We start from the raw sequence: 72089 nt of genomic DNA on the forward strand, positions 1-72089 counted from the left end.
TGGAGCCACCGCATTAATCTCCGCCGTTATGTCCTCCCAGATCTTCCATCTCCTTGTGTGTGTCAACCTGTCCTGTGGACACTCGATCCAATCCCGTGCGCGGGGTACCAGGATGGCAAGCTCCTGCGCTTTAAATGCCATGTTTCTGCTGCTTGTTTCCTCTGTTGCCCTATTTCGGCCACGCCCACGGCCACTGCCACCGCCACGGCCACAGCCACCTGTCGCTGTACTCGAAGTGCTGGCCAGGCTACTCTGTTGGGAAGCCACCTGTTGTGTTCCCAATGATTCTGCTGATGCTGAAGATGGGCCAGCTGCCGATTGGCCTGATATAGATGGCCGATCTGGCTGCTGTTCTCCCAATGGCTGCTCTGGGTTGAGGGGGACATAGCTGGTGCTGGAGTCCATGTGGCCAAACAGGTCCTGCAACACCTGGTCTTCCTCAGATTCTGAGCCAGCCATGTTTGCAACCACATTGCAGTTTTGTAACATACCTTTATATCCTTTTTCTGTAATTGGCGTACATCAGCGACACCCTGCGTTCCGTACGGCAGCGTTCCGTACGGCAGCGTACACCGTGCGGCGCATAGGCCACGCCCCTACCTGCGAAAATAAAAAATTAAAAAACCTGGCAAACATAGTAAGTCCGATTTAGTAGCTTATTGCAGATTTGTACTCCAATGACCAAATAAAACTGATGTCAGACATGAAATGTATATGTGAATGTACATGTGTACTGTGCACTTGTTTGGTATGTAGTACAAATGACACTAACCATTCCATATGTAAATCCAGACCACCACTTAGGCAATCGTAATCAGTGCTAGCATCCAAATCACATGTGAAAGGTCTCCAAATTCAGGCTTGATGCTAGCTACATTTCATTCAACATCTCTAGTGTGGCCCAGTAGAAGGTAAGTGTACACATGGCACCATGACCTAATATTGGGAAAAGGTCTGGCACTATTTGCTATGTTTCTGCTGTATAGCTTTCACTATAATAAAGCTGTTTAGTACCTTGTAGAGTTAGGTGTAACTGGCTAGTGATGCAGACTATTTCACCTGTTACTTTTACCCATGTTTGGTGAATGTAATAGATAATATATAATGGGTTCCCAACTTATTTTACACTGTCTGTTTAGGAGATAGTAAGTAATGGGATGGTCTGCTCAACTATGCAAAGGTACAACAAGTGTGGGTTTGCGATGCAATGGGTTAGCCGTCTGTTGTGGCGCATACACGCTGTTACTGTCAAAATGAACAATAAAGTTAATACCAAATATCACTCTGATCAACCAATGACAGGACATGATTGCTTGAATTGTGCCATTGCTAAGATGGCGGCCTATGGGAGAGCAGCACCCTTCTCATCCGTGGAGCTTAGGACACTGGTCTCCGTTATGGAGACCAGGCTGGGGCGTGCGGGGCCCTTCATCACTAATAGGCAAAAGCGCCAGGCGTATGCCGCAGCCCGTAGGCGCATATTCGCGCGCACCCAGGTGCGCAGGAACATCGCACAGCTGGAGCGGCGATGGTCGGATCTGAGGCGCCGCCAGCCAGAAAAGCTCCAGCTAATACGGGCCAGCATTGCACGATGTAAGTGTTTACCCATTAAATGCCCAATTGTACAATATTGCTTACATGACCTTTTTAAACCAATAAGGTAACCTGCCTGATCCATGAGTTAAACATGGCATACACTATATGTGTGGTACTTCCTGTTTGACACCCTGTAATGGTAATAAAATATGTAATTGTGTCGGATTATTGTTTGTGATGCTTAGAATGGCCCAAATGTCACATCATAACTGCCATATTACAGGCTGTGTTTTATAAAAGCCAGTAAGGAGCTGATTGGCTGTACATTTATCTCTACTTATAACCTTTGGATTTATAGCTTGTTAAGGCTTAATACATCTGTCCAAATGACCCCTAATTGGCACTTTTTTTTCTCAAACACAGCACGGGATCGAGCAAGACAGGCCCGGGAGGAGGCAGAGGCGGCCCAGGAGGAGGTCGCAGAAGCGATGGACGAGGAGGTGGTGTTGGAGGAAGGGGTGGTGGAGGAAGTGGAGGCGGAGGAGGTGGCAGAGGAAAGGGAGGAAGTGGAGGAGGAGGAGGTGGCAGAGGAAAGGGAGGAAGTGGAGGAGGAGGTGTGGGCAGTGGAGGCGGAGGTGGTGCCAGTGGAGGAGGAGGTGCCAGCTGAGGAGGCCCCGGAAGAAGAGGAGGATGAGGAGGCCTGTGAGGTGGTGCAGGCGCCCGAAATTGGTATGTATACATAAAGAATCATTATTCCTTTTCTCATCTACTATTTGCTATGTAGCACTAGTGATTCAATTGTGTTTTTAAATACTATAAATTCATATAACAAACAGGGTAGCAACAGACACACTTAGATAGGGTGCCCAAACCATCCCTTTCATCCTGGACACATATTAATGACACAGGTTGTGAGGATGGCTTTCAGGTCGATTTTAAGTGCCACTGAACCTGTGTAGTTAATCTGTATGCTGGAAGAAAGGGATGACTTGCTCATGTAAGGGTTAAATGTCCCTGCTGCAAACGTACAATCTGTAGCCTCATATAGGTGAGTAGAGTTTACAGGTGATTGATCTTTCTAAACTAGATTAAAGGGCCCTACATACGCAGAGATGTGTGCCAGAGATACATAACGGGAGATTCAGCACAAGAGATTTCACTCTTGTGACTCATTTCAGACAATGAGCCACATACAGAGAGATTTGTGTCAGAGATTCATAATGGGAGATTCAGCACGGGAGATTTCAAATCTGTCACAGAAAGTGAAGTAAAAACACTGCACTTCATCACAAAAATGTTATTATTACTGAACACATCTAGCACATAACTAATGTCTTCTTTAATAAGTATTCTTTCACCTCCCCTAATATGCTACCCCCCCCCCAAAAAAAAATTAAATCATGGTGGCTAGTGGTTAAACTATTAAACATTGGTGGTACAGTGGGAGCTGACAAAAAAATACTTACCAAGTCCGGGGTCCAGCGTCTCATCCTCTGTCATACAGATAATAATTTTGTAAAAAAAAATGGCATGACCAGCCCCGGGCTTTTTGAGTGGTCCTGGTTCCCAAAATCCAGAGGACAAAGTGCGTGGGGTCCCCTGGATTTTGGGGACCAGCACCAGGCTCTTGAGCTGGCCCTGGTTTCCAAAAAACGGGGGACAAAATGAATAGGGGTCCCCCATATTTTGGAGACCAGCACCAGGCTCAACTAGCAGGGGGTGTAATGCCATAGCCAGGGGACACGCTTGATGGTGTCCCGTGGCCAAAGCATTACCCACCCTAACTAGTCAGCCCAGGCCGGGAGTTTTTGGGGAGGTGGGGACCCCCCAAATAAGGGGGTCCCCCCTCTCCAGGGCACCCCAGGCCTGGGCTGCAGCCCGGGGCTATCCCCTGCACCCCTGGGCGGTGGGCGCAGGGTTGATAGCTTATTTAACAGTAATATTGTCTTTTACAGTAGGACTACAGGTCCCAGCAAGCCTGCCCCACATGCTGGCACTTGGGAGAACCACAGGTACCAGCATGTGGGGCATTAAAGGCCCGCCGGTACCTATAGCCCCAATGTAAAGGAAATATTAAAATAAAACAACAAACACTGCTTTTAAATGTTTTATTTAATAAAAACACAAACACAGAGTTTTTAGTATTTTATTAAACTGCATCTAGTCTTCACCTGGGGGCAGCGGCCCCCTAAGCTCTTTTGCATGGCCGCCGCCTCCCAGGGCTTCTGCCTCTTCATCTGTGTTCTTCACCTGGGGGCGGCGGCCTTTTAAGCTCTTTTGCATTTGCCGCGCCTCCCAGGACTTCAGGAGCTCTTCACTCCTCCTCCGCCGTCGGACTGACTGCCCCGACCCTGTCTCGAGCTGGCTAATATAGCCAGCTCTAGGGGGCGGGGCAATGACGCAGCGAGCCGTGATTGGCTGGCCGCGGCCATTTTGAAATTTAATTTTTTTTTTAATTTTTTTTTACATGTCCGCCGCGCTGCCGCCCCGCTGCCGCCGAGAGGAGAGGTGAGGTGGGGGTGGCGATGGGTGCTACAGCTGGTGGGGGAGGGGGGTCAGAGGTGGCGGCGGCGGGTTCTGCGGCGCGGGGTGCGGCGGGTCTGCGGCGTCCGCAGTCGCTCGGCCCTGCTCATCTGCCCGCAGCCACACATGCGGGAGATGAGCAGGAGCTTTCTGAGCGACTGCTCTGTATTGTACAGCCCGTCCGTTCTGAATCTTGGACAGATTCAGAACGGCGGGTGCGCGCATGTAAATCGCTGTGTGGGCTATATACACAGCGATTTACATGCATCTTCAGGCATTTTCTGAGCGATTTGTTAGAATCGCTCAGAAAATGCCTGAATATCGTGCTGTATGTGGGGGCCATAAGTATGGCATAAATGGAGTATGGACAGGCGTGGCTTAGAATGGAGTAACAAGTGGTCAGTGCCCCTGGGCCCTCCTCTAGCTAAACCCCCCCTGCGGTCTGCATGTATTGTTGGCACCATAATTGTGTGTTGATTTGGTCTTAGTAATGATTTTGTGCATGGGAGTGGGTTAGTGCTGCAGCTTCACCTAACTGGCATTATGACAATGATTTATGGAGCAGACCATCAGCAGGCAAGCCATGCTTGATTGCACAAATGTACTGTGCATTCCTGAGAGTTGACTCCATCATATAACAGACACTGAGCGCTTTTTGATGAGTTGGTATTGGTGCAGCTCATGACATGCTTAGTCATGAGTGGGTTTGGATTCAGAAGGAGCACTATGACTGTGAGGTGTTCTACAGAGTAAAGGGTAGAGGGAAAAAAACAGGCTTTCCATCTAGGATGTATGCATGTATGTATAGCTGTATGTGTCATATATATAGTTATATATGTCTCTATATACATATATATATATATATATATATATATATATATACACACACACACACCTGTCACCTTGCATTTATTTAATTTATGTATGACTATGTTAAATGTATGCATGAATATCATTAGTAATTTGACCCTTTTTAATATGTCCACAGATGAGCCAGCCCAAGCAGAAGAGGGTCTACGTGGGGCCCTCTTGAGAATGAGGGACCACATGCGGCTGGTCTTGGCCGATTTGGAACACCTGATCGACCTTAGTTCATAATTTTTTATTATTTGTTTTCATTCAAAATATGGGTTGTTATTTTAATAAATTGTTTATTACAGTTCGAAGTTGTCTGTGTGTTTTGTTTACATTAAACAGTATATGTGTAAATTGTTTATACTCTTTTAAATTAGCAAAATGTACATACTGTATATAGATGTATGTTATGTTCACATCATGTAAGGGTTAATGTGTGTAATGAATGTAGTAGTAATGTGTTTCAGTATGTATTAGGATTTAATTGATTCCAATAGAAAACAAACACTTTTTAATGAGGTTGCCTAATTGCATAAGTGGGTCATGTGATCGATTTCTGTGTTTGGATAATAGTGTTGAATTTTGCGTAAATACACCGCATCAGTGCGTACGGGCAGGTTCCCGTACGTTCTGACGCGGTAAGACCGTGCTTACGCTGTAAGACCGTGCCGAATCTGTGCGTGTCCACCGCACACACAAGGTTTGTATGTCGTCCGTACACACGCCCTGTTCTTAAAGAGTGAGTCCGTCCGAATGCGGAGGCTTGGTGGGCGTTTCTAGGGACGATGTCCGCACAGCGTGGCGTGCGGACCGCTCCGTAAGAATTCGGGAAAGTACGCACCGATCAGAATAAGGGCCTTAGTACGATCTACTGTCCTTGTTGAAAAAGATATGTGTCAGGGCTGGTTCATATATTGTGTTTTACACGTGGTTCCATATAAGTGGCCACGAGAAAAGTTATATAAAATGCATGTAGTCATATGGATCATTGTGCTTTAGAACCAATGCAGGGAAATCCCATTTGAATGTATAGATCTCTGATTACTTTTTTTTTCCCAAAAAAATTAAACAGCTGCATAATATGGGCTAGGGGAAATCAGGGAGTTTCCTAGACTTCAGGAAAACAGGGAAAGTCCTACTATTTCATGGAGCCTCCTGCAGAATGCAGGATGTTATGCAACTATGATGCTATGCATGCCAAAGCTTTGTGAACTCTGCCTGAAAGCAGCCGCTATAGTTTTTTATGGGGACTGGTTTTGCATAAGACACCCAGGGATTTCCAAAATATCTGCTGCAGTCCCCAGAACATACATTCAGGGGGTACTTATGTACAGGTCCACATTTTCAGTGGATATCCTGCAAATAATAATTGATAAATAGACCCCTCCAAATGTAATAGGCCCTTATTCTAGTTGAATCGGACGGATGCGTATTTCAGACGGGCACCGAGTTTTCTTAGCCCCGCCTACCGTATGGATCACTCACACTGTCGGAATGTGGTAAGACGCCAAGCAAATGGACCGCAAGTGGATGTTCCTGCTTCCCGGAAGTGACGCGAATGCATTCCAGTGTTCAACAAACAATACTGTTTTGCGTTCCAACTTCCCGGATATACATCATATGTCTGAAGCTCGCTTTATATACAGAATAGGCAGACTTTATTTCATAAATTCCAACGCATATTCTAATTTCTTTTAGCGGCTGATATTTTAAAGTGTGTTATAGGACAGGAACAGGTATATTTGAAAACACTGTTCATCAGACCGGACAGAATTAGTCAAGGCCCTAAAGCCTGTTGAATGACCAATCATATCCAGCGAGCCACAGTTTGTTTTTCGCTGGCCAGCCCCTTTTGTGGAAACCGTAGAGCACAAATAATGCCTCTGAATGGAAGCAGCACGTTCAACGTATGTAGTTAGAGCCCTAAACTTGTTAAAAACAGGGACAACAATTTCCTGGTTCATATGAAACCTGGAAACTACTTTAGCAAGGTGTGTAGCTCTGGTTCTCAGGACCGCCCTGTCCGAGTGGAAGATAAGAAAAGGAGGACTGCATGAGAGGGCAGTTAAGTCCGATACACACCTAGCAGACACAATTGCCAACAGAAAAACTGCCTTAGCTGTGAGCTTGTGCAGCGGTTTGAAAGGAGAGATCCCACGGAAAACTAAGGAGAGATCCCACAGTGCCGTTGGTGGCACATATGGAGGTTGAATACGTATCTTTCCTTGAAGGAAAGTACGTATGTCTGGGATAAATGCAATCTTCCATTGGAACCAGATGGAAAGGGCTGAGATACAGTAGGAACTTTCAACTAAGCTAATCTCAGACCTAAGTCTAAGCCTCTTTGCAGAAATGCAAGTAGTCTTGCTGTTTTGAACACTTTCGTGGGTACTTGTGTAGTTTCACGGTGCCAGCTTACACCGTGAGCGTACCGTACTAACGGTCAGAATCAGCGTAGTGTTCTCGCGCCCTGCGTAGTTAGCGTAGTCAGTCAGAAGTAGCGTAGCGTCCCTGGCTGCCTTACTTGTGTAGTTTCATGGTGGCAGCGTAAGCTGCGTTATCAGCGTAGGCTGGCGCCGTGAAACTACACAAGTAACTACCGGGCTGTGGCGGGAACAGCATCTCTGTCCCCGGCGTCAGGGGCAAACGCAGGATTTTCAGAAGGGGGTTTCCAGAGAGGCAGAGCAAAGCACGGAGATGGACACTTACTGTAGGTGACCCAGTATATGCCGGGTCAGTTAAAGTATTATAGATAGACCAAATGTATATAAATAATAATAATATATTTATATAAATATATATATACATAACAGCAGTGTAGACCCCAGGGCATAGCAATGTATTGGGGCCCCTACCTATCCTCCAGCGGTAGGGGTGGGGGGTGCTATGAGCGGAAGCTTTGATGTCCCGCGGGTGGTAGGGGGTATTATATCAACCGCTCAGCATGTAGGGCTCAGTAATTTCCACTAATTACCCCTTTACTGGGAGTGGTAGATGAGGTGGGAGAAGGGGGCATTGGGCTGAATGAAGGGGTCCCAATACATAACTTCCAGGGTAGTAGAGGATGTTTAATACGCAGAGGATGGGGTATATAGTGAAGTGGGCTTATTATTCATAATTTTCTGGTGGGAGGACAACTTGCTTGACTGCAGATATCTCCAGTTCCTGGAACTAGATTTCTTAGCTTTTAATGGAATTAAAAACTAGAGAATCCCACCTACCAAATGGTATTGGGGACTAGGGGATCAGATTTCAGGAGGCAGAGCAATCCGCCAACGAGTATATAAAACTACATACCAGGTGTGTAACCAGCTGCTTGAAGGCTGTTATCTCTGATTCTGGGCACAGTAAAGACCAGCTTCTAGTGTCCCTCAAAGGGGGAGAGTCCCAGCTTTTGGAATATACCCTCAGAAAAACTCTATGTCAGACAGAAACTGAAATATCTGACTGGGGAGAGCAATTAACAGGCTTGGATGGGGACCACTGTTTTGAAGTCAGATATCTCTGGTTCCCCAGGGCCAATTTTTACAATTCTTGTACCCATGGAAAGAGGAGACCCTCAGCTTTCAGACTCAGGCCCTCAGATTCCTGGGGGGTTTCAGGATACTCAGAAACCCCCCCTGCGTGCGCTACTGGGCATACCTGTTAAGCCTAGTCAGCGCCTCTCTCACACCGGCAGCGCCAGCATGGCCCCTCTCTTTGGCGGATTTCATGTAATCCGTGTCCTGCGTCTGAGTATCTATTGCTGAGATGTATGATGTGGCAGGTTGAATGTGTTCCTGAAACACCCCCACTATCCACGGCAGGCCTAAGTGTGGCGAGGGGACGTGTTACACGTCCTCCCAACCTTTTCATATCCCCCACTATCCACGTCGGCGTGGAGTTCATTTTACATAGTGTGGCGAGCGCAGTGAGCCACCGAGCCCGAAGCCCCGCGTGGGGACACGGATTACATATAAGGTCATCCACATCTCCTCACTGGGCTCGCTGTGCTCGTCACGCTTCGGGCTCGTGGCTCACTGCGCTCGCTTCACTATATAAAGTCAACTACATGCCGACATGGATAGTGGGGGTATGAAAAGGTCAGAAGGATGCGTAACGCGCCCCCTCGCTGGACAATATATACACAGGTGACCAGCGCTGGGAGATAATCAGTGAGAAATATCCAAAGGATAATGATTTTCCTCAAATCTTCTGAATATGTCAGATATATCCTTGTGTGTGGGTGCCAGAAGGAAATCAACTTACTTTAAAGTTCTATTCTGGTATGCACATCAAGGTATCTTTGGCATATGTATGCTTCAAGGTAAAACAGGATCGTGAACTTACATTTTAGTTCTGCCCCGCGTTCCTATAATGGTATCTTTGTCCAATTCGACAGCAAACAGGCAGTGAAGTCAAACAAGTTTAATTCCAGGACAAGACAATTTCCAAATGACAAACAAAGCGATGTAGTTAAAACAGTTAAAAGATGCAGAGAGATTCAGAGGCAGCTGCGGCGGCGGTGTCCGGGTCACAGTACAAGCGCTGCAGACGCTGTGCCTGTGTAGCTAGATGGAGTGTCCGTATGAGCAGTAATCTCCGTAGCATGTGGAGGTGCTGCTGCTGGTCTCCTCTGCGTTCACGGCTTGATCTCTGGGCTCACTGCGCTTGCCACGCTTTGGGCTGCCGTGGATAGTGGGAGCGTTTCAGGAACACATTCACACCTGCCATATCATAGATCTCAGCAATAGATACTCAGATTCAGGAGCGTATCATTGATGGAGCATCTGAGATGCTCCTGCGTGTCAAACAGATGGAGCGCCTCTCCACCGGCGCCAGCATGATCCCCTCTCCGACAAAGAGAGGGGATCATGCTGGCACTGCTGGTGTGAGAGAGGCACTGACTAGGCTTCCAAGGGACGCTGGGGACAGAGATGCTGTTCCCGGCAACAGCACGGTAGTTACTTGTGTAGTTTCACGGCGCCAGCCTATGCTGATAACGCAGCTTACGCTACCACCATAAAATTACACAAGTAAGGCAGCGTTGGGCTATGCTGATAACGTAGCTTAGCCTGCTGAAGGCAGCCGTCGGGCTACGCTATTAGAGTAGCTTCAAACGTAGTGTAAGCTGGCGCCGTGCATAGTGTAAGCTGGCGCGGTGAAACGACACAAGTACCCTTTCGTGTCATAGCTCTAAGTCGCGCACCAGGAGAAATATGTATGCCATACCTTTATAGTACATTCTGGCAGAGGCAGGTTACAAGCTCTGAGCATTGCCTGGATTACTTTTTTGGAGAATCCTTTAGTTTTTTGAACATTAGACTGAAGCGCCATGCCATCAAAGACAGGTGCTGTAGATCTGGGTGTAGGCTGGACCCGTGACTGAGTAAGTCCGATCGGAGAGGAACCAAAATGGTTGCTGTACTGACAGACGTTGTAGGTCTACAAACCAGTGATGTCGAGACCAGGCTGGGGCTATCAGTATGAGATCCCCACCTGTTTGAATTTCATGAGAACCCTGGGTATCATGGACACAGGAGGAAAGGCATATGGAAAATGAAACTTCCACGGAATCGACAGTGTGTCCGTGACACTGGCATGAGGATTCCTAGATCGCAACCCGTACACTGAGATTTTGTAGTTGTGATGGGACACCATGAGATCCATGTCTGGAGGACCCCAGTGTTCCACCAGAAGGGAAAAAACCTCTGGATGGTCTGCTGACCATAAATGCGTAAGTGATGAATGCTCTTTCTCCTGGTACTTTTTGCAGATTGCAATCTAGAGGTCACAATGGATATGGTGTTACCTAGCTGGACCTCACATTCCGTAGCTTGGTAAAGTCATCAAGAAAACAGCCCTAAGTGGGCTTTACGGGCAGAAACTTTGAATAGTTCAAATATAAATTAAATATTAATATTAAATATTAATTGATAAATAGGCCATTGAGTGCTACAATACACAAAGAATGCTATGAAATCTGTTTAAGAAAATAAAATACAGCACCAATCAACACACAAAGGCTACAGGTTTAAATATCTTCTGAGAGCTTATAGTGTTCTGATATACTGAGTGTATATTGTCACAGTGGTAATTTTACATATCAAAGAAAATTATTTTGAATGGTCTTCAAAACAATATGGTAAGGAATCAGATCTGCAGTTCACATACCTCAGTAGCCACGAGAGACCTTAATGATATTGTCTGCCTCTTTACGTATGTTAAGAGACCTTGTTAAGCTGTAGGCTACATGCGAACAAAGTCTTTTTACACCTCTTGAAGAGAGATTTGCATACAGTGCTTCCCCAGTATAACACCTAATAAGGATTACCACAATGACATGAATTTCCACTAAAATCATGTTTAATACAGTATTGCCTCTGGTAGATATAGGTTATAAAGCTTAGGACAGTCATGGGTGTGTTCTCAGATGTTTATGTGCACTGTGTGTCATGATATGACATGGGAGGCGGGGGCGAGATATAAATGATGCCAAGCATTCTGGGAAGATGCCAACTGACAGGGCACTAGCAAGTGAATCAGTGACTTCTCATAAGAGATGAGTGCATTATTCAGGCCCACGTAGAACAATATTCGTGTGAGACACCCTCGGATCAATCTCCTAAATGCAACCTCTGCTTACAAAAATGAAGCACAAAACAGTGGTATTGTGTGCTGTATTTTGAGTCTGCTGACAGCTTACATTCTTCTCCTCCTAGAGCCATTTAAATCCAAACAAAGAACACATTCACAGTATACTGAAAATATTGCCCTTCCTGGAATAGTTTTAACCCACTATGTAACAGAATAAATTTGTTTACAATAAGGAACTATGATAATGTTAAAAAATAACATAATTGTTTGTTTTTGTAATTTGAGTCAAGCAAGTCAATTCATAGATCTCTGTGAGAAGGCTTCTATCGGCATGGCATTATTGTACTATATAAAGTATATAAACCATTCTCTAGCAGGTGAGTGGCACATGGCCAGTACAGTGTTGCCAGAAATGGTTGGCCATGGCAGTCACACTTTTTAAAGGTCTCTACCTAAACGTCTTTAAAAAAACAACAACAACTAATTAGGGACAAAGGAGGTTATTCTGGTTGATTCACAGCCTGCGAGTCCCCCAGATGCCGCCCGCCCCCCCTTACACGCTGCGTTCGTATGCACTGGCTGTGAATGGATGTTTAACCGACCATGGTCGCCGACCATCAAATGATGTGGTGAGTGCACGCATATCTAAAGTGATTCTCAGGTCACCTTAGCTATGCATGCACATTTGCCAGGAAGTGGGCGGGCTGCTGACATCCGGTGACATCCTCCACCCACGCCACGGGCCTATTACCATGGGAACGCCCAGCATTTTCATAGGAACACCCATGAAACTTTGGGTGTTCCCATGGGGCGCGACTTTCCGCCCCCGCTCCCCGCCCACTGTATTGGTTGCGAGCACCCGGCGAACAGTCTGTTCACCATGGCCACACGCACCCTGTGTATGCACATACACAGATATACGCCTGCGCATGTGAATATGCCCAACATTGGTCCAAACGCGAACGCACGGGGGATGCCAATGAATCTGAATAACCCCAAAGTGTAATCAGTGTTATCTAGAATAGATGTAGATGATTACATTTCTGTCTTTATGGGGCATACGCACGTAGAAATTTAGGGGTATTGTGTATCACAGTACTGGATCTGCTCATATTCCATGTTTCTGTGCATGAACAGATCTACACATTGGACATTACGTAAAAAATAGTTTATGTACATTATTCGGGGCCTAATTCAGACCTGATAGCAGGACAAATTTGTTTTAAATATGGACAAAACCATGTGCAGTGCAGGTGAGGCAAATGTAATATGTGCAGAGAATCGTCACTTATTAGCGCATCCAATGGTACTACTTTATCTTTCTGCAAGGCTTAGTACATCTGCACCACTACATTACATACATTTCAAAATTAATCCTGGGACACAAATAGATTTGGTCTGTATAAATCACCAACAGAGAGAACTACATGAACTTAAAATGTATTTCTGCCTTAGGGGAAGCACACCTACAGTCACCTTTGGCTGCTTGTGTCATCCCAGGAGTTCCACCATGACATCACCTCAGACACAGTTGCTCATGAAGTGTCAGAAGGTCGAGCTGTTTCAACAAAAATAAAACTACGTTCTCCAATTGAAGGATGTTTTCATGCCTATGCAGTAAGGACCACCTAACCCAAACTATAAAGATTTATAATCAGGGAAAGCAATGGTGCTCTTTTAGTAACACAACAGAAAACAAATGTGTCTTCCTGTAAAACATAAAAAAACAATAGGTAACTGGTGATTTTGTACTAGCAATTATGATGTTACTGTATGCTAGGATACAAGGGTGTAACTACCATAGTTGCAAGGGGTGCCACTGCTATGGGGCCCATCTTTACTGTCTAAGTAATATGTTTTACATACATTTATCACCATCAGTTGGTAAATGGGGGCCCTTACAAACATTTTCTATGGGGCCTTCTGATATCTAGTTACGCCCCTGCTAGGATATATTAAATATAACATCACAGTGAGTAACATTAATGCACTTTGTTACATTATTTCTTTGGTTTTATTTTCACATGAGAACAGATGACTTTTTGTTGGGTCAGTGAGCACCATTGCTCTTACTAATCATGCATCTTTAATTGATATGCCATTTTAGTATAGATAACACCTCAGAAGTCACACAGGTGTTCCCCACAGTATTGTCCTCATACACTCAAGTCACCTATGTTTGCATATAGTAAATAAACACAACACAGAAGCGCCGTGTGATCTCCCTGTACAGACACTAGCACACCTGAGTCACACACTACTGCTGCTGCTGGCAGCCGCCGCGAGCTGAGGTGTGTCCTGCTGCTGCTACTGCCCCCGGGACACGTGACGTCAGCAGTACCTGGGCCAAGCAGGCAGGAAGCGGCGGCTGCGGGGGCAGGAGCGGGCAATTAGCACAGGAATCACCGGGAGTAGGAGGAGGAGGAGCAGCAGCAGGGGAGACAGAGAGAGAAGGGTTCAGGTCCGGAGGAGCCTCATCATTATCTCAGAGCGGGGACAGGCTGCCGGGGAAAGCTCAGGTGTAGCAGGAGGGAGGCTCAAACCGCGGTGTTTCCTGCCGGGACTGGTGTCACTAGGAGGAGGCTGCAGCTGCCATATTGCAGTCTCGGAGTAAGGTGCGTTGTGCTCAGTGTTATTGTCGTGTCTATCACTTGTTTGTACAGGGCTGCTACACGGGGTGGGGTATATGTTCTACACAGCCATGTTCCGGTTACCTGTATCTACTGCTTCCCATGGGGAGGACACCGCAGCTGCCATACTGGGCTTATAACAACTTTGCCCAAAGTCCATGTGACGATCTGCCGTGTACTGTGTGTGCCCTGCCCATCCGGATTAGTACATAGATATGTCCTATCCCATATATCTGGGTTATAGCGATGTCTGAGTGTGTTGTTGTGATGGATTCTCATGTTGCTATTTCGCTTTGGTCTGTATAAGTTGGACAAGGAAACCCCTGTCTGTTACTAGGTGTCTAGTTATTGCTACATATTGGACATAATAAAAGCCTTTAAGGAGAACATACTTTATAAGACCTGTTTTGTTCACTCCTCAGGATTCTTATTGTCACTTTGTCCTTGTAAAAGGAGATCACCTCACTCACTCTCACACACCCTGTGTGCTCCCTGTACAGTTAAGTTTAAAGTATTTTCTCCCTGTCAGTGGTGTACTGAGCTGCCCACATAACACAGCTCCAGAATGCTTTTCAGCTGTGCTGGCTCCTAATTATTGCTTGTGATTTCATTGGCTAGAAAAAATGGCATTCTTGTTTGTTTGTTTATTAATTTATTTACAGTTTCTTATATAGTGCAGCAGATTCCGTTGCGCTTTACAATAGTAGACAGTGATAAAACAAACTGGGTAACAACAGACAGACTTGGAGGTAGGAGAGCCCTGCTGCAAGCTTACATTCATGTTGTAACTTGTAGTACTTATTCCCATTTGTGAAGAAGATTGGCTAATTGTAACTATACTTTTTGGGCACATTGCAATACTAGAAGTCTTGAAAGGTTGAGTGATTACATTTTTGTAGTCTTTTCCACTAAGATCCATTGTGCCACTTAATTTGCACAGACTGTTTTGTTACATAACAGAATTGCATAGTGAGAGAAACCTGTTTTGTATAGGTCACCTCCTACCCCCAGACCACCGAGGTATTGTAAGGTAAAGGCAGTAGTTCCCAAACTTTTTTGAATCACAGCACGCTAGATAACGTTTTTTTGTTTTTTTTGTCACCCCTAGAAAACCTGACAAATGTGTAAAATAAATAAATAAATAAAAATGTGTGTATATATGTATGTATGAGGCCGAGTTTGGGAACCATTGGGTTATATTTGCCAACAAGGAATTGGGTCAGCCTTTCTTTTATAGATTACTTACGTCAGACAAGTCCATTTAAAAATAATGGGAAAATGACATAACTTGGATATCTAAACTGAAATAGTCTTAAATGTACTTTTAAATGCTTTAGCTGTTGCCCAACATGTCAAGGAAATAAAGTTATTTTAAATACATATTTGGCAAACTTTTTAGTTGGCTGTTTGTACCTAGCCTATTAAAAAATGTTGTGTAATTTCTCAAAGTTCAAGAGAATGTTCCTGCCCTTTTGGTTTACTTCATGTAAATACTGTACATTCTTGGCTATCTATCTCCACTAGGGATAGGTTGTGTTCTGTATAAAAGTGTTATGAAGGCAAATATATAGCTCATCTTACAAAGTATATCAGGTACTACTATATATAAGGGAGGGATCAGTATGAAATCCCGGTGGTCGAAATACCACCGCCGCAATGCCGACAAGCCGGGGCCCTAGCCCCCCCCCCTTGCGGGCTCGCTGTGCTCACCACGCAGCGGGCCAGGTGCCTCACTACGCTCGGCACACTATTTTATTCTCCCTCCATGGGTGTCGTGGACACCCATAGAGGGACAAAGTGTCGGCATTGCAGTGGTTGGGATTCCGGCGTCGGTATTTCGACCATCGGGATTTTGACTGCATCCCTTAAGGGATATCCAATCTGTTTCATGTGTGCAGTGCTGGTGTCCACGCAACTAAGGGATTATGAGCACTGCGCATGTGCCAAATAACCGTATGTGATGCCACTCATGGTGAGATATTTCACGCTGTGACATTGACAGGAAGAAACAATTTGGGGAGGTAATGTTAAGTGGTGGCAAAAAATGCACGTGTGCCATGGCTATTTCCAATGAGTGTATCTGCCTTCAGCTGTGATTATGTACATGGGGAAACATGGCGTCATCTTCACTGCTGCAGCCATAGACTCACTCAAGGAGCTTATGGGCCTCATTATTCCATTAATGCAGTATATGTGTATGTAGTTGCTGAGGGCTTTGCAATGGTTCTAGTGGGTGTTTATATCCTTTTGTTGGTGACAGCTTCAGTGGTGAAGATTGGCAAGTCTGTAGGTTGAAAAAATCCTAGCTTTTTAGGCATGTGCATACAAACATTGTTGTAATGTTCTAAAAAGAAATAAAAACACACAGTACCTCCAGATACATGTGTGTTATGGTGTGTACACAGGGCAGTTCCTGCCGTGAGATGCGAGTCCCGATGCGATCAGATCGCATCGGGACTCGCATCTCACGGCATGCTAGAGGGGCACAATTTAGACTATATAGTGCAGATCTGCACTATATAGTGTTGCCTGCCCTCTCTATCTGGCTGCCCATATACTCTCACACGGGAGTGCGCATCGGCAGCGAATCTGGCTCGGAAGCCCTAAAAAAGCATGCGATGTGGCTTCCGATGTTCCCTATATCGGGAACATCGGAAGCCAAATCTTACTGTGTGTACACACCATATGGGTGTGTATTCCAAGACCCCCCCTACATATATTAAACATTGTTCTAATGTTGTGTTTTTCTTAATGTGTTACTAAAGACTCTGCGCCATTTCAGTGTAAAAATGAATACATTTATTTTAATACTATGAGCAATGATGTAGTATTGTAAATAAAAGTTTTCCTACTTAAATAAATGATTACTCAGTATTTTGACTTGTCATATATTTGAATATTTCTAGTACAATTTTAGGTTCTCTACTCCCATAGATGGAATATCTATAAGTTAATGTAATCTTTGTAGTTATCAATACAAATTTGAACAAAAGTTTTTTTTTTTTTTTAAATGTATAGTTATTGAACTCATGCGAATTTCCTCTTGCCTTCCATCTTTCTGCCAATTAAAACATCAAAGTGCATTAATGACCAGATTCCCCACCCTCCATCTGTTTTCTAGATTTTTTTATGTTTCAACCTGCAGTTGTTAACCGTGTGTAATCATTAATTTAGTAGTAACATGTTTGCAAACTATTGTGCTACGTGATCATACATGTGACCTGTTCTAGACAATAAACCTTATTAGAGTTTTAAGGAACACCACAAAAGAAAAAATGCTAAGTGTACAAACAAATAGGGTTATGTATGATGTTTATTTCTACTTTTTTTTTTTTTTTTTCTGAGAAAAGCTTATTTAGGAATAATAATGTTTTGGTTTTTTTCCCCACTGTTTAAACTATATATACCACATGGAGATAAATTGTTGCCTCACATGTTAGGTTCCACATAGTAGATCAGATTATACAGTTATTTCCCTTTTGTTATTATTTGCACATATATTTTAATAAGTATGAATGTATTACCAGATTCACATTTACTGCCTGCTTCTTAAAAGTGGCAATGGAATGATGCCCCCTACTCGGATAGATTGTGATTTATTGGGTCGTATATGTTTGTTTAATGGGTTAAAGGTCAGTCATTGTATAAGGTGACCTGGAAATCATGAGTATGCTAAATGTATGATGACAAAGCTAAAAGGTATCAGGAAATAATTGAGATACATTACGTGAAGCATATTTAACGAGGAAGAGACAGTTACCTATTTTTTAATAACCTATTCTTAATGACTAATGTTGCTGTAGAACATTCCAGTGAAGGAATCCGTCTTTAGTTTCTGTATCACTAGCTGTATATGGTTTATTTTAGATAATGGCGCTGCATCCTCGTCGTGTCCGTCTAAAGCCATGGCTGGTGGCTCAGGTGGACAGTGGGATGTATCCAGGGCTTGTATGGATGGACAGAGAGGCAAAGAGGTTTCAGATCCCATGGAAGCATGCAACACGACACAGCCCTCAGCATGAGGAAGAAAGCACCATCTTTAAAGTGAGTACGACAATTGCTGAGTAGGAATACGCAACAATATCCTTTATTATATAAGTGGAATAATCATTCAGTGATACCCTGCAAACTCTAGTCCAATTATTTTTTTAAATGACTTCCAACTTGTGATTATATTCAGGATAAGTTTCTAAAGGGTCATCAAAATTCATGTAACTTGATTCGACTGACAAGTACAGGCAACGTTTTTATTCTTGATTTGAAATAAATAAGTATCCTATCTATCTATCTATCTATCTATCTATCTATCTATCTATCTATCTATCTATCTATCTATCTATCTATCTATCTATCTATCTATCTATCTATCTATCTATCTATCTATCCCACAAATAAATGCAGCACTCCAGCTTAGATGAAAAAACAATTCTTTAGTGATAGCTTAGTGAAGCAACGTTTCAACAATCTCTTGTTTTCGTCAGGCTTAAAACAAAGTGATACAAACAGACATTAAATGCCTCAGGACGCTGGCCCCACGTGCGGAAGGTCCATCCCGCCGGAAACCAACGTCACAATAAGTGATGTAATCAGAACACGGTTGTCATGGGGAAGTTAGAGATACTTCGATATAGATATCTTTATATACACTAGAAGAAAGTGGCACTCACAGTTGTTGGTGAAAAAACAGATTTTTAGTGTGAAAACATCATCATAAAACCGACGTTTCGGCGCTATACGCCTCTTTTTCAAGGTGTGATAACAGAGGCGTATAGCCTCGAACCATCGGATTTAAAAATCCATATTTTTCATTAACAATTGTGAGTGCCGCTTTCTTTTTGTGGATGTATCTTTATTTATTGATGGCATCACAGGACATATCCTAAATTTCTGGTGGAGCGCCGCCACCCAAATATATATATATTTGTTGTGTTTTTTTTTTTTAATTTTTATTACATTAATTGCTAAAATGCAAATTGAAGAATATTGTAGATGGGATCGGCTACCCTTCTAATGTGGTCTCCAAGTGTTTATCCAGACTTGAGTTATCAGATCTCCCATCTGGGTTTAGTTTCCCTTCTCTTACAAAGTGATCCTTTATATACACAAACATATGTCTAATCTGTAATTAGGTTACAGAAAGATGAAAGCAATGAACAATTGTTACAACTGTTTTGAGTAGATTAGTGACCTTAAATAAAAACAACCTAAACTAGTTCTCACCATCTAAATGTATTTGTCTTCCTATCTATTGCTGTGTGTATAGCTTATAGTAACTGCCTGGGCCAGACTGGATGGGTTTGCAACTGAGCTTGATGACTTTGTCAGTGCATTGTACAGTGGTGTGAGCTGGTGATTGCATATTAGCATAACCATGCAGCTATCAGCTGACCATATTTTTGTATTTACCAGATTAAAAGCAATCTCCTTTTCATTAGGCAGATTTGTGTGATATTATTCTAACACAAATCTGGCAATAAAAGATTTCTGGACACACTAATGCGTCGTGATTGACTACATTTCTGTGTGTATGTACAGTTCAAATCTAGCCACACATAATCTAACTTTGACACCCTTCTATAACATAACATAATTAATATGCATTTTAGCCACACTTATAAATGGCCAAATTCTACATAATCCAAATGTTCATGGTTTCAAGCAACCACAAAATCAAGAGCCTCTTACAGGAGGTAGAAAATGTGGCTATAGAATGACTACCATTGGCCGATTGACAGTCTGCAATGGAGCCAGAAGTGATTCTTACACTGAGTTGGCCACACTGGATAATCATCCAGAGGGGGCGGAGCTTCTTAAGCTACCCATGCTTTGTTAGATGCACGCTGTCACTGTTATCATCTGTGGTAATTAAAACAAATGATAGATGCAGACCAATATTTTTTTCAGGCATGGGCTGTGGAGACTGGTAAATATCAAGAAGGTGCTGATGATCCTGATCCGGCAAAGTGGAAAGCTCAGCTGCGTTGTGCACTCAATAAGAGTCGGGAATTTAAACTGATTTATGATGGAACAAAAGAAGTTCCCATGAACCCAATCAAAATCTATGAGGTCTGTGACATTCCGCAGTCCCAAGGATCCATTATCAACCCAGGTAAGAGTTGTAATGACCCATATGTTGAGTTTACAAAGTGAAACCTTTTAAAGATTAAACAAATCTTGCAAGGTTTTCTTTCTCTGACATGCAGCAGGGGCCACTGGGATCACATCGGGTATTAGAGCTGGGAATGCCGGGAGCAAGGCACAACTGAAATTAATTAGGGAAGACTAGCTCCTCCCCTCTAAGACCCATCAGCCCCCAGTGAGAAAATTGTGCAGAGGGAGCAAGGTCACAGTTTTCACTGCTCTTGCTTTTTGTACAACATTGTTGCAATTGCTCCAGGTTCCCTTCCCAGCCTCCTTGAAAGGTGTGGGTCCGGGTTCCCTGCGCCGCTGGTTTACCAGGCTTCCCGGTCAGGACCTCCTGAAGGTGCCTGCCCAGTATTCCGTGCTCCTGCCGTCCCTAGCTAAAGGGCTCGCCAGCCACGACGTTTGAGTCTCTGAGGTGAGTGTATATCTCTTATCTACTGCTTCCCTGGCTCTGCCGCGCTGTAGCGCGGTGCACCTGCTTAAGCGCCACCATTATTTCGCCGGGTGAGACACGCTGTGTCCCAGCGCTCCGGCGTGTAGCTGCAGGAGTCTGCGGGGACGCCGGCTGTGTCTGATTAGCCGGCTACGGCAGCGCAATAGGCGGCTGCGAGGCTTCAGTGGCGGCAAGTTCTGAGGGAGAGGGGAGCAGAGTATGCACAGAGGCGGGCATGGCGCGGCCCGACTTTTAACACACACACACACGCTGATTTTAACAACGCGGTTTTCCTTCTTAGGTTTCTGCGTCCAGCGTCTTCTGTAAGCCTTGCTCTAGCAGGCACAGAAGGGTTTTGTTTCACACACGGCTTATTCTCCTCTAGGACTCGCAGCCCCTGAGGTTTTGGTCCTACTGCTCTGTGTGTGTGTGTGTGTGTGTGTGTGTGGAAGGAGTTTTTTTTTTCTGGGAAGGCTCCTGTCCTTTTCGGCTACCATGACGGGCAGGTCCAAGGCTTCCCAAAAAGCTTATACTTGCACCTCTTGTTCAGCTAAGTTTGCGCAGTATTCAGCAGAGGGTAAGGCTACTGTTTGCCAGGCCTGTTCTGATATGTCTACATCCGCCATAGTGGAAGCTCCCACTGCGCTGTGGGCCTCTGTCCTGGTGGGCACTATGTCCAAGTTGTCGGCAGAACTGGCGGAGTCCCGCAGAGCGGAACCTGCCTGGGTTTCTACGTTAGCTAAATCTGTGGATGCTTTAGCTGGGTCCATGAATAGGCCCCAGAGACCGACGTCCTCAGGTCAGAAGCACCCTTTTCAAATTCTTTTGCAGGATGACTCTGAGGAGGAACCCGAACCATTTGAAGAAATGGATGCGGGGGAGTGGGAGGAGGTACAGGATGCTCTTCCAGAGGCGGAGCCGACTCCAGGAGGGATTGAAGCCCTTATTTTGGCAGTAAAGGAGGTGCTTAAGCTGCCGGAGGATCCTCTTCCTGAACCTCAGGATTTGGACCTTTTCGGCGTCGCTCGGAAGGCTTCGGTTGTGTTTCCTTTCCCTAACCAGGAACAGCTTTTGGCGGCTTGGCAACATCCGGATAAACGGTTTCAGATTCCTAGGCGGTTTCTGTCATTGTATCCGTTTGAACAGGCGGCCCTCAGTAAATGGGAGACGCCTCCGCCGGTGGACACATCTGTGTCTAGGTTGTCTAAAAAGACTACTTTGCCTGTCCCTGGGGCTTCTTCTTTGAAGGACCCTTCGGATCGGAAGATGGAGGCGATGCTCAAGACCATTTACACTGCAGCAGGAGCCCAGCTTAGACCAGCCATTGTGTCAGCATGGGTGAATAAAGCCAACGTCAAGTGGGCAGAGAAGATTATTGAGGGTCTGGACTCGGGGTCCTCGTTGGAGGAGCTGCGCCACTTGGCGGAGCATATTAAGGAATCCGCCTCATTTTTAGGTGATGCAGCCAAGGACATTTCCTTGGTATCGGCACGGATCTCCGCAAACGCCGTTTCAGCTAGACGAGCCTTGTGGCTTCGTTCGTGGCAGGCGGATGCGGAATCTAAGAGGGCCGTGGAGGGCCTCCCTTTCACTGGAGATATCCTTTTCGGACCCGAATTGGATAGGTGGATTTCTCAGGCCACTGGAGGTAAGTCAACATTCCTGCCTTCGTCGGTGCCTCCACCTAGGCGTCAATTTACAGGTCCGGCTTTTCAGTCCTTTCGGCCTCAACGTTCCTTTCGTGGCAGAGGAAGAGGTTTTCAGCCTCCCAGAGGTTCCAGAGCCAGGGCACGTCCTCAAGCCGTCCCCAGAGTCCAGGAGCCCAAGCCGGCCCAGAAGCCAGTGGCATGACGGTTTGCCAGCTTCCTTAGGCGATTCCCCTGTGGGAGCTCGCCTTTTGGAATTCAGAACCCAATGGTTCTCCTTCTCGGAGGATCCTTGGGTTCGCAGACTGGTGTCGGAGGGATATCGGATTCAGTTCGACACACCTCCTCCCAGGCGTTATTTCACCACGGCGCTCCCGGTTTCTGCGGACAAGAGGTCCGGCCTTCTTCTAGCAATTCAGACTTTGCTGGAATCGCAGGTTATCATTCCGGTCCCGTTCTCAGAAAGGAACACAGGATTTTATTCCAACCTATTTGTGGTCCCCAAGCCGGATGGGTCAATGCGGCCCATATTGAATCTCAAGTCCCTCAATCTACTGGTGACCTACCAACCGTTCAAAATGGAATCAATTCATTCGGTAATTGCTTCCATGGAGCCAGGGGAATACATGATATCGTTGGATATCAAGGATGCTTATTTGCATATCCCCATTGTGAAGTCTCACCAGGCCTTTCTGCGATTCGCCATCGGTCGGGACCATTTTCAATTCAGGGCTCTCCCGTTTGGCCTATCGTCAGCCCCCAGGGTCTTTACCAAGACTTTGTCGGTGGCTATGGCATCTCTCAGGAGCCGCGGGCTGACGATAATTCCATATTGGACGATCTCCTCATCAAGGCCCCGTCACCAACGTTGTTGGAGTCGCACGCCAGGTTGGCGATTCAGACGCTCACCAGTCTGGGATGGGTCATGAACTTCAAGAAGTCCTCTCTGGTTCCCACCCAAAGGATTCTATTCTTAGGTCTTTGGCTGGATACAGAAGCACAGAGGGTGTTCTTACCGGAGGACAAGATCCAGGCGCTGCAGCTTTTAACACAGAAGGTTCTACTTCCCCAGAGGGTCAGCCTTCATCTTTGTGTACAGCTCTTGGGGAAGATGGTGGCTGCATTCCCGGCATTGACGTGGGGACGATTCCATTCAAGGCGGTTTCAACTCGATCTTCTCAGGAAAGGTGCGGGGTCTCATCTGTTGTTACGGAGATTGATTCGGTTGTCGCCCCATGCGCGAGTGTCCTTGCTTTGGTGGCTCCGGAGGGATCACCTGTGCCAGGGACGTCTGTTTGCGATAGAGAACTGGATTGTGTTAACGACAGACGCCAGCCTTCACGGATGGGGGGCGGTGGTGCTGGAGCTTCGTCTACAGGGCAGATGGAAGCCTCAGGAGCAACTGTTGCCCATCAATGTGTTAGAACTCAGAGCGATTTACAACGCCCTACTCCTGGCTCAGGAGCATCTTCGGGGTCGTCCGGTGAAAATTCGATCGGACAACGCGACGGCGGTCGCCTATGTGAACAGACAGGGCGGCACCCGGAGCCGGTTGGCAATGGAGGAGGTTACAAGAATCCTTCAATGGGCAGAACGAATGGAGGTCGTTCTCACAGCCGTGTTTCTCCCAGGAATAGAAAATCTAGAGGCCGACTTCCTCAGTCGGGAGGTTCTGCATCCAGGGGAGTGGGCGCTGCACCCCGAGGTGTTCAGGGATCTCATCTCTCGGTGGGGCACTCCCGAGGTAGATCTAATGGCCTCCAGAGGCAATCATCAGCTTCAGAATTATGTGTCACGCACAAGGGATCCCGGCGCAATAGCGGTCGATGCCCTGTCAGCACCGTGGGAGTTCAGGTTCGTGTATCTGTTCCCTCCTCTGCCTCTCTTGGGTCGGGTTCTCAAGAGACTGAAGAGGGAGTCAGTGCAGGCAATCCTCATCGCTCCTTGTTGGCCTCGCAGGACTTGGTTCTCAGACATCCAGATGATGCTAGCAGACGAGCCGGTCCGTCTGCCTCTCAGGCACGATCTCCTTCAGCAGGGCCCATTCTTTCATCAGAATCTGTCTCAGCTACATTTGACGGCGTGGCTGTTGAGACCGCAGTACTCCGGGCAAGGGGGGTGCCTCGGTCAGTAATACCTACGATGTTGAGGGCTCGAAAACCTTCTTCGGCGGCTAATTATCACCGCATTTGGCGCTCCTATGCTTCGTGGTGTGAGTCAAAGGGTTGGTCTTTTCGAGTTTTTAGGTTATCCCGTCTGTTGTTGTTTCTTCAGAAGGGCTTGGATGCGGGTCTGCGGCTGGGTTCCCTCAAGGTCCAGGTTTCGGCCTTGTCAATCCTGTTTCAGAAAAGGTTGGCTCTCCTTCAGGAGGTTCAAACCTTTTTTCAGGGTGTTCTTCGGGTTCAGCCGCCCTTTGTTCCGCCAACGCCTCCTTGGGATTTGGACTTAGTTTTGTCTTTTCTTCAGTCAGACACCTTTGAGCCTCTTGATAAGGTAGATCTGAAGTTTTTATGTTGGAAGACTGTTCTCCTCTTGGCTCTGGCTTCGGCTCGCAGAGTGTCGGAGCTCAGTGCCTTATCATGTAAGTCTCCGTACCTCATTCCGTACCTCATTTTCCATGAGGACAGGGCAGAGTTACGGACACACTCGGCATTTCTTCCTAAGGTGGTTTCTTCCTACCATGTGAACCAGCCTATTGTGGTTCCAGCCTTTAAGGGGGATTCGCCCGAGCAGGTCTCTTTGGACGTGGTCCGAGCTCTAAGAATATACGTCGCTAGAACACGTGCGTTGCGAAAATCCGATAGTCTGTTTGTTTTGTATGACGCGTTCCGCAGAGGTTGGCCTGCGTCAAAGCAGACAATTGCACGGTGGATAAAGTTGACCATCCGCAGTGCGTATCTTCATGCGGGAAGAATCCCACCTTCTTCTTTAACGGCTCATTCCACCAGGTCGGTGAGTACGTCATGGGCTGCTAGGCGAGGGGCGTCAGCCTCACAGCTTTGCAGAGCAGCCACTTGGTCGTCTATGAACACTTTTGTTCGTTTTTATCAGTTTGACACCTTTGCAGCTTCATCGACAGCTTTTGGGCGGTTGGTGTTGCAGGATCCCCAGCGCTCTCCCTCCCGGGGCCTGGTCTTTGGAACCTCCCCGATGTGATCCCAGTGGCCCCTGCTGCATGTCAGAGAAAAGAGGATTTTGGTACTCACCGGTAAATCCATTTCTCTGAGATCAGCAGGGGCCACTGGGCGCCCTCCCAGCTTGTGGAGCCTGCCTGCCTGTTATGGTCGCTGTTTGGGGCGGGTTCTGTTCCGGACTGTGTGGGTGTTGATTTGTGTGGTGTTGGTGTTTTTTCTGTTACCTTCTCCTCTAGTGGGCCAATTTCCTCACTGGGGGCTGATGGGTCTTAGAGGGGAGGAGCTAGTCTTCCCTAATTAATTTCAGTTGTGCCTTGCTCCCGGCATTCCCAGCTCTAATACCCGATGTGATCCCAGTGGCCCCTGCTGATCTCAGAGAAATGGATTTACCGGTGAGTACCAAAATCCTCTTTTTTATTGTTGTATTGATTACTTTTTTGAGAAATGTCAGTGTTCTGGTGCCACACTTTTTGGGCCAGATGTATCATGCTTCAAAAGTGATAAAATGGGGAGTGATAAACAGCCAGCCAATCAGCTCCTACCTGTTATTTTTCAAACCCAGCCTGTGCCATGGCAGGCAAGAACTGATTGGCTGGCTGTTTATCACTCTCCATTTTATCACTTTTGAAGCTCAGTGCATCTGGCCCTTAGTGAGAAGTTTATAAAGAGTCAAGATACTGTAGTTTACATGAAACTGCTATAGCAGAACAAGACATTAGTTTTACCCCTATTGGAACAGCTGAGATGAAAGTGACTTGGTAAACGAAAAAATGTAGTTCAGCGTGTCTAGGGCGTGAATTTCAGTTCAGCTATTAGTTAATATGATAAAAAAAAACTCTGGTACCAGTGCGGTAGTGGCTGTCACATGCTAATGGTTTCCAGATGCCAACATTTATCAGTGGTAAGCAGCCCTCAGAGCCGCGCTAATACATGGGTCTGGGAAAGTATGTAAAAAAACTGGTATTAGTAGCCCGATATTCCCCATTAGGGGGTAAAGATCTCTTCTTTTTTGGGGTTAATTTAATAAATAATGTCCTAAAGAGTTATTGCTCCTGGACGTCAATTGTGACCAACTGATGGAGGACGATCTCGATGAACGCTGCAGCCACCCCTCGCTTGGCTAGTGTTCAGTTTTGCCGTTGTTAATGATTAGTATTAGTGCATGAATTCAGTTTTCCATTTCGCTGTGAACTCTGCAAATTAGATTTGTACTATGTGTAAGTGATTTCTATAATGCCAAACAGAAGCTCCTAGTGTCCTCTGGATGTACCTCATGCCGTATGGCTTTTTATTGCTATGTCAGTCGGGAAGTTCTCTTGCCTTTTATAATGCACTTGTTTATTTACAGGTTCTACTGGCTCATCTCCATGGGACGATGATGAATATGAAGAAGATGATATAAACCAATCTCAACTACATGTTCCAATCCAGGAGCCCTTCAATGGATTAACAATCAATGGTTTGTGTCAGTTTGTGTGTAAGTTTTCTGTCTCTCCCCCCTATCTTCCTCCACCAGTGCATGGTTTCGGTGGTAAGCCATACAGGAGTAAAATGATTACTGCATAGCGATGGGCAGAAGCAACATCTTCAGCTTGGTTAAATGAGGTTTAGATGGCTGTAGCTTTTCCTGCTGTATACTATCCAATGGGGTAGTATGCACCCATGGGATAGCTGCACTGCAGCAGGGCTTCCCACTGATGTGTCAATGGGTTAGAGGATGCAGGTAGATCTCGTATGAGATCTCACAGCCATGTAAAGGGCCCCATAAATCAGGCGGGTATCGGGGAAATCTGTCATGCTGGAAATCATTTTGCAGATTTATAACATGCTGGCTCTTCCAGATTTCTCAACAGATCATTGATCAGCAGAATGGGGTATTGGATGTATGGTCCGCATTAGGCCTATACATATATCTGTTGGGTACATACTTGACAACTCTCTCCAAAACTTGTGAAGGGTCTCTATAATCTTGTGGCACTACCAATCCCAGGGAAAGGTGGGTAAGACTCCTGTGCCACCATCCAGCCACTGACATCCCCTCACCAGCAGCTCCCATCCCACCATCCATTTATAAAACACAAGTGGTTGGCCCAAGATAGCCCGATGAGACGTTCCATGCACAATCACGTTATTATAGAACTACCACCTGCTGTACAATACCTGTCTTCTCAGCACTGTATAGTGGTTGGTGGAGCGGCAGTGACACAAACATGCAGCCTCTCCCCCTGAACAACCCCCATATGCCCCAACCAGACTACTCCCTTCTGGAGAAGGGGGTAGCAAAGACAGCAAGTATGGATTGATAACCTGGTTCAGATCGCCGCTTTTTCTTTCTCCATACCTCACAGAATAATCTTTATGCAGGGATGTAAAATAAGTAGAATTTGCAGAAATGACGACTTGTCAGGTGTTTATTTTCCAGCTAAACAAAGCAAAGGCTTTGTAAAACACTGAGTCTATTTGTTAGTTGGAAACTTTGGACACAAATACAGTTTAGTAATGTTGTCCAGCCAGTTTATCAAGGTTTGGGAATTATGTTGCTTATGCCACAAATATGTGACCTGTATTGGCATTCACCATAAACTGTAATTACTGTAGAAACTGATACGTCTGAAATTAACTATTTGTTTTATTCCATTTTTAAAACTATAAGAAAAACAAAGTAAGGTTTCAGTTTCCAAAATATTTCAGTATGTATGTTTATCAATTATGCTAAACTAGAGTCCAGGTGACCTTTAAGTAATCAGACATTAACAGATTGGAAGACATCAAACTATATTCTGTATACCAATCAACCTGATTGTATACATACCAATAGTAGGCATAATACCCACTGGAATTAATTACATCTGATATACTATAGCTAAGCTAGATACATGCATGTCAACATGTATCATTCTAGACACTCCATTCTAACCTCTTGTTCTCATGCATTAACCATGGTGTAAAGCAAGCCAAAAAAAGGAGCTCTAGGGTAGTATATCTGAAAGAACAGCAATAGTTCACAAACTCTGCCCTCAGAACTCCTAACAGTTCATGTTTTCCAGATCTGCTAGCAGGTTCACATGTGTGTCACATTTTAAAGATCCCCAGGTGACCTGGAAAACATTAGCTGTCTTGAGAATTGAGTTTTGAGAACCACTGCTCTAAAATGCAGTCAGTGAGTACCTGGAACTACAGCAATGCGAAGTTTGCCATACAAATGTTCTTGCTAACAAAACTAGACTGGGGGGGACAGGCAGACAGATGCAGTCAATTTACCAACAGTCAAAATACAGACAACCCATTGGCAGACAGTCAAAATGCTGACATTTATTATACCAACATGGTCAAAATGCAAAAAGTTGGCTGAATGAATAGATTGCACTGAAAGTCTCCTGAGTTCTGTTGTCTTTTTTCATCTTATTCTATCTATCTATCTATCTTAATTGCTGTAATTAAAAATGCTAATATATCTTCTCAGATTCTCCGATGGGCCCAGCCAGTCTGGGTAGCTGCCCTCCTGAAGAGACCTGGCCAAAATCTGAGCCACAAGATATGGAGGTACCACAGACACCAGGTCCCGCTGAGTTTTTCAGTTCTCCCGAGTTGTGGATTAGCTCCCTACCAAGTGAGTCAATAATGTACACAAATTATAAACTGCTCAAACTACCTACATGTGATCTAAAAGTGTGTGTGAAAAATACATTCTGTCCACTCAAAATATTGTATAGTGCACATAATATTTAACTATGATATATGTATTCTAAATGGAAAACTCAGAATATTTCAGTTGTAATACAAAACAACTCAAAAAGCCAACTCTTTTTTTAGGGGACCTCAATTGGGCAGCCTGCCCCACATGAACCTGTACTTCACATTTTAGTCCTATTTCATGTTTGTAAGGAATTCCTTGGAGTAAGCACCCACTAAGGAATACTTTGACCCATAAGGGAATAAGAATGGGCAAAATGTGTTTTAACTAATTCCTCTATGTCTCTTAGGCTCAATGAGATATTGATTTGGTTTGGCTTACAAATTTTCCCCAAACAAATACCTAAAAACTTTCTATATTCATGTATATATATAAGTGAAAAAGAGAGAGCGTCACACACCTGAAGCATTTTTTGATTGATAAAAAATCTCTTTACTAAAATATAGAAATTCAATACATATAAAAACAATATTAACAATAATATACCATGATAAGCTCCTTGTAAGAAAGGGGGATATTCAAGATTTTTGTAAAAAAGCCAGACTCCGCTCCGAATGAATGCGCAGTCTAATGCTGGGCAGCGACTGAGCTTCTCCCGTCCCGGGCAGTGCGGCTCTGCGCAGCGTGACAACGTCAGAGGTCATGCTGCACAGGCCACACAAGTCACAACAGTGCTGACCAGCCGCCGCCGCCCACCCACCGAGGCTGCCTGCATGATTCGCCTCTTCCTGGACCATCGTCTGACGTCCACCCGCCCAGGCTGCATCATCCCACCTACACGCCCTGGCTGCATCCGCCCGGCCGCACCTGTAAGTAAATATGCGGGCGGCCGGGGTGGGTTTTTGCATTAGGGAAGCCCAGGGGCGGGCTGGGCCGGGGGGCAGAGTGCCATATGCCCCCCGGGCCGCTTACCCACCCACTGGCTGCGGGCCGTGCTGCGGCTGGATCAGCTTCTCCAGCCCTCCTGCACTGGCCGCGGCTTACAGAACACGGCCGCGGCTACAGGAAAATGGCCGCCGGCCCCCTGCACTGAGGACATGTTCTCAGTGCAGGAGGCCGGCGGCCATTTTCCTGTAGCCGCGGCCGTGTTCTGGAAGCCGCGGCCAGCGCAGGAGGGCTGGAGAAGCTGATCCAGCCGCAGCACGGCCCGCAGCTAGCGAGTGGGTAAGCGCTCTCCCCTCCCTCACCCCAGCATATGTGTTTCTGTCACTGTGGGGGGCATATCTGGCACTGTGTGGGGGCATATCTGGCACTGTGTGGGGGCATATCTGGCACTGTGTGGGGGCATATCTGGCACTGTGTGGGGGCATATCTGGCACTGTGTGGGGGCATATCTGGCACTGTGTGGGGGCATATCTGGCACTGTGTGGGGGCATATCTGGCACTGTGTGGGGGCATATCTGGCACTGTGTGGGGGCATATGTGTATCTGGCACTGTGGGGGGCATATCTGGCACTGTGGGGGCATATGTGTATCTGGCACAGTGGGGCATATGTGTATTTGGCACTGTGGGGGCATATGTGTATCTGGCACTGTGGGGGCATATGTGTATTTGGCACTGTGGGGGCATATGTGTATCTGGCACTGTGGGGCATATGTGTATTTGGCACTGTGGGGGCATATCTGGCACTGTGGGGGCATATGTGTATCTGGCACTGTGGGGGCATATGTGTATCTGGCACTGTGGGGACATATGTGTATCTGGCACTGTGGGGGCATATGTGTCTGGCACTGTGGGGGCATATGTGTATTTGGCACTGTGGGGGCATATGTGTCTGGCACTGTGGGGGCATATGTGTCTCTGGCACTGTGGGGGCATATGTGTCTCTGGCACTGTGGGGGCATATCTGGCACTGTGGGGGCATATGTGTCTTTGGCACTGTGGGGGAATATGTGTCTCTGGCACTGAGGGGGCATATGTGTCTCTGGCACTGTGGGGGCATATGTGTCTCTGGCACTGTGGGGGCATATGTGTCTTTGGCACTGTGGGGGAATATGTGTCTCTGGCACTGTGGGGGCATATGTGTCTCTGGCACTGTGGGGGCATATGTGTCTCTGGCACTGTGGGGGCATATGTGTCTCTGGCACTCTGGGGGCATATCTGGCACTGTGGAGGAATATGCGTATTTGGCACTGTGGCAGAATATCTGGCACTGTGGCGGCATTTGTGTCTGGCACTGTGGGGGCATATGTGTATTTGGTACTGTGGCGGAATATCTTGCACTGTGGGGGCATATCTGGCACTGTGGACATCACATTGTGCGGTGTAATGGGCATCATGGTATGGGGCGTAATGGACATTACGGTGTGGGGAGCATTGGGTAATTGCCATCACAGTATGGGGTGTAATGGGCATCAAGGTGTGCAGCATAATGTGTAATTAGCATCACAGTGTGCGGTGTATTGAGTAATTAGCATCGCAGTGTTTGGGCGTAATGTGTAACTGGCATCATGGTGTTCAGCATAATGTGTAATTGGCATTACGGCATGTGGCTTTATGTGTAATGGGTATTACAAGGTTCGCTAAAATGTGCAATCTGCAGGTACACAATACAATCATGGTACAGGCAACGCCCCTTATGATAGGCCACGCCCCTAATTTTTCGGCGCGCCTACGGCGCGCAAAAGCATTCCTTCCGACGGTGACTTGGCTGATTATGGGCCAGTGCTCTGGACTTGCCCCCTAGGCTAAAAGTTGCCAGCCAGCCCCTGGGGAAGCCGATTCCGGGATTGGCCATTTTTCAATCCCGAATTCCGGGATTGAAAAAAAATTCCCCGGGATTGGCATCCCTAAATCTGACCCTCTAGAACAGGCATGTCCAACGTTGGCCCTCCAGATGTTTTGAAACTACACATCCCAGCATGCTTTGCCACAGTTTTGCTATTAGAGAATGCTAAAACTATTGCAAAGCATGCTGGGATGTTTAGTTTCAAAACATCTGGAGGGCCAACGTTGGACATGCCTGCTCTAGAATGACATTGCTGCAGTGCTGATCTCTGTACTTCAGTCGTTTTGAAAGGGGCAGAAATAAAGTACAGGTCTGTAAACTCAGTTGTGCAAATGGATAATGCTGTCCACTACCCTGTGGAGTTCCTCAATACCCTCATCCCTCCTGGGCTTCAAGCCCACAAGCTTCTACTCAGTGGGGGTTCGATTAATATTGCTGTGGAACCTTAACCCTCCCAAACTCTGCAATGGCACCATGCTGTGAAGTGACGGCCTTCACTAGCTATACTGAAGAGGTAGTTACGGTTCATACTTCTCATACCACTCCTATCCTCAGAGTACCCCATTTAAATTGAGGCTGCGGTTTCCCCTAAAGGTCTGCTCACATGGTTCATTCTACGTGGCATGCTTCAGAGTGAGCTCACCCAGTAGCATGGTGATAATAAAACCTGATTAGAAAACCACCAATGGTTTTTTTTTTTTTTTTACAAAGCAGAGCAAAAAAGACTGACCTTCCATTCACTCAAATAAAAAAAAAGGTAGGTACTTGTGTACTATCACAGCACCCATCGCATCGCAGACCATAAGGCATGCGATGGGATGCGATGCGACGCGATTGGCACCCGATGGTATACAATTTAAAATTGTATATGGCATACAATCCAATACAATGCGATGCGATGTTAAATTGTATAAGCACCCTAATGGGGGCTTACAATGTTAAATGCACTCCCAAGCGTGGCGAGCGCAGCAAACCCTCCAACCTTTTTATACCCCCACTATCCACGTCGGCGTGGAGTTGACTTTATATAGTGTGGCGAGCTCAGCGAGCCACCGAGCCCGAAGCGTGGCAAGTGCAGCGAGCCCCGCGAAGGGACGCGCATTACTTTACAGGTATTACGCGTCCGCTCGCCACACTATATAAAATCAACTCCACGCCGACGTGGATAGTGGGAGTATGAAAAGGTCGGAGGACGTGTACTGCCGCCGATCGCCACGCTTCGGGTTGGCGTTCATAGTGGGGGTGCATTTAACATTGTAAGCCCCCATTAGGGTGCTTATACAATTAAACATTGAATAAGGGGCTTATACAATTTTAAATCGCATCACAGTGCATCGGGTGTATGCCATGCGATGCGATTAAAAGTTGTGCGACCAAATATCGTGGGCGCTGTGCTAGTACACAAGTACCAAAAAAAATGTTTAACTATTTAATCTTGATACTATCCTGCTCCTGTACCCCAGAGGCATATAATGAACTAAGCATATAAGACCGGGCACACCAGCTAGTTGCACATAAAGATGCTTGGTAATTAATATACCAGTACAATGGATGGAATGATTTCTTTTTTTTTTACTTTTGCAGTGACTGATTTGGAGATCCAGTTTCTGTACAGGGGAAAAGAGATGGGCCCGACTAATACAGTCAGTAACCCCCAAGGTTGTAGACTTTTCTATGGAGACCTGGGTCCAATGCCCAATCAAGAAGAGCTATTTGGACCCATCAGTCTTGCGCAGGTTCGATTCCCTGGTCCGGACCAAATTGGTAATGAAAGGCAGAAATTGTACACCAGCCGCCTCCTAGATGTCATGGACAGGGGTCTTATTCTAGAAGTCAGCGGACATGCAATCTATGCTATCAGGTTGTGCCAATGCAAGGTGTACTGGACAGGGCCATGTTCCCCCTGTCCGAACGCTCCAAATCTGATTGAAAGGCAGAAGAGGGTGAAACTGTTCTGTCTGGAGACATTTTTAAGTGGTGAGTATTATTTTCACTAATGTAAAGATCATTTTGCCACAATCGGCTGTATTTTTTTGTGTCCATTTTATTTTAAATATATTACACTAATATTTGGCACAAGTATTGGTACTTATGTTAGTTGGGTGCCCACTAAGCTATTTGTTTAGTGGGCTATTCTGCATAGGGAAATCGCATCGCATGGGCCATTTTAAGGGCGATGCGATGCAATTTTCCTATGTAATTTATTCACTGCTCTCTTAGCCCCGGGGGGGGGGGGTCGCATCGCACCTCCCTCAAAATCGCATGCGATGCGATTTTATAGGGTATACAGTATACAATAATAGCATTGTATGACCTACAATGATGTTTTAGTCACCCCCACTATCCACGCCACCCTGAAGCGTGACGAGCGCAGCGGCGTCCAACCTTTTCATACCCCCACTATCCATGTCGGCGTGGAGTTGATTTTATATAGTGTGGCGAGCGTAATAAAGTAATCCGCGTCCGCTCACCACACTATATAAAATCAACTCCACGCAGACATGGATAGTGGGGGTATGAAAAGATCGGAGGACGCGTTCCGTCGCCCCTCGCCACGCTTCGGGTGGGGGGTGCCTAGAACATCATTGTATGTCATAGAATGCTATTATATTATACCTAATGTCATGGCATTGTACACCCTATAAAATCGCATCGCATGCGATTTTGAGGGAGGTGCGATGCGATCCCCGGGGCTAAGAGAGCAGTGAATAAATTACATAGCAAAATTGCATCGCTTGCCCCTTAAAATGGCCAATGTGATGCCCCTAAATAACCGTACGTATGCTAATTGGGCGCCCAACTAACATATAAGTACCCAAGTATTTCATGAGTATACGTATTGTATACTCTCATGAATAGTGTAACATACAGAGTTGCATCACATGCAACACGAGTTTTACACAGGACACTAAGTAGCTTTACATTAATACAAACTAGATTACTGTATGAATGCTGAAAATTCACATTTGTCTATGCATTTTGGAGCATACGAGGGGTGTGCAACAAGATTTTGGGTACTTATGTATTATCTGGGCTCCCATGTTAAATGCACCCCATTTTTTCATACCCCTACTATCCAACTACACATGGAGTTGATTTTATATAGTGTGGCGAGCCACCGTGCCCGAAGCGTGGCGAGCGGACACGGTCTCATAAGAAAAACGGGAGCCCAGATATTTAAGTACCAGATTTTGGATGCACAAAAAAGTATTCTATTTACAAAGCAAGGGAACATTACAAGTGTCTCTAGTCATAGTGCACTGCTGCGCAAGTGGTACAATTCAATGCCACCATCTGTTAGGCCACTTGTGTTAGCACTTCTGTGGTGGCGCACCTTAAACGTCAATCCAATAGGCAAATGGGTGTCTCTTGGTCGAAAATGCAGATCCAGGATTCATTGCCATTGACTATTTCTCATAGGTTAAGGGACTGCTGCACCAAGTCACCCGAGCCTCCTGCTATATCATCAGCTTTTGGGACACCCAGCATTCAAAAATCTTGGTCATGCCAAGCTTTCCTGGGGTATCAAGCAGATGTAGCCTAATGCCGATCTACACCTCAACTATGGCCAGCAAGGCAGCAAAGTTGTCCTCTGTGAGGGCGGGCACAAGTCTGCCACAGTGCTCCTGGACTCCTGTGCTGAAATTGGGGGAATCACACAGACAGTGGTTTGGAACGAGGTTTTCTCAAAAAAGCAGTTTGCAGTCAGTGAGTGCTGTTGCTAACCTTTCTTGTAGATCATTGGCTGCTGTTGAGCTCCATATGAGTTTGTGAAGGTAATAGTCATGCTGGCCTCTTCCGTGTGCAGTGCTGCTTACATACAGCTCTGTGTCTTGGCATTTCACAAGAACTTAAGTCTGAGATCACCGTTCACAACCACACAGTCAGATCATATCTAATCTCTCTATGCACTGCACATCTGGGAATTTTACTGCACACCCCTCATAAAACCTTAAGCACATGCTTTGTCAATCCATTTTGAACAAGTTATCGTATATGTGTCATTTCTCCCAGAGACTTTCATCTGTATTTTGTTTATTTAACATAGAATTGATCTGCCATCAGAGGGGGAGTGGAAACAAGCAGCCGCCTTATGAAATCTACCTTTGCTTTGGAGAGGAGTGGCCTGATGGTAAACCAAAAGAGAGGAAACTGATCATTGTTCAGGTGATTTACTTCTCTGTGATGTGCATTGGACACACGCACAAAAACATGATGTTAAAATGGAGCAGGGATTGATGCTAAACGTTTCATAGTGGAATTGTAACAAAACATCCTAAACTGATGGCCAGCAATTTTTTTTTTCATTTTCAACCGGAGTTTATAATGGGTAGGTGATTGTTGGGGTTCCATGTTTAAATCCCTGCACCCATAAGGCAAGATGGGTGTTTTAACTTTATAATTTAGTGTTATTTCACCTGCACTGTGTTTTCTTCTTGACACAGTGCCTCCGAGTTGACTCTTAGGGGGAAATTTACTAAAGGAAATTTGTAAAAAATAGGTGTACAGGTTGAGTAACCCGTATCCGTATATCTCTTATCCTATTATTTACCCCCCCTTAACCCTCTTTTCATACTTACCAAGTCCCAGGGCGTCCACAGCAGGCCTCCGGCATCTTCTCCAGGGTCTCCAGCGGTCCCAGGAATGCATTGCGCGAGTGTGCGCGCGCCGGTGATGTCACTGGTGCGCGCGCACACTCGCGCAATGCATTCCTGGGACCGCTGGAGACCCGGAGAAGATGCCGGAGGCCTGCTGTGGACGCCCGGGGACTGCGTGGACGCCGAGGGACCACCGGACACCATCAGGGGACAGGTAAGTATGGCTAAAACAATTTATTCCAAAAACCGGAATATTCCCCTATCCGGAATGCTCGTGGTCCCGAGCATTTCGGATAGGGGATACTCAACCTGTATTTGTATCCAGAAATACACTTATTTTTTACATTTACTATCCCGAAAATACGGCTATTCGTATTGATAGCACATCAATACGACTATGAATTGCCGTATTTTTGGGATAGTAAATGTCAAAAATAAGTGTATTTCTGGATACAAATACACCTATTTTTACACCTTTTTTTTTTACAAATTTCCTTTAGTAAATTTCCCCCTTAATTCCCTAACTACCTAAAAACCACTTGCAAGAACACACTGCCCACCTATTCCATATAGCATCTGTAACACTTGGGGTAATAAGAACAGCACTAAATGGCCTCACACCTTGTCATTAGTCGGGGATGATTTTGAAATTATCCTTTTGTAACAATCTTTATAGATAGGACATTGTTTCCTTTGAGTAGTACAATAATTGTGGTTTATATAAGGCAAACGCTTAGCATATGATGCAAATTGTCTAATCCTTGGGCCTGATTCAGACCTGGCCACTGCTGTGTGAATTTGCAGAGGACTGAGCACAAATAGCCACCGTACAGACAGAGTGAAATTCCGCCCCATGCAAGTCTGCGAATGGATCATGTGCAAATCCATTTGCCACTCACTCGCCATTGATTTGGTTTTTCCCAGTCTCTGCAAGTGTGCGTAACTCTGACTCTTCCACAACTCTGCGGCAGAGACCGGCTGATGGAGGCAGTAGCTAAATTGCGAGGGGATTGGAGAAAAAATAATCATTGATTTTTGTTGCTGTTTGGCCTTGAGCTATGGATTGCATGCACAGTTGTTGATGATTGCTTGGCTTGTGAATGCGCACAAGAGCGATCGGGTGTGAATACCCCATTACATTTGTTAAAATACAACTATATACAACTATATACAACTATATTGACTATATAATTCACTGCAAAATAGCATAGATCTATAATCATTCAAGTATAATATTGTCATCCATGCCGTGCTAATGATCCGATTGAAATGATAGGTGCTCACAACCTGTATTGGGAGTGATATTTATTATCGATCTGTGAGTTGTGTAGTTTAGAAAATGTATAAAACTATGATAAACATAATTCCTATATCGGTCTATGAGAGAATTTCCTGTACTGGCAGGTAGTTTGCTCAAAGTGTAGTGAAAAGGCAGATCTTCATATACTGTTTCTCTGCAGGTGGGGGTTGGGGGCAGTGAAAAGAGCAGAGTTATAAATTGTAGTCTCTACTAAAATGTATGGTAGGTTTAAGTTTAGATGTTGTAATCCCGATATGTATTGCATCACATGTGCCAAACGGCCTTTTCCCAGGGGCAAATAACTCTAGGCAGTGCAGTATTTGTCAGTGGACACTCATCTACTCAACATTAAGAATGGCTGAAATTCAGCAGCTGAAACCTACGGGATGCAGTTACAATCCCGGCGGTCGGGATCCCGGCGTTCAGAATCCCGACGCCGAAATGCCGACACTTTCTCCCTCCTGGGGTGTCCACGACACCCCTGGAGGGAGAATAAATTAGTGTGCCGAGCGTAGCGAGGCACCGGGCCCGCTGCGTGGTGAGCGCAGCGAGCCCGCAAGGGGGGGCGATCCATGTCCCCCCCCCTTGTCGGCATTTCGGCTGTCGGGATTCCGGCGTCGGGATTCCGGCCGCCGGGATTCAATACTGAATCCAAACCTACAATGCTAAGAAACATGGTAGTGTGTCTGTAACCTCCTCTTTGCTGTGTATAGGGTGGCCAATCCCGGGATCAGGATCAGTGGGATCCCGGGATTTGTCGCAAAATCGCTGAGATTTGAATCCCGGGATTAGCATTTCCAATTTCGGGATTAGCCTGCACATGCACAGTCTAATGGCGGGCAGCGCCGGAGCAACCACTCAGACCCTGGCCCGCTTCTCCCATCACTAGCTATACGGCTCTGCGCAGCTTGACCTGGTCAGAGGTCATGCTGCCCAGGCAACAAACCCACTCTGCCGATCTGGCTCCCGTCTACCTGACTCCCAGCGGCGCTGCCTGTATTGCTCGCCCTCTCCACCGACCCTCTGGCTCCCGGATTATATGATAAGTAAATATGCGGTGTGGCCGGGGCATTTTTTCTTATTAGGGAAGCCAATTTTTCAAACCCAAATCCCGGGATTGGAAAAATGCCCCAGGATTAGCTTCCCTAGCTGTTTACCGATACTTGTGTATTTCTTTCTCAAGGATGGCACCTGGCTCTCTTTCTACCTTGAGCACAATGTGGCCTTTCTCCGCCTGTTTTGCAGTTTGTACAGGAGACTACACAGGCTCATCTCTGACTAAATACATACAGATAGTGGTAGATGCTCAAATTAGTTCAGTAATACCATTCAGGTGCATGCAAAGGAGGGGTTATTACTGAGTAAGTAAAGCAAGACATTGGTTCCCCCAGCACACTGAATGGTATTGGTAACCAATCTTAAACACTACATGATAATAGAATTCAGAGATATTGGTTACATATACCTGTGCAGGTGTATGATATGCCCCAAGCGCTAGGGACCCCCAATATACAGAGAAGCCTTGACATGGCTTGGGGGCATATCATACACCTGCGCAGGTATATGTAACCAATATCTCTGAATTCTATTATCATGTAGTGTTCAAGATTGGTTACTAATACCATTCAGTGTGCTGGGGGAACCAATGTCTTGCTTTACTTCATCTCTGACCAAAGAATAGTCTTATGTGATTGGCACTCAGCGTGGATTATCTCTACTGGTGACTGAGCAATGCGTAATACCCTTCTGGTCTCTGGCTGTCCCTAAGGAGGCATGTCGGTTAGCAGCGATATGTTAGTCTGGAATTGCACATCGCTGCCAACAATAGAAGCAGTGTTTCCTCACTCCTTAAAAGAGCTGAATAGAAAAATTAGCAATGTTGAGTTACCATAATATGTGGCATTGCTCACAGCTGAACATCACTGCCTGCCATTGAATTTCTCCTATATAGTGATAAAGTGTATCTACTGTGTTAACTAGTTGTAATAATCTCATGTTCAAAGTATTCTCTTGTCCAGCAACGTTCGTAACCAAGAATTGTGTAGTCTCTGTTTCTTTGGCATGCATAAGGACTAAACTGGTAGCAGGTTCCCTTTGATTCTAAAGCTGTGATCTTTGGCAGGCTGTAGTGTCATTAACCATAATAGGTTTCTAGAAATTGCATCTGTTAGTACACTGTCCCTTACTGTCTGGGATTGTGCCCACTATACAAGTAGAAGCACTGTAAACTTTTTTGAGAAATAATTTAAAAATTTTCAGCCTTGATGATTTTTTTTTCATGTTAACAACTCCGTAGAATTATTTTATCAAAAATTGTAGAAAACAACAACCGTCAACTGTTCAGTATTTGCTAAGTTATTTTCGGTGTAATATTGTCCACGTTTAGAAACATGGATGTTCTGCACTGAACCATTTCTCAGCATCGACAATAGGTGCAAGGACTATACATTCAGTTTTAGCCATTTGTCTGAATCTTCCCTTTTATATAATGTATAAAAATATCTTTACTTATTTACTATAATTTCAACTGCAAATATACTTGCATCATGTTTTTTAAAAAGATTATCTTTTTCCACAGATCATTCCAGTGGTGGCTCGGATAATTCTTGAGATGTTCTCTGGAGATGTCACTCGCTCTTTCGAAAGCGGAAGCGTTCGCTTGCAAATTTCTGTTCCTGATATCAAAGACAACATTGTTGCCCACCTCAAGCAGCTTTACCGCCTCCTACAGAACCACCAGAGTCCAGATGCCTGGCCACTACTGCAGCAGGCAAACATGCAACCACCGATTCTGCAACCATCAAACCTGCATATTTCTCAGGCACTGCAAGCTCAGTGATAAAGAGATAATGTTCGAGGAGACTTTTCCAGGGACAATGAGCCATTGTTCTACACTACAGTTGGATTCCTAGAGCATAGATTACTCTGACTTTTATTTGCAACTTAATTAATGTACTCTAGGATCTCCATTAGTCCTGGAGAACAGAATACTGTCTGTATATAAATACAGCCCAACTTTAACCTATCTTCTATCTGTGCATGAGTCAATGAGAGTACTTACATTATGCTTATCCTAGCATGTGCCCAAATCTCTACAGTAGAAAATTTTATATTTCTTTTCTTTTTTTTTTGTTTAATCTTTTTGTTTTATGCACATTTTTTTTTATCTATAAGGACTCGAACTTCAGTAAAATGTGTACATTATATGCCTTGAGAAAGCTGGAATTTCTATGGACGGCATATGCAGCAGTGGTCTCTTTTTGCATATTTTATCAACCTCTAAAGTTGATCCTTATTTATTGTTTTAATGTGTTATCAACATTTAGCATCTAATTTGTAAAATATGCAAATAAAATAAGTTTTGTTAAATTCATTGCTGTTAGTATGAGCTTTGCTGCAAAACCTGCTTTTGTACAAAAAATATTCTTCCATTTACATTCCTACTTGTCTTTTTAATATATATTTTTTGTAAAAAGTAAAAATTTCCTATTGCTAAGCAGAAGTTGTCCTTTTTATTTTTAGCCAGTGCTTAGGCATACACTTACATACCAAATAATACAGAAAAGAACATAAGGATGCAAGAGTGCAGTGTCTGCCACCACCCCAGTTGATTGGTTAAGACAGAGCAACTGTTGGTGGGGGAGATGATGGCCTAATTTAGGAGAGGCAGGGCCATCTTAACAGCAGTGTGGGCCCCTGGGCAAAGCAATGCACTGGGGCCCTTACCCATTCTCCCCTCCTAGGGGTGGGGGGTGCTATCAGCAGCAGCTTTAATGTCCCACGGGTGGCAGGGGTTGCTCTATCTTCCACTCAACATGTAGGAGGACCTGGAGCAGTAACTTCTGCTAATTACTTCTTTACTGCACAGCATACTTGCCTACTTTCAAATTCACCTCTCCGGGAGAAGCCCGGAGAGGCAACATGTCAAGGGGGTGGGAGGAAGGCTGACATCACTTGACCCCGCCCTCATGCCGGAAAACTCAGTGATTTGCGGGCCGCGGAGAGGGGGCGGGGCTTAAATGACGCAATCTCATCATTTTTGCCCCGCCCCCTCTCCACAGACCCTCGAATTCTGGTAATTAAACCAGCAGGCATGGGGGGGGGGGGGGCTATTAGCACAATTCGGGACACTTGCCTATCTTCCCGGGGGGGCGGGAGGTGGACCGGATTTCTGGGAGGCTCCTGGCCATTCCAGGAGGGTAGGCAAGACTGCTGCACAGGTGGTGGGAGGGAGAACACTAACGTGTGGAAGGGGGCACTGAGCTGAATGAAGGGTCCCTTGTAAATGACTTCCAGGGAGGTAGGGGGTGTTTTATACACAGGGGAGGGTTGGATAATGGAGTGGGCTTAATATTCATCATTTTCCGGTGGAAGGGCAGCTTGTTTGAATGCATATATCACCATTATCTGGAAATAGATTTCTAAGCCTTCAATAGTACAAAAACCTAGAGTCCCAACTTTCAGGAGGTGCTGGGAACTTTGGGATCAGAGATCAGGAGCCAGAGCAATCCATTGACAAAAATATAAAACTGTACACCAGATGTTTGGAGCTGGAGCAGGGACCGGCTGATGGAAGGCTGATATCTCTGGTTCTGGGCATGATAGAGACAAGCCGCTAGAGTCGGCAGAAATGGGAGAGTCCCAATTTTTGGAATATACTCTCAGAAAAACGCTGTCAGAGAGAACCTGAGAAATATGCTGGGAAGTGCAATTAACAGGTCAGATGTGGACTGCTGTTTTGAAGTTGGATATCTCCAGTTCCCCAGGGCCGATTTTTCAAAATTCTGGTATCCCTGGAAAATGGGGATCCTCAGCTATCAAAATCGGACCCTTATACACCTGGGGCCCCTGGGCAAGTGCCCATTCAGCCCATACGAAAAGACGGCCCTGAGGAGAGGCCCCTGTTTGTGAGATCTTACAATTCATGGAGAGGGGGGGGGGGGGGGGTTGGACGGCAGACAATCATGAGTGACACCGAGGGGTGAATCTGTGTGCAAGGAGAAAGGGAATTCGGATGAGAGCTGGTAGGCTTTGATAAAGAAATAGGTTTAGGCTTGCAGAGGTGGCCAATAAGCAGCGCTCTACCTGCTGTTGAACTATGTTTCCCAGCATACCCTGCCCAGTTTTAGCATGGCACATGAGGGAGAGCAACGCAACCCACATACACTCATATTTGCAGTTTCTGCCAGCTTCCTCAATGGGGTTGTTAATTGTTTCCGTAACCGCCTGTTTCCAGGTGGCCATCCATATTTGATTGTTGTATAGTAATGTACTTAAACTAGGGATGTGGTTTGTATCTGTTAAAGACTGAGGCATTGTTTGAAAGTGTTCTGGCTTGGAATAAGGGCACATGATGAGGGGGCTTTCTGATAACCTATAAATGGCCATGGCATAAAGGGACTATATAAATGAGTATAGGATGAAAGAGCTCTGGCATTTGGGGTGCATCAGCTCTATGGGACCCATAGCACCATTTTAAAAATGGTGCCATGTTCATTTCATGCCCCATAGTAGTGCCCTAACTTATAATATGCCACATTGTAATACTGTATGTATAATGCCACACGGTTCAACTATTCACATTATGCCATGTGTACCAATTGCATATTACAGTATGTTTGTTATATTGAAGTCTTCTCCAGTTCATATTATGCTATATTGTAATGTCTCCAGTTCATATTCTATCCCAACACTGTGCCCTTGAAAATGACAAAATGGTCATAACCCTACTGCCGTTTTGGCCACATCCCCTTTGTGGGAATTGGTTAAAAAAGGTGGTAAATCTCCATTATATTTGTACAATTCACATTCCTAGTATATGGCTATAATATTCACTTGGTCTGTAGGGAATTACTTGCTGTCCACAGGTTTGTGACAGACTGGGTGCTCCCAGGATACTGTCATGCATGACCAATCTTCCAACCTCTACAACCTGGCAAGATACTACGGACCACAATATATGGTATATTCCAATTCCCTTCCTAGAAGTATATACCACTCATGGTTCATGGTGTCCTTAGCTAATGCAACCTATGTGCAAAAATTCAACATCATGGAAGATTCTAAACCTGGTACTAGTGCACAGGTTGTTTGTCCCAATACCCCTTTCCCCATGTTGAAAAAAGAAAGATTCTAAACCTACAAGAGGAGTTAGAAGAGGCAGGACAGGGACTGAGATACAGGTACAACCCTGCAGTAAATGCCAATAAGCAGCCTCAGATCTCACATTTGATAATGAGAGTTGCTCAATATAAAAATGTATTTGTTAACCGTGAAACGCAGACCATGGCCTCCTGAAAGCCTCCAAGCATATGAGACTACTGCTCCTCCATTATGGCCCCCAAATCCGATGCCCACTTAGTTTTAAGCAACAATCATAAGCCCTCTGAGAAATTGTGGGTTTGAGGTAGAATAGAAGGGTGTGGTATGATTCACCGACAGTCGGGATCCCGACAGTCATTATCCCGACTGCCTGGTCCCAGACAGCGTGGCCAGCGCAACAAAGCCCCTTGCGGGCACGATGGCAAGCTACGCTCTCCACCTGTTCTATTCTCCCTCTATGGGGGTCGTGGACCCCCACGAGGGAAAATAGCTGACGGCCGTCGGGAACCTGGCCGTCAGTGTTTTGACAGTCGGGATCCCGACGTCGGGTTAATGACTGTCGGGATCCCGTCCGGCAGCCGAATAGAAAACTGATAGTTTTGTGGCTTGCTAAGGAGAGAAACATCTTAGCAAGCTAATACATGCCCGTAATACAGGCTTGAATTACTTGTGTTTTTTCAACTACTCCCTGTTTAACCTCCAAACTCACTTTTTAACAATCATTTTACAGTTAAATCCTCATTGCAAGTGGGATCACAGTGGCACCTTTGCACATGGGTAATGCAATCACAGCACCTGTGTAGTCTGCTGCTAATTGCTCAGTTGCAAAAACATCAGCATAGTATACAACTCTTAATCAGGTTCAAAGACCGGTCTTCTAGAGCTAAATTGCTAATATAGACAGTGAACATGTAAACTACTAGATGACCAAGATAGTATAGGAGAAAGACCGTCCACTACCTAGGTTAGCCATCCCTCTCCTGCTGTTCTTGGTCATACCATAACGTCTAGGATGAAGAATGAGAGGGTGGGAGGAATGCAGTGCATTTAATTTCTTCCTTCAAAAACAATGGAAGGTATCAAGCAATTCCTTTAAGAACACAGGGAGGTATCACGCAATAGGGAATTGGGTACCGCAAGGGGACTCAGACTCCCTACTGTCCTGTCGCTTTGGATGTGGAAATAAAAAGAAACCTTTGGATGAAAATAGGGCACTGCCCCCTGGTGAGTTCTCAATTTTTTATATGTCTAACAGCCTATAAAGAAACCATTATGGGAACATCTCCTAGCTAGACTAGGTGAGTCAGTCTGAGATTTGGAAGAAGTTGAAATTTAGTTCGAGGACTTTCACTAACCAGAAATTCTATATTGTTCTATTTTTTCCCCATACTTTTGGAGACTTGCTTCTCTCCACCTATACTTGTTTAGGAAATCCAGAAACCCTTCCGGAGGTAGCGCTGTGGAGATCCATATCTTGTTGTCTTGTGGTATATTTTTTGGGTGTGGTATCCCAATTTCTGTGGCGTTTCCAGCAGCAATCTCTATCTGTGAGCGCAAGTAACTTGTGTCATTTTTGCACCTAGACTCAGACGCATGGCCGCTGCCACCGTGAAACTAAACAAGTACCGGGAATTGTTGCGGTCTGCTGTGTTGCCAATAAGCAGGTCAGTGAGTGTGTGCCACTTGCCCATTAGGTGGTACAGTAGAGAGTAGGTGGAGAAACAGTGAGAGGTGGACCCTGCTGTAGTATGTAAACAAGTGGTGAGTCTGTCATTAGAGATTTGTAGATGGGCTTGCTATTAGAAATGTAAACAGAGTGCCCACCTTCAGGATGCCAATATCGGTGCCCACGGTGGTCAAGATGTACTCCATTCCAGCTATCTATCTGGGCTACAATTTCTGGAATATTTTTCTTCCTGGCTCCCTCACTTCCTATCCTCTGCCATCTCCACCATCATTATGGGTGATTTCAATGTCTTAATTGGTAGTCTGAATGCTGCTGCTCTTCTTTCCAATCTACTGTCTCTAACCTCCCTTTTTGGAGGGTTAACGAAAAAGCCAGACTAAGGAAACGTCCATTGAAAATTTATATATTTATATCGCGAGCAGCAAGTGACAGGAGGACTGCCAGCTGTGGGCGGGACGAAAGCGGGACTGTCACGTGAAAATTGACACAGTTGGGAGGTGTCAAATATATTTAGAGATGGACAGGCCGGCACTCTGTTTTGCTTGGACCAATGACTGCGGTGCCTTCCGTGTAACTATGTACAAAAAGTTAATAAAGAAGGCGGTACTCACGGATTTAGGTGAAGCAAATGAAGTGTATTAGCCACATCGATATTCTGACGTTTCGAGGCAATTTGCCTCTTTCAAGGTGTGGTAGGGCATAGTAGGAGGCAGTAGGTTAAAGTTTTACCTAAGGTGCCAAGAAGCCTAATAGTGCCCACACACGGTGTGATTATCGTGTGTGATTTGATCTTTTTAGTTTAAATCGTGTCTAGTTAAAATCGCACCAATGTTTATTTTCCCTTGTGATGCAATGCTCTCTCCCGTGCAGTCAAAATAGTATGTGCATACAGGTATTTTTGTACTACATCGCATGTTATTGTACTACATACTATTGTAGTGTAGTCAAAATCTGGTGTAGTGCAGATATAACGTAGTTCAAATTGCACTCTGTGTATAGTCAAAATCGCATAGCACACATTGTATAGGCTCAAATCGCACCTATCTCACCGTGTTTAGGCACCATTAAACATATTGTATTGGTGGGACATGGGTTTTTTCCAAGCGCTTTTTTCCAAGACCTGTAAATACTCACCAATATTATACCCCTTTTAGACATACTACCTGGGAATTACCCAGGAGTTTGACTGCTGGGTCACATTCCCGCATGCAACCTGCACCCTTTCACACTTACAGCAGCAAATTACCGGGTGAAGCAGTTCTACCTGGTAATTTGCTGAAAAACCTGGGTTTTTCTTGTGTCTGAAAGAGTCAACCCGGGTCATAAATCCCGGGTCCTCAACCCAGATAAAAAGAAGGGTCGGAGACCCGGATTTTAACACCCGGGTTGACCCTTTCAGACATACCAAAATCCCCGGTTGATGCGCAGTCATGTGCAAAAACCTGGGATTTTGGAGTATGTATGAAAGGGGTATTACTAACATTACTGTAATTGAATTGCAAGGGAATTAGGATTGCGCTGCATGAAAATATCACATGAAATATGGGTGATGTTAACCCACCAAAACCAGGCATGGTCCCTAGTACATGAGGGTGCTGAAGGAGAGGGACCTGCTTTCTGTGGTATTTAATGTGTGCAGTTTTTGTATCAAAACTTACAGCCCAATTCCGACCCGTTCGTTCTGGTCCAAATTTGGCCTTGTGTTCGAGGCTGGTTTTTTTTCTTTTTCGTCCACTAGGGGGCACAGGAGTTCACGCTGGGTATGAGAGGTGAGGTAGCAGAGCGTGCACCAAAGGGTTACCAAAATGTACCCAGCATGCTCCCTGCCTCCCTTCTCCCTCATAACCCGCCCCCTGACCCTGGGTCACCAGTTTTTTCTTTGGTGCCAAGGAGAGAGCAGCACCATTATCGCGGCTGTTAGAACAGCCATGGGTTAGAGCTGCTGCGGCGGGTGCTCTTTTAGTGAATCACCGGCAGCGCAGCTCCATCACGCGGCAGCGGCGACGGCAGCGCTGGCGACTGGGCTGGGGACTTCCGTCGCGGGACCCTCTCTTGGAGGCTCCCGCATGCTGCACTCCGTCCCCGGGCAGGTAAGCGGCGGTTCCCTGCTTGCAGGGAGCCGCGTCTAGCAGCGATCCCCCCCTTTTGTATGGGAGTCAGCGGGGGGGCAGGCAGTGGGGGTCTGTACTGCTCCACCTTTCCACTAGATCACCAGGGACAATTAGTCAGGCTATGTCCCGGGGGTTGATGCCTGAGGGGGAGGTTAGACAGCCTGGGAACCTACAGCCATACACATTGGAAATGTTGTATATTGGGCCTGGTTAGTACTTGAGTGGGAGACCACATAGGAACACCAGGTGCTGTAGGTTAGTCCCTCCCCCACCCCTGGGGAAGTGCTGAGGCTTGCTCTCTGATTGCCCCAGGTGTCCCAGCTCCTCGTTAAGGTCCTAATCAGCAGCCATTCTGGCACTTGCTGGGTTTAGAGACGGAGGCCGCTGGGATTCTCCCCCACACCCTGCTCCTGGAAGCCTGGTGTGTGTGTAGTATTTCTCCTCTCCTGCTGCTGGCTGGATTGTTGAGCTCTGCTGATGTCTTCTTTCCAATATCATTGGAAGCTTGAAGACAGCCTGGGATCTACAGCTAATGCTGTATATTGGGCCTGGTTAGTACTTGAGTGGGTGACCACATAGGAACACCAGGTGCTGTAGGAGTACGGAGGGTGTAATGGTTAGCATTACTGCCTCACAGCACTGAGGTCCTGGGTTCGATTCCCACCATGGTCCTAACTGTGCGGAGTTTGTATATTCTCCCCGTACTTGAGTGGGTTTCCTCCGGGTACTCAGATTTCCTCCCACAATCCAAAAAAAAAAAAAAAAATTAGGCCCCAGGTGTCCCAGCTCCTCATTAAGGTCCTAATCAGCAGCCATTCTGGCACTTGCTGGGTTTAGAGATGGAGGCTGCTGGGATTCTCCCCCACACCCTGCTTCTGGAGCCTGGTGTTTGTGGTATTTATCCTCTCCTGCGGCTGGTACTCTGATGCTGTCTTCCTTCCAATATCATTGGAAGAGATGAAAGTTTGAAACACTGTCACCATTCATAGTATTGGCTTTGCATATACGGTGTCTCCCTTTTCAGCTTGCTGAATTGTTGAGTTTATCTGCCCATACCAAATGGCTTTGCTAAAGCTTTGTGGGTAAGGCTGCAAGTGTGTTGCTTGGGTGTCAGTGTTGTAACTGCTGGTGTTTTTTGTCTTTTATCATGGACAGTATGCCTAAGGCGAAACCTGGCAAGGAGACTCCATCTCCGATGCAGCGTACCTGTAGGGTATGTGTGGACATACTCTCTCGGCAGGAGGAGGATATCTGTTCCAGGTGTTTGGCCCTTGAAGCAGATCTTCTGCTGCCTTCACAGCAGGAACCGGCCTGGGCTTCGACCTTGACTCAGGTATTGACATATTGACCGCTTGTCAACTCCTTACCTCCTGCGCCCCTGCCCCCTGTGCCCATGCCCCCTTTGGCAGTAGCCAGCACCAGTGTTGGGGCAGCTCCTGCTTATGTAGAGCCCCCTTGGTGGCAATCTTTTGCACAATCTGTGCAGGGGTTGACGGCTACTCGGGCAGGCAGGGATTCCAGGAGGCACTGTAGGCAGCAGAGTCCCGATGCGGGTTCTCCGCGTTCCGATTCGGATTCCAGCTCAGTGGCGGAATCCGCAGGGGCCGATGACACTTTGTCCTCAGCGGAGGTAGAGTCTCTGATGCAGGAGGTTAAGGCAGTCCTCCAGAAGGAGGATGAGGCTCCTGCCCCTAAAAGTAAAGACCTGCTTTTTAAGCGTCTTAAGAAAGTATCGGCCCAGCTCCCGCCTTCGGCCCTAATGGAGGATTTATTGGAGACTGCGTGGTCTCAACCATTTAGAAAGTTCCAGCTTTCCAAGCGACTTACTACTTTTTAACCTGTTCCTCCCACAGAGAGGGCTAAGTGGGAAAATCCTCCCCTGGCGGATGATCATGTTGCGCGATTAGCTCGCGCTTCAGTACTGTCCATTTCGGATTCTTCATCTTTGAAGGACCCCTCTGAGAACTTCCTCAGGGCTGCTTTTCACAGGCAGGGGCCATTGGGTGTACCACGCTTGCCGCGTCATGGGTGGCCAAGGCAGTGTCTGAGTGGGCGGGCAAGGTGGAGAGAGGTTTGTCCGACGGCACTAGTCCTTCCTCTAGATTTTCCTCATCCACTAAGGGAGCCAAGCCCTGCACCAAGCAGCCCTGGGCTACCAGACGTCCAGTGGCTAAACAGGTCAGGGAGGTGGTATCCAGGGGCTATGCCCTGACATTCCGGTTCCCTCCTCCTCAGTGTTATTTTTGCACGGGTCTTCCAAAGGACCCAGCGAAACGACAAGTGCTACAGCTTTCCATCTGCTCTCTTTTGGACTCGAACGTCATTGTTCCAGCTCCTCAGGAGCAGAGGGGTCAGGGGTTCTTCTCCACCCTATTCTTGATTCACAAACTGGATGGTTCTCACCGTCCTATCCTGAATCTGAAGTCGCTCACTATTTTTCTGCGAGTGCCGAAGTTTCGCATGGAGTCCCTGCGTTCGATCATTCTCTCACTGGAGCCAGGGGACTTCATGGCCTCGCTAGATATACTTCACATCCCCATCCGACAGGAACATCAGCACTTTGAGGTTCGCCCTTCGGGTCGAACACTTCCAGTTCAGGGCGCTACCTTTTGGTCTATCTATGGCTCCCAGGGTGTTCACCAAGGTGATGGCGGTCAGGGCTGCACACCTGCACCGGCTGGGGGTTCGGATGATTCCATACCTGGACGGCCCACTGATTTTGGAAAGTCCCCAGACCTACTACGGAGTCATTTGCAGGTCGTGATTACACTTCTGTTATCTCACGGTTGGAGGATAACCTGGAAGAAATCGTTTCTTACTCCTTCCCAAAGGACACTTCACTTGGGAGCTCGGCTGGGCACTCGGTTGTAGAGAGTATATCTTCCAGAGGATAAGATCCACTCCCTTCAGAGGAAGATTCATTCCCTTATAGGTCACAGAAGGGTCTCAGTACACAAGTGTATGGTGGTGTCTTCGACATGGTAGAGTATACACAGTTTCACTCGCGCCCACGTCGGCTTTACACTCTCAGCCAGTGGACAGGAGATCATACTCGTCTAAGGAGTCAATTGATCACACTGCCCCCGAAGGTTCGCCTGTCTCTCACATGGTGGTTAAAGACAGACAACTTGTCTCAGGGCCGCCCGTTTTGGATTCCAACCTGAGTCTTGCTTACCACGGATGCCAGCCTACGGGGCTGGGGAGTGGTTTGCAATTCTCAATCTTTTCAGGGTCACTGGACGGCTCAGGAGAGTCGCCTTCCGATCAATCTCCTGGAATTGAGAGCAATCCTTCTGGCTCTTCAGAGGTTGGGGTCCCTCATCCGAGGGTGCCCTGTAAAGTTCCGGTCCGACAGCACCACGCCTGTGGCCTTTATCAACAGGCAGGGCGGGACATGCAGCAAAGGAGCGATAAAAGAAGTCTCCAAGATATTCAGGTGGGCGGAGAAGCAGATTTCTGCAATCTCTGCAGTCTTCATCCCAGGGGTTCTCAATTTTGAGGCAGACTTTTTAAGTCGGCAAGATAGTGTACGCATTCCCCCTGTTTCAACTCCTACTTCGCCTTCTGTGGAAGTTCAGGAAGGAGGGAGGAATGATGATCCTAGTGGCCCCAGATTGGCCCCGTCGAGGTTGGTACGCGGATCTATGGAACCTGTTGGTAGCCTCTCCTCTGAGTCTACCTCTGCGTCCAGACCTAATTTCACAGGGGCCATTCCGACACCCGGACTTGAGTCGCCGGGCTTTGACGGGCTGGCTGTTGAGGTGTCCCTCTTTAGAAGTTTTCCGGGCACTTCAATCGTCTCCTTTCGAGCCTCTGGAGGAGGTGGATCTGAAATCCTGGAAGGTGGCTTCTTGTTGGCTATTTCCTCAGCACGAAGGGGGTCTGACATGAGTGCATTATCATGGAAACCGTCTTTTCTGGTATTTCACCCGGACAGGGCGGTTCTTTGTACCAAACTGGATTTTCATCCAAAGGTGGTGTCTGAGTTTCACCTTAACCAGGAAATAGTGGTGCCTTCTTTTCCAGGTTCTTCTGAAGCTGAAGCTTCTCTTGATGTAGTCCGTGCGTTGCAGATTTATCTTCGCAGGACTAAGTCAACTTGTAAGTCGGGTTCACTGTTTGTGTTTTATGGGGCCAATAAGAGGGGCTGGCCCGCTTCCAAACAGTCCTTGGCGAGATGGCTCAGATCAGTGGTTCGCCAAGCGGATCTTTCCGCACTGATTACTCCCCCGGAGGGGATTACTGCACATTCTACCAGGTCTGTGGGTACATCCTGGGCCGCTAATCGAGGCGCCTCGGCTGAACAGCTCTGTAAGGCGGCTACTTGGTCCTCTTCCCAGACCTTTATCAAGTTTTATGCATTTGATACCTTTGCATCGGCTAATGCACAGTTTGGTAGACATGTGCTTTCCGCAGTCCAGGAGCGTCCCCCACCCGTGAGGGGACAGCTTTAGGACGTCCCAGCGTGAACTCCTGTGCCCCCTAGTGGACGAAAAAGAAAATAGGATTTATGGTCTTACCTTAATAAATCCCTTTCTTTGAGTCCATAGGGGGCACAGGACGCCCTCCCAGACGCACCTGGTAGCGGGGCTTCCTATGTAGGAAAGTTCCATGGCTTTAGGGCCTGTATGCTATGTGGGTGTGCGTTTGCTCTTCCTTCTTCTCTGGCTCTGCTCCTACCTTGGGCTTGCTAACGAAACTGGTGACCCAGGGTCAGGGGGCGGGTTATGAGGGAGAAGGGAGGCAGGGAGCATGCTGGGTACATTTTGGTAACCCTTTGGTGCACGCTCTGCTACCTCCCCTCTCATACCCAGCGTGAACTCCTGTGCCCCCTATGGACTCAAAGAAAGGGATTTATCAAGGTAAGACCATAAATCCTATTTTTGTGCGCATGCGCAAACCCCAGGAGCAAACAGCTTCGGCAAGTTTCACACTCTCTGAACCATTTGCTTCAGGAAGGGCAGAATGGGGTCGGGTAGGGGGTGGTAGCAGGGGAACGCCCAGCATTTTATTGGCGTCCCCATTAATACGCTGAATGTTTCCCTGCACCCTCAGGCTTGGCCACATGACATCAGAACAGCGTTCCCTTTTAGGCGATCTGCGGCCATAATAAAATTCAGTTTAGACTGACTTTTATTGCAGAAGAGGTGAGAAATTATATAATGGTGTGACCATAGGCGAATGTAAGGGGTGGTCCGGGGGTGCACCAGACCACCCATTAGACCGCCAGCCGAATAAAATTTAAAGAAATGACGCCCTCCCTCCATCTGCTGGCGGCTGCCCGTCCCTCCATATCCCGCCGGCGGCTGCCCGTCCCTCCATATCCCGCTGGCGGCTGCCCGTCCCTCCGTCTCCCGCCGCCGCCCGCCTGTCCCTCAATCTTCCGCTGCTGCTGCAGCCTTCCCCTGAGAGACAGACACTAGAAGTCATATTTCACCTCTAGTGTCTGACAGGGAGCACAGCGTTAAGCGCAGCTGCGCTGTGCTTCCTGTCAGACGCTAGAGGTGAAATATGACCTCTAGTGTCTGTCTCCTCAGAGGAGGAGGAAGCGTGTGCCAATCAGCGGCCGCCCAGTCTTTTGAATAGGATGGTTTCTATTCTCCCGCTCACCGTGGGGACCGCAGAGCAGCGGGAGAATAGAAACCATCCTATTTAAAAGAATGGGCGGCCGCTGATTGGCTGAGTTCTCAGCCAATCAGCGGCCGCCCAGTCCTTTGATTGGCTGAGTTCTCAGCCAATCAGCGGCCGCCCAGTCCTTTGAATGGGATTTCTTTCTATTCTCGCGCCGCGCACCCGGTCTCTCTGCATCTGCGGTCCCCGCTCCTGACCCTGCCTGCCGCAGCGCCGCTACATCTGAAGAGGATGAGGCTCTCCCAGTGCACAACACAGATTACAGCCTGCACCTACAGGTACCCAGGACCGGACCCCGCCCCCAGCCTGCTCCTGTCACTCCCCCGGACGGCTGCACATGATTAATCTTATGTGCAGACCGTCCAACATCAGGATCTGATCCGATGTACACGGGACCGCGCATCGGATCAGATCGGATGTCATACACTACGCAATTTGCCCAGTTTCACCCGATTTCTCGACCCAATCCTCCAGAATCGGGTGAAATCGGGGCCAAATCGCATAGTGTATGGGGGCCTTTATACAGTCCTGTGCTTGACTTATTTATCCTATTCTTACTTCCTGGAATGTTTGCAGAACTATTCATGACTTAAAACCAGGCCCAACAGATAGTTAACTGATGTTGTAATATCTTTAGATATGCTGATAAGATCCTGGTGAGATGAAACAAGATCTCCAGTACATTTCCTGTGTTCTGTTGCACAACTGGTAGAACCAGTTTGAGACTCATTTGAAAAGATGACTGCTTACAGCTACTGTATGTAGACATTGGAGGGGCTACACAGCATTGTACTGACAAATGTTTGTGATATTCTACTATTGTAAAGCGCAACGGAATCTGCTGCGCTATATAAGAAACTGTAAATAAAGAAATAATCTCTTGTTCTTTATAATGTCTATATTTATTAGAATAATTATGGGACAAAACTAGCCACACAGGTAAAGACCTGTTTTTACTAGGTGTTAATAACATGCATACACAATTATATTATTTGGTATATACAGACAGCAAGACACTCGGATCTATGTATTAAACCTTGGGGAGAGGTAATGTACCAACCAACCACCAGTGCCTAAATTACATTTTTCAAACATAGGGGTCTATTGACTAAGCCTTAGGGAGATATAAAGTGGAGAGAGAGAGAAAGTACCAACCAATCAGCCCCTAGTTGCTATATTATAGGCCGTTGTGGAAAAATGACAGGAGCTGGTTGGCTGGTACTTTTCCTCTCTCCAAGGCTTAGTACATGGACAGCATTCAGCTGAAAGACGGTGGGGTGGGAATTTACCACTTCTTAGGACACATTGTTTTCCACTACTCCTGTGGTTTCTTACATTTCTTAAATAAGTTATTGTATTTAGGGTCAGCTTAACAATGGGGAGAATGGGATTACTGCCCCAGGCCTCCACATAAAAAGGCCACTCATCATGATAGCACAAGGTTGCCCACAAATCATAAGTTTTAACATATTAACTTTGATGTATTTATGGAGAAATTGGATGTACACACCCACATGGCACTAACCACACCATCACACATTCCTCCTAACATACAGTATGTTAAAGTAGAAACACCTTGAGCAGGGCTGGGCAACACCGGCCCTCCAGATGTTAATGAACTACACATCCCAGGATGCTTTGCATTAGTTTTGCTATGTATCCATGCTGAAACTGATGCAAGGCATGCTGGGATGTGTAGTTCATCAACATCTGGAGGGCCGGTGTTGCCCAGCCCTGACCTTGAGTATGCCCAAAAAAGGTGTGTTCCATCATGAGAAGGGGGTGTGCAATGCAGAGTAGCAGTGAGAGTGCTCTGCTCAAATTTTGCCTGCAGCCCACAGCTGGGACCTCAGCCGCAGTACTGATTATGTTGCAACTGAACGATGTTTTCAGGACTATGAAGCCGAAGTGTGCATGTTTCAAGCTGGTGCTCAGCAATCCTCAAGCATCCATAAATTGAGAGTGAATCAGGACTGTGTCCAGGCGTGGAATAGCCTTTGGGGGTATTCAATCCCAGTGAATTTTTTTGCAAGGCGAAAAATGTGCAAATCTTTGCCCGTTTTGTGGGCGAATTCAACTTGCCTCATTCAATACCAGTGGTGGTTTTTCACGTAATTTGGCGCCATCTTCACCCATCCTGTTCGCGCGCCCCAAAAAAGTGAAACGGCATTGGTGAAAATTTACTAAAAATGTATTGCAGATTTTATGCTTGGCCAGGAAATTCATCCAGGATTGAATACCGCCCTCCTGTTGTCGCTGATTCTGGTTGACTCGGTCATGTGCGAAGATCTCAATTTACCAAGTGCCAGAGAGCCTGACCGCCAAAAATCTGCACCCCCCCCCCCCCTCCGCTGTTTCCCCTCGCAACCATGTAAGGGAATATGTTCCGAAGACACATCCCCTCGCATACCGCAGGAGAAATCAATTGATGGTCGCAAACCATCAAATGATTTCTCTTGCCTTCGCAAATATAAGCCAGTCTGAACTCAGGCACCCGGGACGAAGAAAAGGTGGGCCCCTGATGTCATGTGACGTCAGCCGCCCACCACCGGCAGTGATTGGCCTGCCAGCATACCCATGGGATTGTCTAGCATTTTCATGGGGATGCGTTCCCATGGCCCAGCTCTGCCACCCCCCTTGTCAGCCCCCGTCCCTCCCTCCCCACTGCAAACGGCCTGGCAAGTGAGTAGGTAATGAGTAGAAATGCACATGCGCACACCCCGACCATCAGGGCAGGGGCCGAATTTGCATCACTACGTATGATCCAGAACCGGCTCCTATATGTGGGGCACCAAAATAGAGCAAAACATTTTTTTCAATAAATATAACTTTTATTGATTCTGATAAAACTGCAAAATATAAAAACACACAGAAGTGGAAAAGGCAAATAGAGTGACGTGCAAATATTAACACAGCCTGTGCAGGGTTTCCATTGTGTTACAGTCAATCTCCTCTATATATCGATGTTGTTCAGCATCTTACTCAATAAAATATTCTTAACATAAACGGAGTGTTTGATTTATTATAATATCAATACTCCTGTCTCCAAATATAGTGCCTTATTTTGGTTCATTCTTTCTGACAAAATCCTTCTTAGATGGGCAAAACCATGTGCACTGCAGGGGGGGGGGCAGATGTAACATGTGCAGAGAGAATTAGATTTGGGTGGGGTTTTACTTAAAAGTGAGATCTATATTGCAGTGTAAAAATAAAGCAGTCAGTATTTACCCTGCACAGAAACAAAATTACTGGTACTCTTTACCTAGCACGGCGCCCATCGCGGGCATCGCGGGTACATTTATGTCTGGCCGCGACGCGACCGACGCGATGCCCGCGATTTCCCATTGAAACCCATGTTAAACATGGAAATCGCGTCGGTCGCGTCGCGGCCGGCCATAAATGTACCCGCGATGCCCGCGACGCGATGCTCCCGATTTGCCATAGGAATCAATGTTAAAAGGCCCGATGGACACGATTTTACTGTTAAATGCCTCAATGGACCCGATGTGGCCATAGGAAACAATGTTAAATGGGCCTTAGAGCCCAAATAGTTACCCTGAACTCTGAAATGGCCCCCCCAATTGTTGACGCCACCCCACGATCAACGTCAACCCGAAGCGTGGCGAGCGGCGGCGGTACGCGTCCTCCGACCTTTTCATACCCCCACTATCCACGTCGGCGTGGAGTTGAGAATAGAATAGTGTGGCGAGCGCAGCGAGCCACCGAGCCCGAAGCGTGGCGAGGGGACGCGGATACCTTCACAGCTATACGCGTCCCCTCGCGGGCTTCACAGGTGTCCATGGCGACGCGGACACCTGTGAAGCCCGCGAAGGGACGCGTTTACCTGTGAAGGTATCCGCGTCCCCTTGCGGGGCTCGCTGCGCTCGCCACGCTTCGGGCTCGGTGGCTCGCTGCGCTCGCCACACTATTCTATTCTCAACTCCACGCCGACGTGGATAGTGGGGGTATGAAAAGGTCGGAGGACGCGTACCGCCGCCCCTCGCGGGCTCGCTGCGCTCACCACGCTTCGGGTTGACGTTGATCGTGGGGTGGTGTAAACAATTGGGGGGGCCATTTCAGAGTTCAGGGTAACTATTTGGGCTCTAAGGCCCATTTAACATTGTTTCCTATGGTAAAATCGGGTCCATTCAGTCATTTAACATGAAAATCGTGTCCATCGGGCCTTTTAACATTGATTCCTATGGCAAATCGTGGGCATCGCGTCGCGGCCATCGTGTGCACATTTATGGCCAGCCGCGACGCGACCGACGCGATGTCCATGTTTAACATGGTTTTCAATGGGGAAATCGTGGACATCGCGTCGGTCGCGTCGCGGCCGGGCATCTTTAGCCCGCATACGACGCGACCGACGCGATTTTTTACCTCACGATGCCCACGATCAAGATCGTGGGCGCCGTGCTAGGTAAAGAGTACCAAATTACTCACCCAAATCTAATTCTCTCTGCACATGTTACATCTGCCCCCCTGCAGTGCACATGGTTTTGTCCATCTAAGAAGGATTTTGTCAGAAAGAATGAACCAAAATAAGGCCCCTAGTGCATATGGCTTAATAGCTCAATCAGAAATCAAGGAGGAGAAGGTGCAGGCTACTGTAGCGCAAGTCATAATAATCTTATATTCCTAAATTAAGTAGACTCATAGTGATGAGATTTTATATATATATATTTATGATTGCTATCACCTGTTTTAAACAGGTTAATCAATAAGAAAGGTGGTTCAGCACAGGTGATGGCAATAATAAATGAAGCGGCAAGTCCAGGAATAGTGCATTTTGTCCCTCATGGAGAGGGTGATGTTGGGAGGTATGATATCTGGTATTACTCGGTCCTCAGGACCCCACACTGCATGTTTTCCAGGTCACCCAACAGGTGCACTCATTACTGACTGACACATTTTAAAAGATCCACAGGTGGAGCTAATTACTTCACTTGATTCTGTGAGAAGACCAGAAAAGCATTCACTGTGTGGGGTCCTGAGGACTATAGCATATTGCAACATAGTATTTTATGGGTAAACACTTTTGCAGCTATAAGCTTTATTTTAGAGCACCACATATAGACATATCTTTCTCTTATTATTCAGCCCTGAAAGATAATTTACAATTCCAGTGAAAACAATATCAATAGAAGGGGGCTAAATGTATATTTCGAGATATAAACTAACCAGTCCTGTGTGTTTGATCTCCACACAACATTTGTTTCAAAATCTGCCAGCTAAGCTGCTAAATCCCCTGCAACGTGACAACCGGGAAATGGAAGTATTAACCTTTATCTCAGATGGCAATGTGTTTCTGTTCCCAAGATAACTGTTCCCCACACAGAGTGGTTGGTACTACAGCCGATACTATGTTATATCTTGTGTAAACACGGAGTCTATGTAAAACGCTAGCTGAAAGCAATTATGTAGTTAAATCACCTTTCTATTTCCTGAACTGGATGTAGATCACAGGGTCAAATTTAATTGGGTGGACATGCTCAAGGTCAACATGGGAAATAGGTTGGCTCATGAAAAGGTCAACATAAGATTTTCCCATTTTGTGATGTTAATGTCAACACCTGAGCAAGTCAACCCCAGATTAGTGTACCCGTCTCCTCGTGACTCGCATCTCTCACCATGCCAGGAGCCTTGCTGCACTACTTGGCAGACTTTACTGTTTCCAATAGTAGTCCATTGGTTGATAAAGTATAAAAAGGGACAAAAAAATGGTAGAAAAAAAAATGAAATATTGTGGTGAGATAAAGTGATGCCTACAGATGGCGTCTGCCTCTTCATTGAAGGGGCTGGCGAAAGTATCACCAGCCCCCGCCAGTGGCCGGCTCGTTCCCCGTGGCAACCGAGCTTCCCCCTGCCTCCAACCCCCCCCCCCCCTTTCCTCCTAACCCTGCCTGTCTCCCTGAAGCGGAGACGGGCAGGGAGATGCTGCCCAGCCGCCGTGATACTGGGACGCACACGCGTCCCAGTCCACGTCTGCCGGCGCTTGCCATAGGAGAGGATCTGGCGGGCACCGGGATTGAAAGAGGCCGGCTCCATCTGTATGTGTAAAGGCCCCATACATGCGCCTCAAGTCGCATCCAATTTCCCTTGAACTCTCCCATCATGTCCGGGAGTCCTTCCATCCTATTTTGTACTTGATGTGCTATTTATCTGATGGGCAGTACTACAGGGGTTGGCAAATATGGCTATATCAAGCAAATCACATGCAATATATCGCAGGTGCTATTCCGATTAATCTTACATGCAGCAGGTCCAGTCTCTGACTCCGAATCGACATGCACAGGACCGCGCATCAGATGGCATGTCAAAACATGCGATTTTATCGATTTCTCGGCCCAATCTGGTAGAAATGGATGAAAAGTGGCCAAATCACACTAGACTATAGCATGGTTGCCTACCTGACCCTCTCCTTCAGGGAGAAAATTCTCTGTTCCTGGACTTCCCTGGTAATGTATGATTACCATCACCTGTCGGGATCTAGGTAATTGATAAGAAAGGTGTTTTAACACAGGTGATTGCAATCATACATTACTAGGGAAGTCCAGGAACAGAGCATTTTCTCCCTGAAGGAGAGGGTCAGGTAGGCAACCATGCACTAGAGCAGTGGTAGCCAACTCCAGTCCTCGAGAGCTACCAACAGTTCACATTTTCCAGACAACCTAGCTGCTGCACAGTTGTACTCATTACTTCACTTGTGATTCTGTGAGGAGATCTGGAAAACATTAACTGTTGGTAGCTCTCGAGGACTGGAGTTGGCTACCCCGGCACTAGAGTAATGCCAGCTTTAATCTAGAAAGGTGGCAATACATTGCTACAATGTCTCACAGCAGGGCATGTGAATCAAATACCCCATGAGCCTCCAGGGCGATGTATCGCATGTGACACCATTCCCCACCACTGGGAAGGGGCCGAATCCAGAGATCATATGTGCAACACAAATGATTGCTGTCTCCGATCTGCACGGGGTCGTGTATTGGATCGGATGTCAAAACACATCTGATTTGGCCAGTTTTCATCCAATCCGTCTGCCCGATCTGTAGGAATCGTATGAAAACAGGCCAAATCTGACCTGTGCATGGGGGCCTTTAGAATTGTTAGTGTTTGTTCTTTTGTATCTGTCTTAACTCCCTGGCAAGTTCGGTGTTCCACCTGCAAGTGCCTAACCCTAAAGCCCGTACCACCTCAGTCTAAACGTCCCCACATCCTAGCCTAATGGCCCCATACATCAGCAATCACAATTTATGGATTTCCAGATACAGGGATTTTTTCGCCAGATAAATGGATTTTACAATCTATCTGACTTTGCCCACACATTACAGATTTATTTCAGTGATCGGCAGATTTTTCCATCTAAAGATTGCATCTTCATATCTGGAAACTGCCCAATCGATTGTCATTTCAGCTATTCATAATGTAAATAGATGAAGAAGACGAATTGGGAATGCCCACACATATAAAAAAGATCTGCAGATAATACCAGATTATTAAGCATGTTTAAAAATCTGATTAAGCAATCGATTGGCGATTTTGATTGGGATTGCCAAAAGGGGGAGCCCACACATCTAAAATTAATTGTGGCAATCATCTCCATATCTGAAAATTGTCACAATTAATTGCTGATGTATGGGGCCCTTAACCTTACCTCCCTCTTCCCCATGCAGCCCCCCACATACTTACATTTGGGATGTTAGCAGTTAGGATTCCAGCACCAGCATCCTCACAAATGTTGGCATTCCAGCATTGGTCTCCTTGCAGTAGTTGGAAAGCCGACGTCTGTATTCTGACTGCCGTTTGCCATGATGCAGAATGCACCCCTAATGATCATTCACTCATCTGGTGAAGACTGCAGTGACCCCTGACCTGTACCCCTTTCCTATCCTGCAAAAGAAGAATATGTATTGGTTGGTTGTTCATCCTGGTGTCTCAGCGTTCATTTCCTTCAAACATCTAGTTATACCCCGATCTCACTACCACAAAAACCCGGGTATTTCCAGGGGCAAGCTGAAAATTCCTGTGTCCTGTCTCAGTGTGAAAGGGTCTTTGAGAAATTCCCGGGTGTTATGGCCCTGGAATTATACCCGGGTTTTTTGCAGGGTTTTTCCTGGGTAATACACGGGTGTATGGCAGTGTGAACAGCACAGACCCGGGTTTTTCACACAAAAACTACCGCATTGGGGGATGTAATCATGTGATATGTGACATCATCTTTAGCCAGCCAATAAAAGCTGCTTTCAAACAGCCTATCACAGCAATTTGTACAAATTTCCCAACACCCAATCAAAGCTGCTATTACATTCCACACACTTGTTGGAAGGCAGACCATGGAAAGCAGTGTGAAAGGGGTAGACACGGGAAATTCCCGGGTCTGAGGTGCAGTGTGAAGGGGGTCTGTTGAGCTGACAAGCTCTGTGCCCCCAAAAAATCCGGCAAGAAAAAACCTGGGATTTTCTAGGGGCGGCAATGAGAACGCAGCATAACTGGGAAAGTGTCAAAGACCATAAACCTGCAGTTCAAGGTGAAAGCAGTGAGTACCACATACCACACGTAAAATGCAGAATATACCATAGCCGACTAATGCTATTTTTCCTAAAGCCTGAGTGCACCACATTATTGTGCCCCTTTTATAGGCATCACAATGAAGTTTGGGCAGGGCCAAAACTAGGGTTTCTGGTGCCTGGGGCAAGACATTCATTTAGTGCCCCCCCCCCCCCCCCCAAAAAAAAATATATATATTTATGTGCTTACAGACAACAGAAGGGTGATATTAAACCAACAAACTAGACAATATATCATATAATATTATATATACACTGTATTCTGAAATGAAATATACTGTATATTTATAAATTATCCCTCAACTGGTCCACTTGCATCAAGATACATATATACTAGAAACTATATGAACCTGAAAACAGGGACAGTGCGCGCCAAAGGCGTGCGCTAAAAAATTAGGGCATGTTTTTGTTTTTTTTTGGGGGGGGGGGGGGGGGGGAGTGGTGTGGTCACATAGTAGTATCAATTCACATTATAGCACACACCGTAATGCCCAGTACACATTCCAGCACACACCGTAATGCCCAGTACACATTCCAGCACACACCGTAATGCCCAGAGTACATTACACCACAAACCGTAATGCCCAGTACAGATTATAGCACACACCGTTATGCCCCCCAGTACACATTATAAGCAATGGTTAATTGCTGCTGCCACTGGATAGAACACTGTCCCTGAATGATACAAAATATGCCACACCAGAGGCAGAACAAGCGAGCTGTGGGCCCAGGTGCAAAAATATGGTTTGGGCCCCCCAAACACACACACACACACACACACACACACACACACAAAACGCAGTGTCTTAAATTTAAAGCCCATTACACATTATGTCACACACTGTAATTCCCATTACACATTAGGCCACACATGTAATGCCCATTAAACATTAGGCCAAACACCGTAATGCCCATTACACATTGGCCCTTATTTTGGTTGACTCGCTCGGATGTGAATTTGCATCCTTGCAAGTCACTCTAACACCGCCTTGCGAATGGTTAGCCGGCGTAATGCAAAAGACACATTATACCACACACCATAATGCCCACGATATATTATGCCTCACACCGTAATGCCCATTACACATTATGCTGCACACAGTATTGCCCATTACATATTATGCTGCACACCATAATGCTCATTACATAATATGCTTCACACGTAATGCCCATTACACATTATGCTGCACACCGTATTGCCCATTACATATTATGCTGCACACCGTATTGCCAATTACATATTATGCCGGCACACCGTAATGCCCATTACACATTATGCTGCACACCGTATTGCCCATTACATGTTATACCGCACACCTTAATGCCATTATACATTATGATGCACACTGTATTGCCCATTGCATATTATGCTGCACACCTTAATGCCCATTATACATTATGCTGCACCCCGTAATGCCTATCTTAAAATGTTTCTGCAGCTGGCAGCCTCGCTGCCAGTTTAATGTGCTATGTGTATGTGCCAAAACGTAAAGTATATATACTGTATGTATATATATATATATCTATATATATAATATATAGATATCTATATATATATATATATAGATATCTATATCTATATATATAGATATCCATCCAATGCTGCCGGCACTCAAATTGTCTCAGTCTCAACTGCTCCAGGTGCCAGAAGTGCAATAGATACAGGTCCAGCATAACCCACCGTAGCGGGAATAAACGGCACTCACGGAGACTTTGTTAAATGCAAAAAAGTGTATTAAAGAAATACAGGTATGTGGGGGACGTTTCGGGGTATCAGCCCCGTCCTCAGCCCCAAACCTACAGCAGTTAGATGCAGTACAAACACACAATATAAACTCACCTGGTCCCGGGATCACCGCCGATACGCCCTTCGCCTGCCTCCGTCCGCCGGAAGTGACACGTGTTCAGCTTCCTGTCAGATGCTTGCGTTCCGCCGTACAGAACCGTGTGCGTGTCATCTACCCGGACATGACTCGGGCTCTCTGCGGCTGTCAGTGGGTTCCCCAGGCCAGGTGCAATAATATAAAACAAGCACTGCTCACCAGCTGGATCCAGCTCCCGATCACCACTCGTCATGGGACCCCTCGTTAGTGTCAACTATCCCGGATCCAATGTTCTCCGTGGCACAAACCAGCGCCACCCCGAGATCTGGTTACCAGAGGACCAGTCGACATGTCAGAGTGCCGACATGATATTGATGTCAGGGCTTCATGAGCCAGCCTAGGTGGCATGTCTGAAAAACAAAAAATACAACATTACAATACAATAAAAACTAACACAAATACAAACACACAGAGAAACAGGATAACTGTAATGACCATACAAATGGAAAATACAACAATGAAGAAATGGCTTCAACCTAGAGAGTTCCAATTGATCTTCTCGTTGAGACCATCAGGAGAGATGGTACCCAATCTGAAGATCCACTCTGACTCATGTATTAATAATTTCTTCGACCTATCTCCACCCCGTAGGGCAGGGGTGGGGAACCTCAGGCCCGGGGGCCGCATGCGGCCCCCGTAGTCGGTCTGAGTGGCCCTTCCACTCGCCTGGCGGCTTTGCCAGGAGTCAAGTACCGGGGAATTCTCACGAGAGATCGGTAGTTCTCGCAAGATTCCTCTTAATCAACAGAGACTATTAGTCCTATTCAGCGGCAGCCGTTGGAGCGTGGGACGGCTACAGCAGGACAATTTGTAAGAGAAATTATTACATATGGCCCCCGAAGGATTTTTTTCCCCATTCAAATGGCCCTTGGCACAAAAAAGTTTCCCCATCCCTGCCGTAGGGACTCGCAGATATGGTCGATCATAAAATATTTAAGATCAGAGATGGAATGCCCACACTTCTTGAAGTGGCGGGCCACCGGCTGGTCAACATCTCTGCCACGTAGTGACAGATTGATGGCCGACTGGTGGGCGGCCATTCTCTCCCTAAAACTACGGGAAGTTTGTCCAACATAATAAAGCCCACAGGGGCAGACGATGATGTATACCACGTGAGACATCCTACAGGTAAGTACCTGTCTGATGTCAAACATTTTGGACCCATGAGGATGTTTAAAGCGTTTATATACAATGAGATGCTTGCAGGTTTCACACGAAATACAGCTGTAGCACCCTGGTGCTTTCGTGTAAGTGTTGGGAGGTCTTGGAATGCCTCTGCCAGTGATGTCAGCTTTTACTAAGCGATCCCTCAGGTTAGGACCCCTACGGAACGCTGCAAGAGGTCTGACAGTCTTCAATCCAGATAAATCTGGATCTGTCTTTACTATAGGCCAGAGGGCATTCGTGGCATGTCTGATCACTGCACTGGATGTAGAGAATGAACTCGACCAGGGCAGGACCGCTGCCTGGTTTCTAACCTTGGGAACAAGCAAATCATTTCTGGACATTTGAAGGACCTCTTGTTTCTGAACTAGCAGCATATCGAGATTATAACCACGGGACAAGAATTTGGAAATAAGAAGATCCAACCGTGGTTCAACTTCAGAACGATCACTGATGATGTGGGCCACCCGCATCATCTGTGATTGAGGCAGACCACGCTTGAGGGCTGGTGGATGGTGACTTGCCCCCATCAAAAATGTATTCCTGTCTACATCTTTGAAAAAGACATCTGTTTTAATTTTGTTATTAATGATGGACACCGCAACATCCAGAAAATGTGCCGTGACATCACTGTATGTAGCCGTATACTTAATGGTAAAGGAACCAAGGTTTATATCATGTATAAGATGCACAAGCGCCTCCTGTCCACCCGTCCACAGGATGAAAATATCATCGATGTAACGGGTGAACAGGAGTAAGTGGTCCCTAATCGCAGGATCAGAAAAAAACCTGACCTCTTCCTCAAAAAACATAAAGATGTTAGCATAAGAGGGGGCCACAGGAGATCCCATGGCACACCCTCTTAGCTGTAGGTAATACCCACCATCGAACAAAAAATAGTTTCTCTGTAAGGTTAGAGACAGTAACTCAACAAAAAGCTTGTGATCAAAGATCAAAGGATCCAAGAACTGACTAATGAATCTTTGTACTGCCTCCAAACCACCAATATGTGGGATGGAGGTGTACAAACTGCATACATCGAGGCATACCATAATGGTACCTGCGGGTACCTCATCCACCTGCCCCAATAATTGTAGAAAAGTGGTGGTGTCTTTTAAAAAGGATGGTTTGAGATGTAGCAGTGGTTGTAGTAAATGATCCAATAGTTGAGATACAGTTTGATACAGAGAATCACGAGCCGATATAATGGGCCTTCCAGGTGGCACTAGAGGGTCCTTGTGCACTTTAGGCAAGGAGTAAAGCACAGGAACAACTGGATGCTCCCTGTACAACAACGATTTCAGTTTAGAGGAAATAATCCCATTGGTAACGGCTTTAGACAGAATGTCTAAAAGTTCATGTTGGTATTGTGCGGTTGGATTCACATGTAATTTCTTATAGACTTAATTGTAAACAAGGAGAAAAAAGAAACTCGGGTGGGGTGCACTCTTAATCCCCAATCTAAATGGCTAAGCTGCTCGAAAAAAGTTTTGCATATTTTTTATTTTTTAATGCCAAGTGAAAAAGAGGTTTTTTTAGAAAAAGTTTTTTCAAAAATTTATTTACATTTTAATGTGCTTAAATTGCATTAATAAAATCTAATGCTGCGCAAGAATTTTGTATCCGAGTGGTTTTTTAGTAAATATTTTTAAACTATTTTTATATAAATAATTTATATGTATACAAAATATATGCCTTTATTTGCGAATAATTTTTTAGACAATAATAATGGGGCTGGTATCAAAAATTGGTGCAATAAATTCTCAGGTGTGTACCACTACATGTGATTCACATCAGCACCAACACTATAATAATAATGTGACTGGTATCAGAAAATTGGTGCAGTATTCCTCACGTGTGTACCACTAAATGTGATCGACATGAGCACCAACACTGTATAAAGCTGACCTTCATAAATCCTTAATGCCTATACCATTTGGCATTAGATTTTTGTTCTCAATTAGAATGAGACAAGGATTATAATCATAAGTCAGCAAAAATAAAAATAATTCAAATGAAGTATGTACACATTATTTACATTTGCACTCATGCATTGATTCCCTTCATAATTGACTGATTACTATGAATAGGTTAGTCAATTAGCCTGATGGTATTCACATAGAAATTTAGCCAATTAGCCTGATAATATTCACAGACACAGTTGTAACAGAAAATAAGATTCCAATATCACAATTTTGCAGCAAAAAGCCTCACTCAGAGATAGATAGCCCAATTAGTATATCTCAAATGGTGTTGCTTACATGTTCATGCGCATCCACATACATAACCGTCATTGCTGGACCAAAATCATAGCCACAAGAACAGATTGCCCTAAGAAGCTGTAAACTTATTATGCCTCCCTGATTCTGCTGAGGCACCGTACCAGGCACCGTTTACAAACCTTTATTTCCAATCTTTCGTGCAGACCCCTCCCACCCATTCTCTTGTAATTTCTTATAGACCAAAGAATCAGATAATTGATTCTGTAATTCTTGACGGTACATGGAGATGTCTTGGACGACTATGGCCCCGCCCTTATCGGCAGGCCTAATCACAATATCTTCGTACTTACTCAAAGCACTCAGCGCCTGCGTCTCAGTCATGTCCGGGTAGATGACACGCACACGGCTCTGTGCGGCGGAATCCCGGGACCAGGTGAGTATATATTGTGTGTTTGTACTGCATCTAACTGCTGTAGGTTTGGGGCTGAGGACGAGCTGATACCCCGAAACGTCCCCCACATACCTGTATTTCTTTAATACACTTTTTTGCATTTAACAAAGTCTCCGTGAGTGTTGTTTATTCCCGCTACGGTGGGTTATTCTGGACCTGTATATATATATAGATAGATATATATCTATATCTATCTATATATATAGATATATACACAGACAAGCACCTTATCTCTGCATGAGGGAAATAACTAAACCAGAACACAGGATAAAGTGAAAAAAACTTTGTATTGGTAGATTTACAGCATAATTACTAGAGATGTGCGGGCTCGGATTTCAGAGATCCGAGCCCCCACGAACGTCATCATTCCGAGCCCGATTCCGAGCAGCGCTCGGAGATTCCCGCCTGACTCGGTCCGTCCGCTTGATTAGAACGTCATCTCCCGGCGTCGGATTTCGCGAGGCTTTATAAGCGGCTGCCGCGCCCACCATCTTCACTCCAGTCAAGTAGTGGGTTGGGAGAGGGTGTGTTGGTGCTGCTGCTGGGGCTTAAACTTGAGCTTGACCTTGAGCTTTTGCAATCGCTGGTGCTGTCTCTCAGTGCTGCTGTGTAGTAGTCTAACTGTGTACTTGTAGTACTACTGTCTCCTCTGTGCGGTCTACCTCTGGTGTGCTGTGCTGCCTGTAATTGATTATTTTATTTGCTGGGGCTGTCTCCCTCAGTGCTGCTGTGTACTCTGTTCTCAGCTTAGGACAACAGTCTAACTGTGTACTTGTAGTACTACTGTCTCCTCTGTGCGGTCTACCTCTGGTGAGCTGTGCTGTAATTAATTATTTTATTTGCTAGGGCTGTCTCCCTCAGTGCTGCTGTGTACTATGTTCTCCTCTGCTTAGGAGAACAGTCTAACTGTGTACCTGCCTGTAGTACTACTGTCTCCTCTGTGCTGGGGCATACCTCTGGTGCTGTGCTGTGCCATTTATTATATATATTATATAATTAATTAATTAATTATATTAAATAAATATATATAGTCCACTGGTGCTGCATTGCTGCCTGCACTGAATCTGCCAGTCTGGCGGTCTGTGGTCTGGGGCTCACTGGCTAATAAATAATTAAATACTGCCTGCCTAATAAATAATTAAATACTGCCGTATATCTCTACCTTTGTGGTCTGGGGCTCACTGGCTATACTGCCATATGTACCGTCTGGTCTGGGGCTCACTGGCTAATAAATAATTAAATACTGCCGTATATCTCTACCTTTGTGGTCTGGGGCTCACTGGCTATACTGCCGTATGTACCGTCTGGTCTGGGGCTCACTGGCTAATAAATAATTAAATACTGCCGTATATCTCTACCTTTGTGGTCTGGGGCTCACTGGCTATACTGCCGTATGTACCGTCTGGTCTGGGGCTCACTGGCTAATAAATAATTAAATACTGCCGTATATCTCTACCTTTGTGGTCTGGGGCTCACTGGCTATACTGCCGTATGTACCGTCTGGTCTGGGGCTCACTGGCTAATAAATAATTAAATACTGCCTGCCTAATAAATAATTAAATACTGCCGTATATCTCTACCTTTGTGGTCTGGGGCTCACTGGCTATACTGCCGTATGTACAGTCTGGTATGGGGCTCACTGGCTAATAAATAATTAAATACTGCAGTATATCTCTACCTTTGTGGTCTGGGGCTCACTGGCTATACTGCCGTATGTACCGTCTGGTCTGGGGCTCACTGGCTAATAAATAATTAAATACTGCCTGCCTAATAAATAATTAAATACTGCCATATATCTCTACCTTTGTGGTCTGGGGCTCACTGGCTATACTGCCGTATGTACCGTCTGGTCTGGGGCTCACTGGCTAATAAATAATTAAATACTGCCGTATATCTCTACCTTTGTGGTCTGGGGCTCACTGGCTATACTGCCGTATGTACCGTCTGGTCTGGGGCTCACTGGCTAATAAATAATTAAATACTGCCGTATATCTCTACCTTTGTGGTCTGGGGCTCACTGGCTATACTGCCGTATGTACTGTCTGGTCTGGGGCTCACTGGCTAATAAATAATTAAATACTGCCTGCCTAATAAATAATTAAATACTGCCGTATATCTCTACCTTTGTGGTCTGGGGCTCACTGGCTATACTGCCGTATGTACCGTCTGGTCTGGGGCTCACTGGCTAATAAATAATTAAATACTGCCGTATATCTCTACCTTTGTGGTCTGGGGCTCACTGGCTATACTGCCGTATGTACCGTCTGGTCTGGGGCTCACTGGCTAATAAATAATTAAATACTGCCTGCCTAATAAATAATTAAATACTGCCGTATATCTCTACCTTTGTGGTCTGGGGCTCACTGGCTATACTGCCGTATGTACCGTCTGGTCTGGGGCTCACTGGCTAATAAATAATTAAATACTGCCGTATATCTCTACCTTTGTGGTCTGGGGCTCACTGGCTATACTGCCGTATGTACCGTCTGGTCTGGGGCTCACTGGCTAATAAATAATTAAATACTGCCGTATATCTCTACCTTTGTGGTCTGGGGCTCACTGGCTATACTGCCGTATATACCGTCTGGTCTGGGGCTCACTGGCTAATAAATAATTAAATACTGCCGTATATCTCTAACTTTGTGGTCTGGGGCTCACTGGCTATACTGCCGTATGTACCGTCTGGTCTGGGGCTCACTGCCTAATAAATAAATACTGCCGTAAATCTCTACCTTTGTGGTCTGGGGCTCACTGCCTAATACTGCTGTACCTGTCTGGTCTGGGGCTCTCTGCCTAATACTGCCGTACCTTTGTGGTCTGTGGCTCACTGCCCAATACTGCCGTATCTACCCTCTGGTCTGGGGCTCACTGCCTAAATACTGCCGTATATCATTATCTACCTGTCTGGTCTGGGGCTCTCTGCCTAATACTGCCGTACCTGTCTGGTGTGTGGCTCACTGCCTAATACTGCTGTATCTGTATAACTGCCTGCTGGTGCATACTCACTGACATATATAATTGCACTCCAGTGGCGCTGTTCTGTGACATAACTCCACAATAATAATGGAGATCCAAAATATGGAGGTTAACAAACAAAGGAAAGATGAAGATGCACTTCCTCATAGTTCTGAAGCTGCTGCCACTAGTCATGACATAGACGATGAAATGCCAACAACGTCGTCTGCCACGGCCGATGCCCAGTGTGAAAGCAGAGGGCATGTACAATTGAAACCAAACTTCCGTAAAAGGAATACAAATATGAAATGTAAATCGTTGGAAGAGAAACTTAAACTTGGCAATATGCCATTTACGACACGGAGTGGCAAGGAACGGCTAAGGCCATGGCCTAACTTCATGACTAGTGGTGCAGCTTCAGATGACGAGGAAAGTCCTCCTCCTCCTCTCTCCCCGCCCAATAGGAAATCAAAGAGAGTTAGGCTGACACCGACTCAAAAAAGTCTGAAAAAATGTCAGAAAAAAATTCAGAAAATAAATCTGGAAAAAACTCATCCTTCTAAAGACATATCCCAAATACCCACGGAGAGTCCGAGGGTGGCGGTGGTTGTGATGCCGGACCTTCCCATCACTGTACGTGAAGAGGTGGCTCCTTCCACCATTTGCAGTACGCCCTCTGCATATGCTGGAAGGATCACCCACAGTCTAGTTCCAGATTTTATTAGTGAAGGTGATGTTGTACACCAGGAGGAGGATATTGATGTAGCTGGCACTGAGGAGGAAGTTGTCGAGGAGGATGGAGACTTGGTTTGCTTAAATGACGCACCAGGGGGGAATGAGGCACCTGTGGGGGAAAAAGTTGTTGTCCATGGGATGAAAAAGCCCATCGTCATGCCTGGACAAAGGACCAATAAATCCACCTCTGCGGTCTGGAATTTTTTTTATCCGCATCCAGACAACAAAAGTATTGCCATTTGTAGCTTATGTAAAACTCCAATAAGCAGGGGTAAGGATCTTGCCCACCTAGGGACAACCTCCCTTCAACGTCACCTAAAGACGCGTCATGGTTCAGTGTTTAGTCCAGAAAGTGCGGCTAGCAGTCCAGCGACACCTAAATCACTTGGTCCTCCTTTTGGAGCCAAATGCCTGAAAAGCACACCACCAACTCCCTCCTCGACAAATTCCTCCTCGATCCGGATAGGGGGGAGTCCTGCAGTCCATCTCACCTGCATGAATGACTCCATAGATTCCTCCGGAGGATCCTGCAGCACTACGCCTACTACTACTACTACTGCCGCTGCTGCTCCTGGAAGTCAGTCATCATCCCAGAGGGGAAGTCAGTCATCATCCCAGAGGGGAAGTCGTAAGACCGCTACGTCTTTCACTAAGCAATTGACCGTCCAACAGTCATTTTCCATGAGGATGAAATACGACAGCAGTCATCCTATGGCAAAGCGGATAACTGCGGCCTTGACAGCTATGTTGGTGTTAGACGTGCGTCCGGTGTCCGCCATC

The 72089-nt window shown here is 46.1% G+C and overlaps 2 protein-coding genes across 2 annotated transcripts; both read left to right on the forward strand.

The window, feature by feature from the left end:
• Window positions 1–2024: 2024 nt before the first annotated feature.
• On the forward strand, window positions 2025–5183 carry LOC146058437 (uncharacterized). Its single transcript, XM_083170716.1, has 2 exons — window positions 2025–2265; window positions 5048–5183. The coding sequence occupies exons 1-2, from the start codon at window positions 2025–2027 to the stop codon at window positions 5155–5157; spliced, it is 351 nt and encodes a 116-aa protein (XP_083026842.1). The 3' UTR covers window positions 5158–5183.
• Window positions 5184–13754: 8571 nt separating this feature from the next.
• Window positions 13755–41171, forward strand: IRF6 (interferon regulatory factor 6). Its single transcript, XM_083172811.1, has 8 exons — window positions 13755–14105; window positions 17988–18164; window positions 20025–20229; window positions 26826–26936; window positions 28941–29087; window positions 33485–33877; window positions 35949–36067; window positions 40377–41171. The coding sequence occupies exons 2-8, from the start codon at window positions 17991–17993 to the stop codon at window positions 40635–40637; spliced, it is 1410 nt and encodes a 469-aa protein (XP_083028937.1). The 5' UTR covers window positions 13755–14105; window positions 17988–17990; the 3' UTR covers window positions 40638–41171.
• The last annotated feature ends 30918 nt before the right edge of the window (window positions 41172–72089 follow it).

The sequence above is a fragment of the Crinia signifera genome, chromosome 2 (assembly GCF_055691185.1).
Source record: "Crinia signifera chromosome 2, ASM5569118v1, whole genome shotgun sequence".
NCBI classification, from domain to species: domain Eukaryota; kingdom Metazoa; phylum Chordata; class Amphibia; order Anura; family Myobatrachidae; genus Crinia; species Crinia signifera.

Excerpts from the sequence above, each read along its gene's own strand:
- LOC146058437 (XM_083170716.1), top strand. The coding sequence starts at position 2,025 with ATGGACGAGGAGGTGGTGTTGGAGGAAGGGGTGGTGGAGGAAGTGGAG. Across the intron at positions 2,266-5,047 it reads GGTGCAGGCGCCCGAAATTG|ATGAGCCAGCCCAAGCAGAA; the intron begins GTATGTATACAT and ends ATATGTCCACAG.
- IRF6 (XM_083172811.1), top strand. The coding sequence starts at position 17,991 with ATGGCGCTGCATCCTCGTCGTGTCCGTCTAAAGCCATGGCTGGTGGCT. Across the intron at positions 18,165-20,024 it reads AAGAAAGCACCATCTTTAAA|GCATGGGCTGTGGAGACTGG; the intron begins GTGAGTACGACA and ends TATTTTTTTCAG. Across the intron at positions 26,937-28,940 it reads CAATGGATTAACAATCAATG|ATTCTCCGATGGGCCCAGCC; the intron begins GTTTGTGTCAGT and ends ATATCTTCTCAG.